Source organism: Panthera pardus, unplaced genomic scaffold (assembly GCF_024362965.1).
Source record: "Panthera pardus isolate Hobbes unplaced genomic scaffold, ASM2436296v1 HiC_scaffold_4, whole genome shotgun sequence".
In the NCBI taxonomy this organism is placed as follows: domain Eukaryota; kingdom Metazoa; phylum Chordata; class Mammalia; order Carnivora; family Felidae; genus Panthera; species Panthera pardus.
In genome coordinates, this window is record NW_026526969.1 from 10,520,803 (window position 1) to 10,581,750 (window position 60,948).

Below are 60,948 nucleotides of genomic sequence, written 5' to 3' on the forward strand. Positions count from 1 at the left end.
AGCCTACTTAATTGACCTACCTTTTAAAAAATGTTTATTTATTTATGGGGGGGGGGAAGAGAAGAGAAGAGAAGAGAAGAGAAGAGAAGAGAAGAGAAGAGAAGAGAAGAGAAGAGAAGAGAAGAGAAGAGAAGAGAGAGAGAATCCCAAGCAGGCTCCATGTTGTCAGCACGGAGCCTGATTCAGGGCTTGAACCCATAAACAGAGAGACCATGACCTGAGCCAAAATCAAGAGTCAGATGCTTAACCGACTGAGCCACCCAGGTGCCCCCCATCAACCTACCTTGCTGAGAAATCCCCACAACCACACTCCTATTCACCCCACTCCGCTCTACTAGTCCTTTTCCCAGAGCACTCACCAACTCCTTACAAATTCTATAATCTGTTCATGCAAGCATCTAGGAGTTACTGTTGATTTCCTCTCTCCAGAATGTTAGATCCACAAGGGCAGGATTTTTTTCTCTTTCATTCATTGGCATCTACCGAGTATCTAGAAGAGTATCCGGCACAAAGCAGACCCTGAACAAATATTCCTTAAACCGAGTGGCTGGTACACTAATGTTCACTTAGGATTATTTTTAAACTGCACACATATATTACACCTAGTCTGTTGTATATAGGATGTCTCAAAATAGTCTTGGAAGAAAATAGACGTGGTATTTCTTGCAAGCCCTGAATCTCAAGTGGAGATATAGACCCTTCATGATCTATGCCATTCCCTTGAGCACAGAAAGCCAGGATATGACTGCATTATTCCCTCAGGACGTGCTCTCTGGGGCATGATAATGAGTGACAAAGAAATGTGAATCTATCCACAAGCTGCAGTCTTCTGTGTTTTATTTCTGCTTGAACAGGGTTTTAAAATGTGCTCGTGGATATTTGCACTGACAACTGCAGAGAGCAGGGCTGCTTTGTAGAGAGAAGTAAAACCACCTGGTAAATTTGCCCGGTGCTTCCCTGAGAAAACAATAGGCCAGCAGCCTGTCAAGGCCAAAGTCCCGTAACCAAACACACGTAATCCTGGCCTTGACAAGCTTCCCTATCCTACTGAAATCCCTAGTAACACTCAAGTGGCTTCTGTATGACTGCCCAAAGCCAACCCCAGGCAGAGCCAACTGGCTGCGCTATGAGCCATTGAGGTCAAGGTCAATGGTTGGGTGGGTTCAGCTTGCCGCTGAATATGGAGCAAGGGGTCATTAACAGACAAGTCCCTATGGAAACTGCCCATACCCCAGCATTGGCCATCTATAAGCTTTCAGAGATGATGATTTGCTTACTTGGCTTAATCGGTTTGACTGTGTCTCACAACAGACTGTGAGAGGAGGTCCAACCTTCTAAATACTGTCCCAAATAGGATCCATAAATGCATGTCGAATTAGACTGGCTTGTGCATGAGTACGGCTCCTACCAGGGAGGAGGAGCCTGTTGTCCACTGAAGGATGAGCTCAAATGCTTTACATTTACTCTCAAAAAGTGCAGAGGGTGGGCAATCACCCCGGTAGGAGCCGTGTTTTTAACCCCAATTTTAATCTCCACATCGGACCTCTTGCAAAATCCAATTGCCCACTGGACAGCTCCACCGAAATGAGTTGAAGGCATCTCAAATCTACGTTCAAAACCAGAACTCTTGAGTCTCCTCCCTGTCAAACCTGCTTTTTTGCTCTCCCCCATCTCCCCATCTCAAGAAATGGCATCTGCCACCTGTTCAGGTCCAAAACCTCACGTTTTTCTTTTTAAAATTGAGATCTAATTTGCATGCCATAAAATTCACTCATAAAATGTACAATTCAGTAGATATTAAAATATTCAGACGTTTGCAACCATCACCACAATCATTTTGGGAACATTTTAAGTTTATTTATTTTGAGAGAGAGCACCCATGTGAATAAGTGGGGGAGGGGCAGACAGGGAGGGAGCGAGAATCCCAAGCAGGCTCCACACTGTCAGTGCAGAGCCCAATGCGGGGCTCAATCTCATGAAGCATGAGATCATGAGCTGAACCAAAATCTAGAGTCAGATGTTCAACCAATAGAGCCATCCAGGTGCCCCAATTTGGGAACATTTTTATCACCCTGGAAAGAAACTCTATACCCGTTAGCAGTCACTTCCCATTTCCCTCTATCCCCACACCTACACCCAGCCCCCGTCAACCACTAATCTACTTTCTGTTTCCATAAATTTGCCTGGTCTGGAAATTTTATATCAATGACATAAGATGTGGTCCTTTGGGACTGGTTTCTTTCACTCACAGCATAGTGTCTTCAAGATTTATCCATATTAGAGTGTACATCACTATATCATTCCTTTGTATTAAAGAATAGTATTCCATCGTATGTATGTATCACAATTTTTTAATCCATTCATCAGTAGCTAGGCATTTGGGTTGTTTCTACTTTTTGGCTATTATGAATAACACTGCGGTGAACATTTGTGTACTCATTTTGTGTGGGTATATGTTATCAGTTCTCTTGGGTATATAGTTAGGGGTGGAATTGTTGGGTCATACGGTAACTGTTTAATTTTTTGAGGAACTGACAAAACGCTTTCTCCAAAGGTGTATGCACCATTTTACATTCCCACCAGCAATGTACAAAGGTTCCAGTTTCTCTGCATTTTCTCCAACATGTGTTATTTACTTATTGTTTAATTGCAGCTGTCCCCAGCGGATGTGACATAGTATCTCATTGTGGTTTCAATTTGCATTTCCCTAATGACTGATGATAGTAAGTATTTTTGCATGTGGTATTGGTCATTTGTATATCTTGTTTGGAGCAGGACCTAGTCAAGTCTTTTGCTCACTTTTATATGTATTATTTGTCAATTTTTGTTACTGGGTTGTTAAGAGTTTTTTACATATTCTGGATACTAGGCTTTTTAAAATCAGAAATATAGCTGCAAATATTTTCTATCATTCTCTGGGTAGCCTTTTCACATTAACAGTGTTCTTTGAAACAAAAAATTTTACTTTTGATGAAATTCAATTTATTAATTTTTCCTTTGGTTGCTTGTTTTTGGTATCACATCTAAGAAATCAGTACCTAATCCAAGGTCACAAATATTTACACCTATGTTTTCTTCTGTGAGCTTATAGTTCTAAATCTTCTCTTTTCACACTTATTTTTGAGAGAGCACAAGTGGGGGAGGGGCAGAGAGTGTATAAGACACAGAATCTGAAGCAGACCCCAGGCTCTGAGCTGTCAGCACAGAGCCCGACGTGGGGCTCTAACTCACAAACCACCAGATCATGACCTGAGCCAAAGGTGGACGCCCAACCGACTGAGCCACCCAGGCACCCCTATAGTTCTAATTCTTAAATGTAGGGTCTTTCATCTATTTTGAATTAATTTTTATATTATGGTGTGAGGCAGAAATCCAGCTTCATTCCCCCCCCCGCCACCATGTGGATATCTAGCTATCCCAGCAGGATTTGTTGAAAAGACTCTTCTTCCCCCACTGACTGGTCATGGCATTTCTGTCAAAAATCAACTGACCATAAAAGTATAGGTTTATTTCTGGACTCTGAAACCCTTCCATTAAACCATACATCTGTCCCTAAGCCAGGACCATACAGTCTTGTTACTATAGCTTTGTAGTCAGTTTTGAAATCAAGTAGGAGTCTTCCAACTTTTGTTCTTTCTTTTCAATATTGTTTTGGCTATTCTGGGTCTCTTGCATTTTTTTTAACGTTTATGTATTTTTGAGAGAGAGAGAGAGAGAGAGAGAGAGAGAGAGAGACAGAGTGTGAGCGGGGGCAGAGAGAGAGACAGGGAGAAACAGAGTCAGAAGCAGGCTCCAGGCTCTGAGCTGTCAGCACAGAGCCCGGCTCAGGGCTCAAACTCACAAACCATGAGATCATAACCTGAGTTGAAGTCGGACGCTTAACTGACTGAGACACCTGGGATTGGGATTGGGATTGGGATTGGGATTGGGATTGGCCTGCCAATTTCTGGAAAAAGTCAAGTTGGTTTTTAATAGGGATGGTGTTAAATCTGCCCATCCAGTTGGCGGGTACTGTCATTGCAAGGAAATCCTCTGACTCCATTTTTTGATGTCTGCCTTTCCCTCCCTCTTCCTCTCTGCCCCACACCTGGGCAAACTGATGAGAGAGCCCAGGTGCTCTCTCCCTTGGTGCAGGTGAGAAGTTCAAACTATACATGGACACCTCACCCCAGTCCCACCCTCTAACCATTGTAAAAACCCCAAGCCAGTGTCCTTTCCCTGTCCTCAAGCCAACTGCACACCAGCTTGGGAGTCACTGTTACGGATTTAACTGACTTGCATCAGAAGTTTAGGTAAGTGGCATTTTAGACAGGAACGTGGGGTTGGTTCTCTCCTTAAAGTGGCCCTGGGTCATATGCCTTGGCCGACACTTATCTGTGTGTCGCAGACTGAATCCTGTATCTTGATGCAATTATAGCAGATCATTGTCCTGCTCTCACTGCAAGACCCCTAAACCTCGGTTAAATTCCTAATAACTGTTTGGTAAACTGAAGGCCATCCCATCTTGGGCATTGCCAAAAAATGGCTATTGTCTCTCAGTATCCTCAACATTAAAACAAGCCTAACCTCTTCTAGGACTTTCTTGGGTTCTGGAAGCAGTGCAATCTGCATTTACAGACTTTATTAAGCTCACTTGTGCTGTTACTTGCAAATCGCCCACCTCAAGTGGGGCCCCCACAATGAAAGGCTCTAGAATCTGTCCAAATTGCAATGCAACGAGCATTCCCAACAGTGCCCCCAGAGAGTGCTTCACTACAGAGGCTTCAGCAATCCCCTCTCACGCCTCCCAGAGCCTGTGGACCACTCTAAGTTACTCATGGGCTTCTAATACAAGAGATTCCTTGGCCTCATGCTACATGCCATTAGAGCAGCAATTGCTGGTTGCATACTATGTGATTCTGGAAACAGTCGCTGTCACAGGCCCTGGCCTGAGGCCTCCCATGCCCAGCTGTCCATATGTCTTGGGCCATGAAAGCCAACATCCCAGCAACAAGCTCAGCACAGTCACCAAGGCCTTTTTGCTACATAACAGAGCTAATCTTGGACCCCCTGGCATAGCTCATCTGCAGCAGAGGGTGGCCTTCCTTGTCCTCAGTCCCCTGCCAGATGCCTTGGTGCTGGAGGACGTCACCCTGCTCCCAGACCCCTTGGCCACCTGAGGAGCCCCTTGCCATCAGCTAAGGAAACAGCAAAGGGAGTCCTCACATTTTTCAGATGGTATTACCACCATGACACCTGCTAGTGTTCCTCGGGGAGTTAATGTTTTTTATCCCTCACCCAGGATGTTCCTGAAGGATAGTAGGACCCAAGGGTCAGCACAACTGGCCAAACTCCAGAGAGTAATCTTAGCACTAGCGGCCCTGGCCAACAACTGACCCATCTGTACATCTTTAGATTCTTGAACCAGGTTGCCCCTTTGGGGGTAAAGAACTCTGGGAATGTCCTGTCCCACAGATACCCAAAATATAAATCAAGATCACACGAGTCTCTCTACTTATGAAAGCCACAATGCAACACCTCACCAAGATACTGGTCTCCTACACAGTTCTAGATATTATTGACAGGGGTCGAGATACTCACCGTACCTCTCAAGATACACAATTCTGGGCCCCCGAACAGGCATTCGACAGGACTCTTACCTCCAGAATTCTTACCAGCCTCAAGCTACAGACCTCACAACGACTTACACAAGTTCAAATCTAATTAAATGCAACATGGTGCATTTCAGGCATCAAACATCTGAGGTGTGCTGTAATCACGTGTCTGTCTACACTTTCTGATGTTTGACTGCTGACAGTGCTTAAGCCTCACTTCTCCCTCTTTCCCCACATCTGGACAAGTAACAGGAGAGCCTAAATTCCTCTTCCTTTGACACCAGTGAGGTGTGTGAACTACACAGAAGAATCATCGCTCTGGCCCTACCCACTAGCCACCATAAAAAAACCAAGCCAGTTTTTTTCTCTGTTCTCTCAAGCCATTTTCGGACCCATGTGGGTACCACTATGATCTCCCCCATTCGGTTATTAGTCTCATGATCTAATAAACCTTTTCGTGCCCTCTCAGGGGTATGTGAGTGTCATCGGACTTGACATCTGAACCAAATTTTTCCCACCACGTGTCCACAATGGCAATCTTGACAATATTAGTTCTTCTGATCTATAAACACAGATACGTTTTCATGTATTTAGATTCTCTTTGATTTCCCTCTATAATTTTCTATCAAAAAAAAAAGAAAAAAAATAATCGTGTTCTGTAGTTTTTCAGTGTACAGATGGTCCCTGACTCACAAGTTTTCGACTTCACAATGACATGAAAGCAACACACGTTCAGTAGAAACGGTTTCGAGTTTTGATATTTGATTCTTCCTGGGCGAGCGATAAGCAGTACACGATACTCGTGATGCTGGGTGGCTGGGCGAGCCACGGCTCCCGGTCAACCACGCCATCGCGGGGGTAATCACGGCAGGGGCAGGGCCTCCAGGGTCTCAGGACTGCTTGACCCCCAGCTCTGCCCTTAACCAGCCGTGTGACCCAAGTCACCGTTCAACTGTTCCACGTAGTCACCTACGATCGGGATTCACTTTCAGGGGGTTGTTAGGAGGGGTAAGTGAGACATCTGGTGAGCACACACAGAGTGGGTGGTGAGCAGGGGTCATGCCTGGGACGGGTTGCTCAGGGACCTCTAGGTAAGCTCGATTCCTGGTTGAGAGAACGGGGGGCCGGCTGGAGGCGGGGAGGCAGGGCAGAGCCCGTGGGGCGTCCGCAGTCCACACCTGGCACCGAGGAGGGAAGGGGTCAGTGCTGCACGTCGGCGCCCCCAGGTCAGACACACAGGCCCCGGACGTGCCGACTGTGGCAAAGCCCCACCCCCACCCCCAGACCTGGAGCAAACAGACACGGAGGCATCTTCCAGTGCACTTTAATCAGAATTCCATCATCCGAAGAGTTCTCATAGCATACAATGTTGGGATGGGCATGTCAGCTTGGTCCTACAAATGGAATTTCCACAATTCGCACTTGAAACATGTATGAAAAATAAAATATATAATATTTAACTTTATAAATTTCCCCCACTTTACCACTTTGTCTTTAAAATAAATTACTATCCTCTGTCCAATAAATTAAGCAGCCTGGAGTCACTAAGCAACTATCGGCCGAATGACTTCCTTTTCCTGAAGAAGTTCTGGGGGAAATCCTTGAGACAGTCCACAGCTTATAGCAATCAACGTGAATGAAAACTAGCACATTCCTCACAGTGGGGCGAAACATCAAAAATGGGAGCCTGCTAATAATGGCTGTTCTTTTCTGTTAGGAAAAAAAATGAAATCCCCCTGACCACACCGGATGGTTGTAGAAGCTGCAACTGAACGTTTGGCACCAGAGGAGTGAAGAGGCTTTTCAGAGAAGCCATTCCCAGCGATGATCCCATCAAAGCATCGGTCGGAGGGAGAGGTGACAGAGGGGGATGGAAGGCTGCCGCGGCCCTTCTCCAGAACGCCCTTCTGAGTTCCAGCTCCCAGCCCCCTCTAGAGGCAGTGACGCCCCCTCCACCTTGGAGAAGGCAGGGCATTGTCTGGGCAGCCTGCCTTCCTCAAGCTCAAGGGTTCCTTACAGCGGAAAGAACACCAAGAGAAAGCCCTTCCGCGGGTGGTGGGGGCTGCTTTGCTGCGTGCTTGGCGGACAGCAGGATACACTCGATACATAAGGGACACAGATACTCGGGTGGGATGGCCACACGGCCTCAAAAGGGGACAGACAGAAGGCGCACGTGAGACACCACGGATCCGGGAGGGTGGGCAAGGCTGTGATTCACTAGCAACTGTAGGGGCTCTGAACAGGGCCCCGAACACCTTGATCCCCCCCACCCCCAGCAGGAAGTCAGGTATCTTCCCACCTGCAACTCAGGGCCTCTTCCCTACTCGACACAACAAAATCTTGGGAAGGAACAAAGAATCCAGTGACAGGTGCTGCCACAGAGCCTCAGTCTTAGAGATTCCCTGGGAACAAGCTTTGGGGGCCCCAGGCCACTGTGGCAGGGGCTCTATACACAGTTTAATTGGGGGAGCAGGTGGCCTTGCACTTCCGACAGGAGACACCAGCCCCAGACCCCTAGACAGAGGAGAAGGTAGCTACAAGTCAAGGAGACGCTCCTCACAGGTCTCCACGGGCCACTTTGAAGCCCCTCCAAACACATCAACGTTGTTGTCCACCCAGGGTATGATGTTGCCTGGCATGTTTGTGGAGCAGTTGGCGATGTTGACAATTTCTTGTGCGCGAAGGACGCGGTCCCATATGTTGAACTGGCTGAGCTCCCCCACAAATGCCTGTGTGGCATCGAACCTGCCCCCAACAGTGTCCTGGGAAGGGGGGGAACAGAACCACATCGGCACAGGTTCAGAAAGCAAACGTGCCCGCTAAATCTCCAGGGATGTAATGGCCTTGGGAAGGGGTGCAGAGTGAGGAGGGAGAGGGGGAGACTGAAGCATTTTCCTGACTCCCCCAACTCTGACCTCACTCCCTCCCTGACCCGATTCCTGCACATTCCAGACCTCTAGGACATGCCAAACTACCCCAAGGCTACAGTGGAAAGACACTGGCCCAAAGTCCCAAAGCTAACACTAGACCCGGGTCTCCAGACTCCCAGCCCTTCCCAGAGGGGAAGTCACAGGGTAGTGAGGCAGGGAGTGGGCCAAGGATGGGCCCAGACTCAAAGCTCTCAAAGGAACTGGTCTCTACTCCCTGGCTTTCAGCAAACCTCAAACACAGACCCAAACGTCAACTCTTATCTGCCCAAGAGCAGACAAGCAACTTAGATTTCCTCTGTCTCAGGGAGTAAGGACAGCCTCTGAGGTCACGTTCCCACCCCTAGCTCCCCCGAGGGGCTGAGCATCACACAGGCATGCCCCACGACACTGAGCCAGCAGCTCCTGGAAGATGCCATATCAGCCCCGGGCACCCTGAATCAGTGCTGTGCCCAGAAGAGGTCAAACGTCTAGAGAGAGAACCCATGGTCACTCCATGGCAGCATGAGCTCAGGGACACTCCTGCCCACCTACGGTGGACTCCATTCTGGAATCTATCTGGACCCACCATACCACAACCGGGTCCCCCCGCCCCCGGCCCCTCAGGCCACAAGACAGAATGGACCCAAGTGGCCATCACACCACAGTGGCCAGGTGTGGCAGGCTGACAGCTGGGCAGGCTGCGGGGGTAGGGGGCAGCCTGCAGGCGCGGCCTCGTGACGCGTGGCTGGCCAGCACACCCCATCCTGCATCCCCTGCACCTACCTGTTCTTGCCCAAGGATCAGCACCCCCCCTGGCTTGATAGGGTGCCAGGGGGCCAGGTTCTCCCCCGTGCCGAGTTTCTCTCCATCCTGGAAAGCTTCCCACATGCCATCCCGTGTTGTCCAAGTGATACAGATGTGGTGCCACTTGCCGTCACTGACGAACAGGGGCAGCTGTGCAACCTGTAGGCAGCAACATGCAGGTAAGGGCCCCCCATGGGGTTCCCAGGAGTCTGACGCGCACAGGGACCAGAGATCGTGCTGCTCCCAGCTGGTTACCCCTTCTCTGCTATGTGGGAAACAGGGCCTTGGTCTGTGTGTGTGCGAAACACAGACACTCAAGAGGAAAGAGACAGCCTGGGGACATGCCCTGCCCCCAGGGTGGCCCTGCTTGCAACTGGACACCCTCAGTCCCCGGCTTGGCTGAGAATCTGGGACACTGTGCAGACCAAGCAGATGTGAAGAATCAGCCCCCGCCTGGCCACACTCAGCCCGAATGCCTCGTGCTGAAGAACCTGAAGGAATCTTTGGAAAACAATCAGACTAGGCATCTACACTCGAGGCAGGGTCTCAAATTCTATCACGGCACTTGGGGACTGTGTGTGTCCTTCTGTGCAGAAAACCAAAGGCCTACAATTACGTGGGAGAGTGTGCTGGGTTGGGGGGGGGGGGAGGATGCACATTCAGACCCCCATACAGAACCAGGGGAAGGGCATTTCTGACCCACGTGGTCGCCTGTGAGCATCCTGTGAGCACCACAGACCAGCCCAACCAGGAACTGTCCTGTTGTTACTGCTGGTATCCTAGCAACCTGGCGCTTCCTCCTGGGAATTGGCTGTTTACATGCCACCGAACCCAAAAGGAAAACAAGGTTCTGGGCCCTCCTGTGTCCAAGAGCGTTATTTAGAACAATTAATCCCTGGCTCAGGAACATGGTCACCGTGAGATGGAGCCTGGCAGGGAGATTCCATGCCATTTCCCACTTACACAAACCCCACCCAGGGCAGTTCGGTAATAAAAGCAGGGTAAGGGGCCAGGGTAGAGGCAGCAGGGAGCCGGAGAGGCCATTCAAGTGCTCAGCTCCAGCAAGGATGTGAGGACACATTTTTGGCTATGTTGAGTCTGCCTTCAGAATGGAAGTTTAAGTGGGGCTCCTAGAGGTCTCACAGATGCCCAGAGCCAAGTTCTCGAGGAGATCATGCTCTTGAATGATGAGACCAGCCTGTCTATTAAAAAAGGATATTTACTCTACAAAAGGCAATACTATAGGGGCAGAGAACAGATCAGTGGTTGCCATGGGCTGGGGTAGGGGCAGAAGCTAATTACACAGGGGAATGAGTAAATTGTGTGTGTGTGTGGGGGGGGGGAGTGATGGAACGCTTTCATATTTTACTTGCGGTCACACAACTGCATGCATTTGTCGAAAGTGGTCGAACTGTATGCTAAAAACTCTCGGTCTTACTGTATGTAAATTATATCTCAATAAACCACCCCCAAAAGATATGCTGAGAAGTATCCTCCACAGAGAAAGACACACACACACTTCCCCTCCCCTAATCAGCATGGCCCTGGAGAACAGCCCTCACTGACTGGCCCAAGGGCCAGTGACGATTCAGGCTGGCCCACAGAGACCTCAGCTCTGTTCCTTCGATGACCTCTGGCCTGGACCCTGAGATGCTTCTAGGCCAGACTCCCACCTTGGATCTCCACCAGCCATAGCCGCCCGCCCCTGCTGCCCTAGGCCGGGCTGAGTCTGCGCAGAGCTGTCACCATTTGGAGGAGGACAGCCCTACAGCAGCTGGCTGTCAGACTCTGCAGCACCCTGACCGTTGCCGTGATGGGAGAAGGTGGCAGTCTAAGCAGGCCTCACCTTGTCGTTGATGAGCAGCTCAATGGGGTTGTTACCCCACTCTATCAGCACAATCTCATTGGCCTGCCCAGGCACCGCGTAAGAAAACGGGGTGCCGATGCCCGGCAAGGCGCTAGATCGCAGCCACAGGCAGATGGTGAAGGCATACAGTTCAGGCAACGTCTTCTTGATCTTGCCGTACAGGTAGTTTGTGCGGAGGGGGAGGGACACTTTGAACGCATCAGGAGACTTGAACGCACTGTTGCCTAGGGGGGTGGAGAAGAGAGGCCGCGGGGCGTTAGCCTGCTCCCCGCTGGTGCAGCCCAGAGCGACTGCTCTCCTGGACCCCCACTTCCCCCAGACTGTTCCCTTGAGCCCCAGAGCACCTGCTACTGGGAAGCCGCTGTTCAAAGTTGTACAACCCAGGAGTAAACAAGAACCTCCCTGCTCCTAAAAGCTGGAGGAAGGAGGAAAGCTGGATTTAATTTTCTGGTTAGAGGCGCCTGGGTGGCTCAGTTGGTTGAGCGTCTGACTTTGGCCCAGGTCATGATCTCACAGTTCATGGATTCAAATCCCACATCGGGCTCTGTGCTGAGAGCTCGGAGCCTGGAGCCTCCTTCAGATTCTGTCTCCCACTCTCTCTGCCCCTCCCCCACTCGTGCTCTATCTCTGTCTCTCTCGCAAAAACAAACATTTAACAAAAATAATTTTCTGGTTAAATTAAGCCAGAAAACCCTTCCTCAGCTATTTTCTTGAAATCCCGGCTCCTTCAGCAAGGGCGGGGTTGGAACCCTGATGGACTTGGAGGCAGGAAGTCTTAACAGGGACCTGGGCACTCAGTGGACACTTGTCAAGTCCCTGTCACTTATCACCCTAAAGAATCACTGCCACTCGGGCAAAGGAGTCCACGGCCATGTTTGGACACTACAACTTAATTTAGAAGTGGCTTTTTGGACTAAATCCCTGACACGGACCACCTTGCTCATGATTTGCCCTTTCCTCAAGAGAAGACTGCATCTGTTGACCATTTCCTGCGGTTTGGAACCAGTGGCAGGCAGAGAAATACGGAGGTTTACCTCCCCGCTGAGGTTAGGCACACCTCGCCAGAGCCTGGAGACTTTGGGGCCCACCTGGGACTGATGAGGACGCCCTGACTGTCCCCATGTAAATGGGGTTTCCAAAATCTTTGAAAGCAACTGGTACTCTTCACGGGGTCTAAGTAATTTCCAACAGTTTTGATTTAATCCCAAAATTAACAACAAAAATAAATACATGGAAGGCACGACCCGGTCTCTGGTTATCACAGATTCTGAAGTTTGTGGGGTACCACCCAACCCTGTGAGTTGTCAGGGCAAAAGCTTCCCTCTTATTTGGGCACTAGATGCTGCCAGGGAAGGAGCCCGAACACCCTTCGCTCATTTGACAAGTATTTATTAGACATCCGCGAGGGGCCAGAAGGACTCCGTCACCATGAGAAACAGCCAGGCTCTCTGGACCCAAAACCGACAGAGCCAAACTGCCTGTGTCTCTGGTGGATGAATCAGCCCCTTCTGTAGAACGCAAGCCAGAATGGATGAGCCCTTCTCCACTACAATGCCCCCAATTCATTTGTGTTCATAGTATATAACGCATAAGAAGCTCTTTGGTGCCGTGGTGTGAACCATAGAACCAAGGAAGACCTCAACAGAAAGGCAACAGGGCTCAGCATTGCCCTTTCAACCTCTCCGGAACAGGCGGCAGAGAAACACTAGACTCTGGGTCTCATGGGTACTATTTACTCGGATCGGCTGATTGTGCAGTCTTGCCTCATCCGTCCTGACCTCCCAGGCCTCGGGGCTGCTAAGCACCTGGTGAGGGCTGGCAAGACCTGGTCACCTGGGGAAGGCGAGGAGGCCCCCGGCAGGGCATAGGCCGGGGCTCACCCCGTGTTAGGCTGAAGCAAAATCAAGAGACTACAAAGCCCCAACTCCTGATTTTGCAGGTTGTGTAGCCGAGACACCAAGGCTCAGAGGAGCGAGATGACTTACCCCTCAGTCACACAGCTAATGAATGACAGAGCAGGGAGTGGCAGTCCTCCCTCAACCACGTGCAGCCCCTAGTATTTAGTCTGCAAACGGCCCTGTTCTTCACGAAGGCATGGTTATCTAATAAAGAGAAATGGCTTCTATCCCGGCAGGTGGGCAGGCTTGCTGATTTAATAAGGCTCCGTGTCGGTAATATCGTTAGCTAGGTGACAACAGATAGGTTTAATTAGACCTGGGAGAGCCGAGGGGCAGAGGAGGGGGCCCACACCCTGAAAGCTGGTGCCCTCTATATCAAACAGCTTGGAGGTTCAGAGGAAACTTAGTTAAAACCAATTAAGGCATTAAAAGGCCTGACCAATAAATCAGAGGCTGCAGGTGGCAGACAAGTGAAAACGGGTGGGGGCAGTGGAGGCCAAAGAGAGAAGTGTTCTTCCCAGTGGCAAGGTTTACCCAGACTCTGAGGCGGGCTGTGCCTGGCTGGCTGGCCCCCACTCTGGAGGCCCCTGCAGACGAGCAGGTCCCACAACAAAGAAAATGAGCATCTGTGGGTCCAGGGGCCACTCAGGGTTGGACGCTCACCACTGGGCTCTGGGGAGCCTGCTGCTCAACAGGGCTAGAGCCCACACACTACTCTAGGCTACAGCCTCCAAGCCTCTCATCTGCGGGGGTCACCACCAAGTTCAACCCCAGCTCTGCAATCTGCTGGACACGTGGATGCAGGCATCTGATTCGGTCCCTCATCCATCACTAATACCTACCTCATAGGGTTGTTGCAAGGGTCACAGAATGTGGAAGTCACAGCCTAGTGTCTGGCCCAGAACAGGCACTTAATGGGCAGGAGATGATGGACCGAGGGCCAGAGACCCCCTAAGTCCCCTACTTTGCACATGCTTGAGGTCCATTTCCTCGGGGCTCAGCAGGATGCTCTGAAGAACACGTTATATTTTCCACTCGTGGTCTATCTGGGGACTGGGAGTTTATGTACCCCTTTAGACTGACCACAAACAGGACAGATACAAACTCAAAGTTACCCAGGAGACAAACTGGTCAGCAAATGACCACTTTCCTCGAAAGACTCATCCCCGAACCGGGTGGAGCACAGAAGAGCACAGAAGAATTCTAGAGTCTAGGTCCTGGGGGCCCTACAGGAAGGCCAGTCAGGGGCCCTGGCCTGCAGAACTGAGCTCCAGCTAGGACATGGCCCTCCTTTCTGTGCCAGAAGAGCTCCGAGGGCTTCTGCAGAACTTACGTACTGAGAGTGTGGGTGCTGGAACGAGGCTGGGGATGGGAGGGACGGTGACAAAGCGGCAGCTCCCGTGTGGCCAAGGCCCAGGCCCCACCTCGGTCCCCTCCCCCCCCCCCTCCACAACACACCTCTGGCTGAAAGCTTTGGAGCATTTTTCTCACTGGTGTCACGGGTGTAAGAGAAGTCCTGTCTCACTGGTGTGACGTGTCCAACACATTGCCTGGCACTACTCCACACTAACTCGGCAGCCTTCTATCGACCTACATCCTTGTAGCAACTTGGCCACCGTGCCTGGCAAGCTACACAGCGTATCCGTGCATAACGCCAGTGGGCCAGCGTTGGGGCTGATTCCTGGCAGGACCATCCTCAATCACACTTATTATTTGTTCAGCCAGCCACAGGCCATCCCCACGCAGTGCCCCATCACTGCAGACACTCCGGGTCCAACTGCAAGGGATGGAAACCAGGCCGCTCCCAGGAGCCATCGGCGCCTTCAGTCTCCACCAAGTCGGAAGGCGTGTCAAGGAGGCTGTGAAGCCGGGCAACCCTCAGGCAGAAACCCTAAACCCCTGTGCACCAGGAGCGACGCCTCAAGTTGAAAGAGACCCCGTTTCATTTGAGAAACGGAGAAGGCAAAGTGGAGCGCTGCTGGAATGGTAAAGAATCCCGTGGTTTTCCGCACGTAGGACGGGCAGGTTTGGGGACGATGTGGGAGGAGCAGCCCCAGAGCCAAGCGCAGAAAGAGTCAGCAGGCAGAGGGGTCTGGAAGCCACCACTCCCTCAAGGGCCCTAGTGGCCTGATGTGTAAATGGGGAAGACCGCTGCTGCGGGGCCAGCCTCTCTGCCCCGCTTGGAGCCCAGCCGCCCTTACCCTGCAGCCAAACACCAAGGCGGTGGGGTGGAGGGCTGGGAGGGACGTCAGCCAGAGGGCGACAGAGGAGCCGGCCAAGAACTCACCTCGCTCCAGCTCAGTCACCCTCAGCAGCAGAGCGTTCAGCGCGCTCTCAGTCTTCTGCCGGTGAGCGGAGGTCTCATTGTGAAGCAGGGACTTCTCGTCCTCCAGCTCGGCCACCTTGCGCAGCAGCTGACTCTCCAGCTCCCCCAGTCGCCGCTGGAGGACCTCTCGGAAGTCGCCGGGCAGCACCGCGGTGGACACGTTCACTCGGAGCTGGTGCTTCCAGTTGGGGAGAGGGACGCGTGAAGAAGTATTAAGGCCATTTAGACAGAAATTGTGAAACGCAGCTCTGAAAGCCCAACCACACAGGGAGAAGCTTCCCAAACGGGAGTGTTAAACCGTGCCAAGGGGCGCACTTCACTGATGCTTTTTTTCTTCTTTTGTATGGAAAGGATTTCAAAGCCAAACAAGAATTACCTTGCTGCAATATCTGAAACTCAGGAATTTCATTTTTCTCTCTCAGAAAGCTGGTTTTCTCCTCTTGCTAAAAAGTCAAAATTTTAATCACTATCCACCATTCTTGGGTTAAGACTGCAACAGAGCTACGACTAAAAAAAAAATTGCTTATCAAATGGTACTCAAAGCTGATGAGCCTTCATCTAGAAATGAAAACAGCTTCCAAATTCCCGTGTGGCAAAAAGGTGAATAACCATGTTTGCCAGAGATGTTACTGGAAAATGAGAGCTCTACAACACGACACTTCTGAATTCCAGGAATCTCTGCTTTTAATGCTGTTTCTAAATCCTCACTTCCTCTTTATTCTACTCCTCTACCATCATGTTGGCTCTGGAGGCACACTGCCACTGCCTAGCCATGAATCCTTGGCAAGCTATGGACCCTCTCTCTAAAGCATTCCGAATTGTAAAATGCAGTCAGTAGGATCTGCCTCAAAGGACTGTTGTAAGGGTTAAAATTAGACAGCACGACTGGTGCATATTTAGTGACTAGAAACGTTCGCTGTTGTTAACCGCCATGAATCAGGGAACATACAGATGCTGAAAATACTGTATTTAGCCATCATGCCGCGGGAAAGCCTCAAATAATTTTGCAATAATTACCACCTGTAATTGAAACCTAGTTTCCCTAATAAGTATTCTGGTAAACGTTTCCAACAGAAACATCCACGCTTCTTAAATAGGATTCTAAAGTGAAGATGAAGTTACATGACAATTTCTTTCAAAGTTCCAAACTGCATACGCCTTCCAAGAAAGCACGGAGTAAGGCTCCTTCTCCTTTGGAAGGGCACCTCAGAAGGTCGCAATTTGTGGACAGTGTCTTTGAAGTTAACGGGGTTTCCTCCAAGGCGCGAACTGTGTGGCCCGTGACCCGCCCGCGATCGCCCCCGGCAAGACCCTCAGGTCTCCGCCCGCTCGGGTCCAGCACGAGCTGATTTCTAAAAGGAGAACACGGGACGCCCAGGGCAGCTGACCTCACGCGGCAGCCTCGTATCACCGGGCACAGCTTCTGGGAGCGCGTCCGGCTCCGAGGGACTCGGAGATCTACAAGAGGTTAGAGGTTCGCTCGCTGGAACCTCGGGAAGTGACTGTCCACCCGGCGGACAGTCCCGGCGAGCGGGGAGGGAGTTAACCCCTTCCTTCCAGCAGGAAGCGGGGTGGGGGCGGACTGAGAGCCACCCAAGTAAGTTGGCGAGCAGGACCGAGAAGCCCTCCCCTGACCCCAAGCGCAGCTCGCCCCGCGTCCGGGCCCGCCCAGGCTGGCAGCCAGGACCCTGCGCCCCGCCTCTGCCCCTCTCCTCGGATCCTCCCCCCACCAGAACCCCCGCACCCGGCTACCTCGAGGCTCTCCAGGCGGTCCTTGAGGGTCTGCAGCGAGCGGCTGAGCTGCTCCACGACGTGGCCGGGGTCCCGCGGTAGATCGCCCATGGTGTCCTTGCCCGCGGCCGCCCGGCCCGGCGCCTTGCCGCCCGCCAGCCCCTCGCAGCGCGCCAGCTTGCCCGTGAGCTCGCGGATGGCCTCGCGCTGCGCGCCCAGCGTCTCCTTCTGCTGCACGACGGTCTCGCGCAGCTGCAGCACCGCGGTCCGCAGCTCCTCCTCGGGGCTCAGCGCGCCGCCCTGCATGGGCATCGCGGGCAGCGGGCAGCCGGCGCGCGCCGCCTCCGGGGGCAGCGCGGTGCACACGAATCGGCTGCCGGGCGCCGGGCCGTCCTGGGCGCCGGCGGCCACGGCGAGCGCCACGCCGGCGGCCAGCAGCGCCAGCATCCCGCCGCCGCAACGCTCACTCCAGCATCTGCGGGCGAGCGGGAGGGCGCCGTCGGGGCGCGCGGCGGAGGCGCCTCCGCGGCGGGCTGCGGCCGGGCAAGCCGCTCGAGGGCAGCTAGAGCGCGGGAGCCGGTGGAACCGGCCGCCTAACACACCACGCTCGCTCCGCCCGGCGCAGCACTCTGCTCTTACCCGGCCCGCGCGCCCTTTCTTAAGCTGGGAGGGGAGAAGGCCCCGGCGCGTGGGGCGCAGCGCCGCGAGCTCTGATTGGTCCGGCTGGGCGCACGTCAGCGAGGGGGCGGGGCGGGGGCGCCTTCTCGCGGCTGGCGGGCGGGCCTGTGGGCCAGAGCCGGGGGCGCGAGCGCGGGGTCCCGGGGCCCCCAGCAAGGAAGAACTGAGGAAAAAGGGGGAAAAAACACTCTCGAGTGCCTTCGCGAGCCTTGGCCGGCGTGTCCAGGCGCCCCGAGGACCCACCCGAGGACGCCGGCGTCGCGGGCTGAAGAGAAGCCGGGAGCTTCCCCGGGGCGCCTTCTGGGTTTCCGGCGCGGCGCGAGGCCTCGCTCAGCGGCCACCGCCGCCCCCGTGGGGAGGGACCCCCGCCCCCCAAGTGAGGACAGTGAGGAGGAGCCCCAGGAGGAACTCGAACCCAAGGCTGCCGTCGAGAGACCCCTCCTCCCCCGCGGGCCTCGTGGGCTGCCCGGTGCGGGCCGCCGCGCCCGCGTCACCCGAAGGCGGGAAGGAGACGCACGACGGTCGCCCCCGTGCACGTCCACCCCCCCGGTCCCCACTCCCACCCGCCGCCTGCGGAAGACTTCTCAGGTCCGCGGGCACCGGAAACGCGCTGGATGCTGACTGCGCGGAGGGGGCGCCCGCACACCCTCGCGCGCGCGCGGCCCCCACCGGGGGGGCCGGAGTCACGAGGCCGCCCGCAGAGCCGTCGCGTGCGGGCCCGGCGACAGCCCAGCAGGTGGTGTGACCTTACTCAGCGAGGCCTGGGCTCCTTGGCTTCGTCGGAGCGCGGCCACGGAGATGGCACCGCGTAGTATACCGGGGCCCCACCCTTGCGAGCGGGCTGCCCGTAGATCCACTTTCCCAATTTGACGCCGCTGTCCGCTCGTTCTTGGAGAGCACAGCTTTGGACAGAAACCCCAAAAGGCAGGAGCAAATTTGTTTGAAAATCTTGGCTGTGGCGTGCAAACAAGTTCAGAGGGATTTTTGAGGCACAGCTACAGACTGAGCTGGTTTACTGCACATTATAAATGGAAACTTTTTTTTTCCTCCGTGTTTTTAAGAAATCCTGTTGCAAGGTCATTAATCACATTATCCATTATACCAGAAACAAATGGATTTGTCACTTGTGCACAGAAGCTGAGGTTGATGCTGAAAACAAATTGTATCAAAATAAATGAAATTATTATGATAATATAAAACAGACCGCAGTGATTAATCTCCAGAAACCAAATTTTGACCTGCTTTGCACTTCAAACAATAGCTTCTGTTATGTAAATAGTCGTGGGGTTTTCAAGGACAATGTTACTAAATTACGAGGAAAGTTCTATTCGTGGAAATCTCTTCATGGATAAACATTAGAGCCAGAAAATCTGTTCTCCACAACACCCAAAGCAGAGGACAATGGAAGTGATGATGGCTCAGGTAAGAATATAAGTTTGTAAGAAAGGTATGAGGTGGGGAGGAGGGAGACTGGGTAATGGGCTTATGCTGCTGCTGGTAGGGGTCACCAGGAGGCATCAGCGTCACCTAGTAAGCATGACCTTGAATGGGCTCATTCCTTCTACATCCTTACTTCAGCTCCTTGAAAACCCCCAAAGTTCCAGCGAGCCCACATGTACACAGGCTGCAATAATGAAGGCAGTCAGGTTGCAAAACATGTTAAAAAATGTTCTGTTTTAGATGATTCCATAAAGGCACCAAATCCAGACATGTTCAGAATGATCCAGGTAAGGATTTCGCTCTACAGTTTTCACTCCATAGGTTTGCAGATTTTTCCTGAGACCAAAGTGGATCTTAATTGGATGTCAAAATAGAGTAATATAGCCTATATTGTTCCCATACATCCATTCTTGACGCACACCGATGACATTTACGTTCGCAACTACTTGAAATGGATGCTTGTTCCTTTAATAATTAAATAAAGTCAAGTGTATTTCCAGAATCCTAATTTTCTCATGAACAAAGAAAGCAGTGTGTAAGAAGGCATAAAAATAACAAAGCATATATCCGAAAATAATTACTCTTAAAGTTCTCAAAAGAGATTCCAGTACGGGAAATTGTCAGTGAAATTGCCAAAGCCTGGAGAGAGAGACCCAGGCATTTAAGATGTTATTTCCTTTGGAGGCAGTATAATTAGAGGGCTTAGTTCACAGGGTATATGCTATTTAGGGTTTGACTTTGGCTTGCTGGTGCAGCAGAGAGTCTGCTGGCTTAGGAACGGGGGAACTGAGTCCTCATGCCCACTCTGTCACTAGCTGAGTGGTTTGGGGCAAGTCATTCCTCTTCCCTGGACCTCAGTTTGCTGTGTATCAGGTAAGGAGCTTAGACTAGACTCTTCCAAAGACCCTTCTGGGGTCTGATAGTTTGGAAAAGAATCACTGTTCGGTGTGACGAGCGTTCCGGAGCCATGTCCTTTCTGTTTGTGTTACGAACCACCTGTAGCCCAGGAGGAGTATGGGAAGGCGGGGTGTTTGCGTATCCGGCGGATAAACCTTCACACAAAGATGTGCCGTAGCTGTGGTTGAGACCTGCTCTCGGCAACGTGAAAGCTTGCCCTTGGTTTACTCACGGCACAATACTGTCTACCTGCAGGATCCCACACATGTGACTCATGCTGTCCATAAGGATGGTTATGCGAGTGGCTGAGACCAGGGCCCACAGATTTTCCTCCACTTGAAAAGTCGTGCCGATCCTGCCGCAGTGAATCAGCTCCACCTAATCTCTTCGTGTAACTGATGCTGCAGCATAGTAACCACCCACTCATTCACTATGTCTCCTGGCTCCCAGGTCAGCTGAGAGCCCAGTATGGACTTAAACCGTGTGCTGGAAATCCTGATGAGCTCATTCCGCCTCCATTTTATTGCCCCATCTGTTTGCTTCCCTTGTTCTTCTCACATGCATTTTTATCTTGGTCTTCTGGGAAATGTGCTAATTTCCACCACGGTGTCAGAGGATCCCATCTTATACTTTTCTTACATTTCCTCTTCTCTTTCTCGGTGCCACTTGGGAAGTCAGGAATGGGGGTGTGAGCTCAATAACAGAATCCAAGGACAGCTTTCTGTGAACATGACTCAGGAACTGTCCTCCCTACTGAATTTCAGTTGGGAGGGGAACTAAGAGTGTGTGTGATGTTTTGGGATGTTTTTGTTTTGTTTAATTTTTTTTCGATCGGACTCAGTGCAGATACAACAGAATTTGGAGGCTCCAGTGAATTGTAACAAATACTCTTTTATGCCTCAAATGCTAAGACCTTTTCAAGAGTGAATTTTTCACTAGACTGAACTGCATGGTAAAGTAGAACATGCTTGAGCTTTGGAGTCTTGTTTCAGCTCTTGTTTCGATCCTAGTTTTATAACTTGCCATTTGACCTTGAGAGGATAGCTTAACCTCCCTGAGCCTCATTTTTCTTATCTCTAACACCAAAGCTAAATTTACTGCAAAGTCTTATTGTCAGGCTTGAGTAAGATAATGTACATGAACGTGTTGGGCATATAACAGGTGCACAAAAGATGCTAACTGTCCTTTTTTTTCTCCTTTTCTCCACCGAATTTGGAGCTGAGTTATATGTTCTTTCAAAAACAAACTTAAATTTTTACCCCTTTATTTTCTACAATATCCATTTGGAATTAAAACAAGAATTCTTGAGAAAGAACAGGCCAACCTCTCTGGAGGAAAGAAAGGCAAGGTATGAGAACTCCAGGAAAATTTACTGGTGTCTCAACAAGAGAAAGTTATCCTATCCTCGTCTCTGTGTGTGTGTGTGTGTGTGTGTGTGTGTGTGTGTGTTAAAGCATTGTTTTTTAACTTTAATCGCAAGATTCAATCGAACTACTTCACACCTACACTAACTTCGAATATATTACGAAACTATGTGCTTGAACCCAACTAAAAGTTTTATAGTACTTAACATTTCAGTGATTCTGAGTTTGTATTGCTATAGGATCCTGATAGATTAAAAGCCCCCAGATAAAGCAAATGTTCTTTCTTCAGTGCATCTGGGTTCTTCTTGAATAACATATTTCTGGTTTGATTTTGTGATATGAGACATTGAGTTTCAGAAAATGCCCTTGTACAAGAATATGATCATACGTGGCTGGAAAGCCATGATTTGGGGATTGATTGTTAATACTACCCAATAGACTTCAACAAACAAAAAAAGGCTTTTGGGGGCACCCCCTGATTTTAGGCAATAGGACAAGTTGCTGGATAAACTAGAGACACTATCTTAGCTTAGTTTTTAAAAGTAAAGGACTGGGGATGGGAGGAGGCTGGAGGAAGGTTTCCTTGAAGCAGATACTTGAAGAATACGGTCTGAATTATTTTGTATTAGGAAACACTTAGAGCCTCACTTTTACACAAGTTACAAGTATTGAAATTGGCATATACCCGATAAAAATCAGTAGCTCAGGATCTCCGTAGAGTTTAGGTCCATAGTTAGCTTACTTGAATCTTTGGAAATGATAGTCAGGAGAGATTTTATAGAATTTTGAAGACTGAGAAACAGCTCAAGAGAGGTGAAGAGGTCATACAGCAGCTTAACAGCAAGGCCAAGCTGGAACTCAGGGTCTCTGGTTCCCGGTCAAGGGCTCTTTTCTCTGTCCCACTCCCTAACTTACTCATTAACCCTTTAAAATGCTTGGCTTCTTCAAAAACGGCTTTCTTAAAAATCAGTAATTTGCCACACCAGATCCAAAGACCACTTTTTGTAATTCTCCTAGAACTCATTACAGCATTCAACATTGTTAGCTAAGTCTCTTTTATTATTATTATTAAAACTTTTCCACAACAAGCAAGCAAACAAAACTTTTCCATTGTTAGTTTCTATAATAGCGTATTCTTCTGGCTTTCTTCCTTGCTTTCAGAGCATTTTTTTTTTTTTTTCTGTTTGTTCCCTGGGTCTTTTTTCATAGCCTACCCCTTCAGTAAATGTGTCCAAAGTTGAGTTGTCTTATCTGTCTCCTTTCTCTCACAGTGCTCTCTACCTTAACAAGGTTTATGCTTTTAGCAATGATCTCTACATTAGTGACTCTGCCCCTGATCTACACAGAGCTCGGGAACATCATAAACCAATTGCATGCTGGACATGTCAATGATATACCACCTCCACTTCTAACTCAACATGTTCTCAACGAAATTCATTGTTCTTTTCTTCATTTCTCTTTCCTTCCTCCTGTATTCCCTACGGCGATGTGTTAATGCTTTCCAAGTCCTCCAAATTGAACACTTTGGAGTTATCAGTGTCTCCTCTCCCGCCCTCCAGGTTCATTCAAATTCTCATCAGTTTCTGAGTTCCAGTTGTACTTTTACAATCTGTCAACTCTCTGTTCACTGCCACAACCTCATTACTTCTGTTCTAAACTATACAACTGCTTCCTAACTGGATTCTCTAACTCCACTGTCTCCATTTCAGCATACATGCTGTTCCCAGGTCAGTTTCCTGAAATACAGCCCTGAAAGCATATAATTTCTCAGAAACCTCCCGTGTGTCCCGATGCAAATTTGTAAACTCTTTGGTCTCCATTATGTGCCCCCCAGTTTCCTATTTAACCCCATTTTATAAAATATTCCTTGATCACTTCCCTTTAATCAAAGGAAACTATTTGATGCTTTTCACCCATGATCCATACTTTCCTTCCTTCAGATTTGGAGCCCGCGTTGTTTCCTATGTCTGGAATGACCTTTCTGCCAATTCTAGAGCCACATAAGCCATTCATCCGTCACAGCTCTCCACACACCTTACCTTCTTCCCAAAGTTTACCCTGATTTTGCTCAGTCCAAAGTGACACTGTAAAGGACAGTAGTTTATCTTTGCATTCTCTATTTTCCTTACTACTTTCAGCTTGTAATATAACTATCTTCTCCACTGGACTACAAGCTCCGTAAGGGCAACATCTAGGTCTGATGTACATTCTCCTTTCAATAAATATCTCGTTGGATGTGCACAATAGTGGTAGTACTTTGAGAGAGAAACAGAAGATTTTGTTCAATGTATGATTTGTTCGGTGCTTTGGCAGGAGGAAAGTCACTATGTTAGATTGGCAAGGGACTTTTTCATGGAAAAGTTGGGAATTAGCCCTTTAAAAAGATAGTGGAAGGTATGCTTGATAGGAATGTTGGGTATCCGAAGGAGCAGGCAAGAGAAGAAAAAGTTGAAGCCCTTGGAGGAAAACAAGATATGCAGTTAGCAATGTCTGACTTTTAGTCCTCTGTTCCAAATCTGTTCTTTGTTTCCAAGGATACCTTAGGATAAATTTATCTCATTTCCAGTAGATGTCACTCGCCTAGTCTGCATAAGGAAAGACAGGGTCATTATTTTGGCCAGGTGACCATAGTAAGCTACTTGCAAGAATGAACAAAGTGTAAGTAGTAACAATGTTCAGTTTTAATTGAGCAAAGGAAAGTGGGAATTTGTGTCTGAAATGTCTACACATTCCAGACTTTCTGAAATTCTCCCAGATGGATACCCAGATGGAAGTGTTACAGAAATGGTGGAGGAAGGGTTAGCATTTTTTCCTGCTTGTTCTATAACACCACTTGGCAGGGGTTAAGGTGAAATTTAAAAGAATGAACCTCTCTCCCAGCACTATCAGAGGTTCCGAGCCCTCAGAGCAGTTGGTAATAGAGGGTTAGAACCAAAACAAGTTCTCCATAATAGGAGATGTTTATTCTCAACATATTAGGTTTGGAGTTTCCTTGAGCTCTGAGCTGAAATACTTATTGGCTCTTTCATCTCAGCTGAATTACTTATTCCCCATGGAATCTTGATGTTCATACCTGGAACAGCCTCTCTCTGGCTGAATGAAAGGTGCAAAGAGAGTGCATGTTTTAGATTGCTAATCAGAGAGGAATTGCACTGCTCCCAGCCTCCATCAGGGAATATGTTCATCTATGTTCCAGATGTCCCATTGCCTTCTCCACTCAGCCCTGGACCACATGAAGCGAATTAAACCCTTCATGTACGTGGCTGCTTTTGTTGAAGAGGTGGCAGCTTCCAACCAGACTCTTTCTGCTTCTGCTTTGTGATTCAGTCTAGCTAATGAACAGCCCATCTGAGTGGAAGGGGGGAAAGGACATTTCTCTTAAATGCAAGCAACCTAAATAAATACGTTCTCCTATTAAGATTTTCCTTCTTCTTCAGCAAGAGCCAGTTAAATGATCCTTGTCCCACTGCCCAACCCATGTGCATCCCAGTTGAAATTCATTACAAAATATTTAAAAACTCTTAAAATGAAGGAAAAAATCTTTGGTGGAAAGAGACACTGTGTTATGATTGGTTTTTTAAGTCTAGCTTTCTGAAAACTACATAAGGTAGTAAAAGGGTTATGAGAACAAAGGCATAATGCTGTATTGCAGCCTTGAGTCTTTGGGTTTGACAGATAAGGTCAATTTAATGCCAAAAGGAAAAGAAAAAAAAAAAAGAACCTCTCGTGGCATATGAAAGCAAAAAGAATCAGAGTCAATGTGTAGCACTTTAGGTCAAAGCTTAGGCTCCAGTCTCTTTATTGTGTTTCATATTTTTCTTTGCTATTTTGGCACTAAAAAGAATCCTCTCACTTTCCAAACGCTGTAACAAAATAAATATGCATTGAGTATGCTACTTGAAACTGCAACTAATGTTTTGATGTTTAGTGTTTATTTTTAAACAAATAAGCAGTATCATGAGTCCTGGTTTGAAAAGCACCTAAGCCACATAGTATAAAGAATGTATGTGTTTGCTAGGTGTCATGATGGGTGGGTAGTAAGGTAGGGACATTGCCATTTCCTTTGCAGTTGAAATCAATGTAAATCCTCCAATTGCTACATAAATGTAATTCACAGTGCTTTGAGTCTTGCTGAAGATCATGCTCACAGAGTAAACTGGCCAGGGAGTATTATCTCAACTGTATAATGATAAGAGATAAATACTTTGTTTTTATCAACTTCTGTGTCTCTGGCTTAGAATAGTGCCTGGCACGTTGTAAAAGCTCAATATTCGTTGTGAAAGGTGTGTTGTGGTAGAGGGGCTGTATGCTTCCCAAAACATCATTCCCATGAATAGGCGGTATACTGATTTAGAGTAAAAGATGCATTCCTAACTTCTTGATCTAGAAGGTTTATTGATAGCTTAATTTGCTTCTGAAAACTGCAGGAAAGACTACTACTGTGTTGCAATTGTAATTATACATTGGAGATGTGTAAGTCCAGGAAAAGCAATAGAGACAGAAGCCCTCCTAATTTTGACTGCCTCTTGGGGAATTAGAGAATGGAATAACAGCCTCACTCTGGAGAATAAAAACCTTAAAAGGGCATCCTTTGAGGAGAAGGAGCAGAAGACAGAGAACAGGCCTGAAAAGGCTTTTCCACTAGGATACATAAGCCTCAACTATTCTCTCTACATCATTGCAATTAACACTCCTTATGGAACCTCAGTCACCATCCAGGCCACACAGACACACATGTAACGGACATTGTGAATGGAACTTTGGAAATACAAAGCAAAAGAATGAGAACATTTACCTCCAGCACTGCTTATATCCTGGTTGCCATAATTCTCAAGCTATAAGCACGACACCTGGGGAATCTTTGAGTTGGCCTGGATTGAACAGGAGTTATTTCTGTGATGCCTCCTACTCGTGTGGGCCACTGTTGACAACCGGGAGGTACAAAGGGCTTGTTAGTTTTCCCAGGCCCAAATTAAAAGTGACCCCACTGAAGTTTTGTTGACTCATCAATCATCCTTATAAGCACATGCCTTTGGAAGTCTATTTTGGCAAATCTAAAACAGAAATGCTTTGTTGGGAGCTAACACATTGACCTGTTTCATGATTAGTATCTGAGCTGATGGATTGGAATAGAATGATACTGAAACTCAGTTTCACAACATGCCTGACAGTTGGGAGAAATGAAAGCAACTGGGAAAGTAAGTGGCAGAATGAGGGGGAGGTCCTGCCCGGCGAAATTGCACATCTTTTCCAGAACCTATGGAAGGCCTAGGAATATGGGTTAAGAATTTCTGGCTGTGAAATAAGAACTTAGAGTCATGTCAAGTAGTTTAATGATCTAAAAGCTCAGCTTGAGCTCTCTTACATAATGACAGTTTTTGTTCCAGACAGAACATCCAATCCTTGAACACAACTAATATTAAATAAAGAATTCACTGTAGAGATGGACCGTGTTCTTAAGGTCACTGTCCCATCCATTGGATGAAGATAAATTATGTCATCAAATTCTCAGTCACTGGGAACATCCTTATCTTTAGGGATCTAGGCCAATAATAAATCAATTCCCTGGACAGGCAAGTGTGGCTTCAGTATTCTGCTTATTTCTTTCAGTTCCTGATTTGCCTAGTAATTTCACACAACCTTGTCAGACTCTTTGGTGTTTTTAAGGAATTTTTAAAAATTCAGCTTTTAGTTGTTTTCAAAGAGAGGATCGGTCCAAATAACCAAGTTCCCTAACTGTTGAGCTCAGATTGCTCAAACTCGTTACGCTAAGAAGGGAGAAGATGAATGGATACTAGACACATGTGAAGATATGAGAATGAATACAGTCCTTTCTTTCCCCTTTCCTCTCAACAAGATTCACCCAGGATCAAAAACTATGTAAGTTGATGAGAACTTCAAGTGTCACCTAGAACAACTCCCAGATCTCACAGTTGAGAATATTGAGATCCAAAAAGATAAAGGGGCGAATGTCAAGTTGCATAGTTAACTTTGGTGCAGTTCAAACAAGGAACTTCTGACTTCTCACCCAGCACATTACCCATCTCGCCTTGATTATCTCTTTCTCCATCTCATTTGCTATGATAAATCAAAGACCAGTTGTATTACCTTCTCTGTGTCCCATCCATCTATGGGCTACAGTTATTTATTTTTTAGGTAATCTAAAATAAGCCAATGAGGTCATTGGAGTTTGAAGGAGAAGATAGAGAAAGAGAACAGAAAAAATGCTTGCAGAAATAACGTTCTAAAATTTTCCAAAATTGATGAAAACTGTAAACTCATAGATTTAGGAAGCTCAGTGAACCCCAAGCACAATAAACATAAATGAAACTACACTAAGGCACATCATAATTAAATTTCTTAAAACCACTGATAAAGAGAAAAATCTTACAAGCAGTCAGAACATCTTTAAATTACTGAGAGAAAATCTGTGAATGTAGAATTTCACAACCCAGTGAAAATATCTTTCAAAAACAAAAGCAAAATATGACATTTCAGACATACAGGAAAGAGAAAGAAAGAAAGAAAGAGAAAGAAAGAAAGAAAGAAAGAAAGAAAGAAAGAAAGAAAGAAAAGAAAAGAAAAGAAAGAAAAATTGTCACCAGAACATCCATGGTGTGAGAAATATTAAAGGTAATTTTCAGGCATAAGAAAAACTATACCAAGTGGTAGTAATATGGGTCTGTGAAGGATTAATAAACACCAGAAATAATAACTATGGAGACTCTATGATTATCTACACTGAAAATCCTATGGAATCTGCAAAAAAAAGCTACTAGAACTAATAAGTGAGTTTAAGAAGATTTCAGGATTCAAGATCAACAGACACAAATCTGTGGCATTTTTATATACTAGCAGCAATTAGAAATTGAAATTTAAAAATATAGCAACGAAACTATGAAATGCTTAGAAATATATATATTGTGGCACCTGGGTGGCTCAGTTGGTTAAGTTTGGCTCAGGTCATAATCTCAACGTTTGTGAGTTTGAGCCCTGCATCAGGCTCCATGCTGACAGTGTGGAGCCTGCTTCGGATTTTCTCTCTCTCCCTCTCTCTCTGCCTTTCCCCCACTTGCTCTCTTTCTCTCTCAAAAATAAACTTAAAAAAAGAAATAAATGTCAAAAGATGTGCAAGACTAGTACATTAAAAATACAAAATACTGCTGAGAAAAATTAAAATGTAAATAAATGGAGAGATACGCTGCGTTTGTGGATTAGAAGACTCACCATTGTCACTTCTTCCAAAATTGACCTATAGATTCGGTGCAATCCTAATAAAAACTCTACCATGCTATTTTATAGAAATTGATAGTCTACTTCTAAATTTCATATGGAAATTCAAAGGACTTAGAATGGCCAAAACACTTTTGAAAAAAAAAGAACAAATTTGGAGGATTTACATTATGTGATTTTAAGTCTTGTTTTAAAGCTGCAATTATGAGGATAATGTGGTTTTGGAGGAATAATAAGCAAATAGATCAATGGAACAGATTAGAGAGTCCAGAAATAGACCCCACATATATAGTCAATTGATTTTTGACAAAGGTGTAAAAGTACAGTGGAGAAAGGAACATCTTTTAGAATTAAAAAAAAAATTTTTTTTAATGTTTATTTAGTTATGAGAGAGAGACACAGTGTGAGCAGGGGAGAGGCAGAGAGAGAGGGAAACACAGAATCTAAAGCAGACTCTAGGCTCTTAGCTGTCAGCACAGAGCCCGATGCGGAGCTTGAGCTCACGAACCAGGAGATAATGACCTGAGCCGAAGTCGGACGCTTACCGACTGAGCCACCCAGGTGCCCCAAGGAACATTTTGTAAAAAATATTTTGTATCTATGCCAAAAACAAATGAAGTTTGACTTATATCTCACGTGATATTAAAAAGTAATCCAAAATGGATCATAGATCTAAATATAAAGCCTAAAGCTATAAAACTTCTAGAAGAAACAAAGGAGACGGGACGCCTGGGTGGCTCAGTCGGGGAGGCATCCGACTTCGGCTCGGGTCATGACCTCACGGTTCGTGGGTTTGAGTCCTATGTTGGGCTTTGTGCTGACAGCTCAGAGCCTGGAGCCTGCTTTGGATTCTGTGTCTCCCTCTCTCTCTGCCCCTCCCCTGCTCGCGCTCTGTCTCTCGAAAAATGAATAAACATTAAAAAATTAAAAAAAGAAACATAGGGGAGAATCTTTGTGACCTTGGAATAGGCAAAGATTTCTCAGCCAACAGAACAATCCATTTCTAAGAGTAATACATTGGATTTCACAAAAATTAGGAACTTGTGCTCTTTGAAAGACACTGTTAAATTTTTTTAAATGCCATAGAATTGGAGAAAATATTTTCAAATTACAGGGCTGACCAAGTCCTTGTATCCAGAATTCATAAAAAGTCTTAAAACTTAATCATAAGAAAAGAGACAACCTAATAAATAAGTGGCAAAGGATTTGAACAGATGCTTCACCAAAGATGATATACAGATGGGTAATGAGCACATGAAAAGATACACAACATCATTAGTCATTGAATAAATGCAAATTTAAACCACAGGATGCCTCTACACACCCACTAACATGTCTAAAATAAAAAGTCTGACCACACCAAGTGTTGGCCAGGGTGATCTCTCATATACTACTGTAGGAGTAGAAAATGGTACAACTACTATGGGAAAGTTTGACAGTTTCTTAAAAAGTTAAACATACGCCTAACTTATGAACCATCCCCTCTACTTCAAGGTGTTTACCAAAGAGAAAGGAAGCTGTGTTCATACAAAGACTTGTACATGAATGTTTATTGCAGCTTTATTCATAATAGTCAGAAAGTGGAAATAATCCAAATGTTCATCAGTAAGTGGATGAATAAATAAATTGTGGTAAATACTCAGCAACAAGATAGAACGAGCCACCAATATGTGTAACAATATGGATGAATCTGAAAATAATTATGCTGACTGAAAGGGGCCAGAGAAAGAAGAGTAATACTCATGACTCCATTTGTATAAAATTCTACAAAATGCAAAATTAAAACAGATCAGCAGGGGGAATAGGAGAGTGGAGAGGGACTGAGAAGGATTACAGATGGCCAAAAAGAAACTTGGGAAGGTGGATGTATTCATTATCTTGATTGTGGTAATGGTTTCATGGGTGTATACATATATAAAAACTTATAAATTGTACAGTTCAAATATGTGTTTATTTCATGTAAATTATACCTCAATAAATCTTAATAGGAAAAAAATATGCCAATGATCGAGTATACACGTGATGCAACACAAAAGTACACATGAGACCACGTACATGAGGACATACTTTTGTACATATGGGAATACGTACATCTAAATAATGCAGGCATGGGATGTAAATATACATGTAGGTTAACAGATATGCCTAAGAAGCCATAAATGTACATTTGAGATAACATAGCACATGTTATGTTGTTTGTAATGGCGTAGATTGGAAATGTAATGTGATTTTAATAGAGGAAAACCCAAGAATAAATTTTCACCCAATGAGCATTAATTTCCTTCCTCCCTCCTGAACTTAAGAGTCCTAGCTCATTACATGAGTGACCTGTTTCCTGCTGTGAAGTACCTTCTCTTGTTACTCACTTTGACCTCAGTAAGGAAAACACGTTGACCTCAAGCCTTCCGTGGCTCTCAGACACAGAAGCTGGCAATCTAGTGCCTGGCTCACACAGCACACCATTTGTTCTGGGACATTGCAGGTTAAGCCGAGAGGATTTCTCTCTGAAACAAAATACTTTCAGTAAAGCTGCAAAGAAGAAGCTTAGAGAAGCACATTGGATAAAGATACAGAATTTTTTTTTAAAGAAAATTATTCTTTGTTTTCTGCAAGAGGCCAAGGCCAGGACTTGAGTTAGTACAAATCCACAAGGAAGAATAGATGAGCAATTCTCAATTCATTTGGACCTTGACTGATTTTTTTTTTAAGGTTAAGTAAAACTGATCTTTAGAGAATGTTTCTGTCATAATATAGAATAAACCAGTTACATACACTTGTAAAAGTAATAGAAGTCTTTTACAATATTCACTTTCTCTCTCTCTCTCTTCCTCTCTCATTCTCTCTCTCTCTCTCTCTCTCACACACACACACACACACACACACACACACTCTCTCTCTCTCTCTTTCTCCACCCTCCCCCCCCCCCCCCCCCAGTTTAGTAAATCTGTGAGAGAATACCTCTGGGCGACATTTCCTCATCTGTAAAATGAAGAGTCGCATTATCTCTGAGGCCCATGAGAGAGCATTCAGCTTGCAAATGCTATGAGATATAGTGCACAGTTGATCACTGTGGTTCTTGCAAAGCCAAATCTAGGTAGTATTTTAAGACAGACTAAAAACTTCCCCAGTATTGTGCTATCTGATGTCAGAAAGTTGAAGAATTTAAAAATCTAGCAAAGCGATCTGTTTTTAAAATCCGAGTGACCTCAGAGAGCTGATCTTTCTGATTTTAAAAAGAGATTAAATCAGTTAAGGGCTCAGTCAGTTAAGTGTCCAACTTTGGCTCAGGTCATGATCTCACACTTCATGAGTTCAAGCCTCATGGCGGGCTCTGTGCTGACAGCTCAGAGCCTGGAGCCTGCTTCGGATTCTGTGACTCCCTCTCTCTCTGCCCTGCCCCTCCCCTGCTCATGCTTTGTCTCTGTCTCTCAAAAAATAAATGTTAAAAAAAAATTTTTTTTAAGGGATTAAAATAACATCTGCATAAATGAGTGTCAACCCTTGCTGCACATTAGAATTGCCTGGGATTTAATTAGTCCATGGGTGGGGCAGTGAGGTGTTTTGTTGTTTCTGTGGCTGCTCACATTCTTCTGTACTCCAGGACAAGTCTAATCTCCAGCTAGGGATGAGAACACTTTTTTTTTTTTTTTAACGTTCATTCATCTTTGAGAGACAGAGAGAGACAGAGCACGAGCAGGGAAGGGACAGAGAGAGGGAGACACAGAATCCAAAGCAGGCTCCAGGCTCTGAGCTGTCAGCACAGAGCCCGACGTGGGGCCTGAACTCACGAACTGCGAGATCATGACCTGAGCTGAAGTCAGACGCTCAACCGACTGAGCCACCCAGGCACCCCAAGAACACTTCTTTTATTCTATACCAAATATACGGATAGAAGCAGGTACTTTGGGTACTTGAATATTTGGATCTTTCTGACTTTGTTTGGGCCCACCCTAAATCTGAGACAACATCTGGGACTTAGGGCTATTTCTTCCCTGAAACCCCAGACCCTCCCACCCCTGGATGGGTCACACAGGCCACTGTGTAAATTTAAAAAGGTCAGTTCAGGGTGGCCTGGGTGGCTCAGTCATTTGAGCGCCCACTTTCGGCTCAGGTCACAATCTCTTGGTTGGTGAGTTTGAGCCCCACATCAGGCTATCTGCTGTCAGCACAGAGCCTGCTTCAGACCCTCTGTCTCCTTTTCTCTCTGCCCCTCCCCTGCTTGCACTCTCTTTCTCTGTCTCTCAAAAGTAAATAAACATGTTTAAAAAATAAATAAATAGGGGTGCCCGGATGGCTTGGTTTGTTGGGCGCCCAGCTCCTGGTTTCGGGCCAAGTCATGACCTCACAATTCATGAGTTTGAGCCCCACATGGGGCTTTGCGTTGATGGTGGGGAACCTGCTTGGGATTCGCACTCTCCCCTCTCTCTCTCTGCCCCTACCCCAGTTGCTCTCTCTCAGAATACATAAATAAACTTAAATGAGTTAAATAAATAAGGTCAGTTCGTGCAAAGCAAATAGATTTTCAACATTAAAAAATTTTTTACAAGTAATACTTGTTCTTTGTAGTAATTCAAATAATTCAGGAGTAAATAAATTTAAAAAGTAATAGTGTCCCTCCCTCTCCCCCCATCCCCACCTCCCTAAGACAATTACCATGAGGTAACATTAGGAGTTGAGAGTATATCCATCCATACCATGTATTAAAATACACGTACAGGCACATACAAATATAGAAATCATATATCGTGGTTTTGTGCTTTTTATTTCTTTCTTTGTTAATATAGAATCTAGTTTTGGGGTTGTTTTTTTTCACCCTGCAATGTGCTTTATTCACTTAATCTATATCATGAGACTTCAGTTAAGCCTGGTGGATTAAATACCCTCCTGCAACCTCACTTAAAATGGCAGCCAAGGGACTAAAAAGGACATGCGCTGCAAGGAGAAACAGCACCGCAAAGGAGGAGAGAACAATAAAATCCAGGGACTGGAAAGCAAATGGAGGAGCTAAAACTGTCTTAGGAAACCAGAGGAGTGAAAACTGGAGATGGAAGAAAGACCCCAAATTACTGCTTTCCACTACAAAATCTCGGGCTGTGGAGAGAGGGGCCCAGGGACTTCTGGAGATGCTGGAGACCGGAGGAAGGCCTGCTCGAGAGCTCCTGGATCCTCAGGTCCCCTCCCACGCTCTGAGCACCCACGCAGTCCCTGCTCCCCGACAGAAGCCCAGAGGAGTAGTCCCCAAGCGTGAGCAGGCATCAGAATTCCCTGGAGGTTGCTGGGCCCCCACTCCCAGAGGTTTTTTTGTTTTGTTTTTGGTTTCTTTTTGAGAGAGAGAGAGAGAGCGAGAACACGAGTGGGAGAGGGGCAGAGAGAGAAGGACAGGGAATCAGAGGCAGGCTCTAGGGTCTGGGCTGTCAGCACAGAGCCTGACGCAGGGCTTGAACCCTTGAACCGTGAGATCATGACCTGAGCTGAAGTCAGACGCTCAACTGACTGAGCCACCCAGATGCCCACCCCCCCAACCAGAGTTTCTGATGCAGCAAGTCAGGATGGGGCCTGGGAATTGGCACTGCTAACAAATTTCTAGGTGTTGCTGATGCTGGACACTAAGCATTGAGAACCACTGGACCAGAGACTTCCTCTCTGATTCCAGACCTGCGCTCACAGGGCAAAGTCAAGGGTGCAACCACTCTGCAGAACACCAGGTTGTGTGAGTACCTACATGCTGACTGGGAGACCCTCAGCCCCTTCTTCCAGGCGGGTCTCAGGATGTCAGCAGTCAGATGCCAAGGTAAGAGATGGAAAGTTTCTTTTCTGAGGGATCTGATTACTCTGGGGGAAAAATATATCCTATATTGGTAGTTGAGGACCCCCCTCCCCCCGCCTCGGGCCCCCACAGGGATTCCTTCCCCTGTACAACAGAATCATCTGGGGAGTTTTAAAAAATACGAATGACGAGGCGGGGGGTGCCTAGGTGGCTCAGTCAGTTAAGTGAGGTTGTGATCTCACATCTCAAGAGTTCCAGCCCTGTGTTGGGCTTTGTGCTGACACCTCAGAGCCTGGAGCCTGCTTCAGATTCTGTATCTCCCTTTCTCTCTGCCTCTCCCCTGCTCATGCTCTGTCTCTGTCTCTCTCTCAAAAATAAATAAACATTAAAAAAAATTTTTTTAATATGAATGACAAGATTCCAGCCAATTAAATCAGATACTCCAGGGGTGGGCTTTGGCATTTGTATTGGTTTTAAAGGCCCCTAAGTGATGAAAACATAGGAGCAGGGGTGATCACCACGCAATAAACTTATAACTACACACACAGAAATACTTTTGAGTGCTTCACTCTTAAGTATGAATCGGCAGTCACCAAATGTTTGAGGAAGGTCTACTATGAAACTCAGAGACCAAAACAACAGAAGAAGAAGAAAAAAAAAAACAAACTCAGAAGAAATAAGTAATGCAAAAAGCAGAAGAAAACTCCAACAAAAGCTATACGTGATATCTTCAGAGATAAAAGAAGACATTACATTCATGAAAAAAAGAACAGAATGTTACAAAAAGAATGTTCAGAGGGGGGAAAAAGGGCCTCTTGCAAACTAAAAATATTCTGCTGGAAATATAACTTTCAATAAGAGGTGTGGAGCTTTAGTGGGGGAAATATCCCTTACACAGAACAGAAAAAGGGAGATGGAAATAGGAAGGGTAAGAAAACTAAAACATTAATCTGAGGGACCCAATACCTGAATAAAAGACATTCCAGAAAGAGGGAACAAAGAAAATTGAGGAGGATTATTAAAGTAATAACTCAAAAGAATGGCCCCCAAAGTAGATGGGTGATTACTTAGAGCTGGTGGGAGCAAATAGGGGATGATGACGAGTGGGTACAAGGTTTGTCTTGGAGGTGATGGAAATGTCCCAAAATTAGATTACGGTGATAGCTGCACAACTCTGTAAATATACTAAAAACTAATGGGGCGCCTGGGTGGCTCAGTCGGTTAAGCGGCCGACTTCGGCTCAGGTCGCGATCTCACGGTCCGTGAGTTCGAGCCCCGCGTCGGGCATCTGTGCTGATGGCTCAGAGCCTGGAGCCTGCTTCCGATTCTGTGTCTCCCTCTCTCTCTGACCCTCCCCCATTCATGCTCTGTCTCTCTCTGTCTCAAAAATAAATAAACGTTAAAAAAAAATTAAAAAAACAAACAAAACTATTGAATTGACTCCTTTCTTTAAGTGGGCAAATTTTATGGAATGTAGATTATATGTCAGTAAATCTGTTTTTCTAAATGTCCCCCAGAAATCCCAGTGCTCAGATTGAGGGGACAACCAAGAGCCCACTGCAAAGATAGACCCACACTAAGGCACATAATCGTGTACTTTCAAAATACCGGAGACGAAGAGAAATCCCTAAAAGCAAAGCTCCCGAGGAAACAATTCACAAAGAAAGGATCAGGAATTAGAATGGCATCCTATTTCTCAGTAGCGACACTTAACTCTACAAGGCAGTACAGCATCGCCTTCAGATTTCTGAGAAAAACATCATCACCAGCTTGGAACTCGACCTAGCGTAAGGATAAAGAATGGTTGAAATCCATTGGCTAATGCCCAAATGAATGAGGACACGCAAACTTTATTCTGAAAGTCCATAATGCTATACATCTCATTTTGTTAAGGCAAAAGCGTGACTCATGGTCCCGTTGAAGCTGACGTGCAGACGCTGCTGGTCTGCTAGCTGGAGAGACCAGCCAGTGGCCCACCTCCACTTCTCAGGGAGGGTCTGTTGTTTTCCATCTCCGTGAATCCAGGGCCTCTCGTAATGTGAAAAATAGCTGGGGTTAAATTGTGAACACGATCCTGAAAAAAGAAAGCCCACAGCCAGCGGTGGCATAGAGTTTAAGAATCCGGCTTTAGATTAAATAGCCTGGGTTCAAATCCTGTTGGCATCACTACCTTCTTGTGACTTGGGGCCAGTTACCTCATTAACCACTGAGATTTCATTTCCTCTCCTGTAAAATGGGACTGATGCTATCTGCTCATGGGATTGTTGTGAGGCTTTGGGGAAATGGTGTCTGTCAAGTAGAGGACATTGTGCCTGGTACAGAGCGATACTCGTTAATTAGTAGTAGTAGTAATAGTAAGACTAGTATTGGTAGTGATAGCAATAAAAAGAGCAGGTCTAATAACATGATGTAATTGAACAGTTTGGATTTGATAGCACATAAGTGCCAAAGGCTTGTACATGCTCAGAGTTCGGTTTGGCCCTTATTATACCGATATTCTTTCAAACCAAAACAAACTGTATGTGTTTTTTCGCCCATACTGAGATAGATTTTTCATTCTACTCGTGTTCTTCTGGGAAAAGGCCTAATAGCTTGTATCTCTATCTGTAACTATTTCTCAAACACAGCTTCAAGGTTTGAAAGCCTTCCCTTCCCTTTTTCTCATTGTTAACATCATACTTCCGGCATCTGGAAAAGATTCAAGCACACAGTTTATACAAGGTGTGATTTGTCGATAGCAGGCATATATATTAAGAGAGGAGCAGAGAGGGAGCATGAGTTAGGAGATGACCGTATACAGTCATAGCAATTCATGGCTTTGGGGTTTGTCCTTTACTGCATCGCAACACTGGAAACCTCTCAGGGCAAAATACCAGGTTAATGTTGTGGAAGCAGTTCAGATACAAACGTCAGTCGTCAAGAGGTAACAAAAACACCCCAAAAAAGAGCGAGCGCATCTAAGCATGTGGTTTTCTGTTTGCTTAGCATCTGGCACCCTGGTGTAAGAAGAGAGGATTCCAGGTCAGCCAGAGCAGAGGCACATTCTGAGATGGCTGTGGCAGGGTGTAGCTGTTGTCCTTGGATGGGGATCAGTGAGGGTCTGAGAGGCTGGGAATGGCCACAGACAGGAGCGGTGATATCCCTCCCTTTGGATAGATTTCTGTACCTTTGCTCCACAGAGGGGGCGAAATGCTTTCCCCTGGGGTCTGTGCATGGGCTTGTCCACCATCCATTCATGGCCTCTCAGGAAACATACCGGGCACACTCCCAGCATCAAGAGATTATTCTACACTTGATCTTAGCCAAAAGGCCGAGAAGCGATAAGAGATTATTCTTAAAAGACACATACAACAGAAACTGCTTAAAGGAACACACACACACACACACACACACACACACACACACACACACACACACACACACTGACCTTCTAACTCACAGGCAGCACTTTAAAACATATGCAGAGAGGGACACCTGGGTGGCTCAGTCTGGTAAGCGTCTGACTTTGGCTCAGGTCATAATTTCACGGCTTGTGGGTTTCAGCCCCTTACTGGGCTCTGTGCTGACAGCTCAGAGCCTGGAGCCTGCTTCGGATTCTGTGTCTCCCTCTGTCTCTACCCCTCCCCCACTCACGCTCCCCACCCCCCAAAAATAAATGAACGTTAAAAAATTTTTTTGAACACATGCAGAGATTTCTTAGGTGCTTTGTCATCTGATATCCATAACAACCCTGTGTGGGGTATTACATTTTCTTTCTTACCAATGAAGAAGCCAGAGAGGTAAGTGGCCAGCCAAGATTGCATTATTACATATATTCAGTTATTTAATCCTTGTAACAATCCAGCTTTACAGAGAAGGAAACTGGGGCACAAAACGATAAATGGCTGTCTAGAGAGGCTGTGTTACATTCAGGAGAGGTTCTGTGCTCTAAAGGACTGTACTTTGAGTTTCTTTTTTTTTTTCTACTAAAAGCCAAGGTGCTTTGCCAAATTATTTATGTCTTTTTCATAACTGAAGGACTTGTTAACAACCACCAGTGAGATGCCTACTGTGGATGCAACCCTGACTGTGTGGGGCATCATGAGGAACAGATCCAGTGAGAGAAGGGCGATCCTTTGGGTCCATGCCTCCCACTTTGTTGGAGAAGTGAGGCAGCGATGTCTCTATCCAGCCCTTCTCCAAGTGAGGGATATGCCCATTTTTGCCTCCGTTACTTCTTGGAAGTGGAGTCTGTATATCTGCTTCCTGCCACAGAAAGTATTTTTACATTCCTTATGTTGATGTCATGTACCAGGATGCCTCTGATTCCAGTGTTTCAGCCTCCACACATTAGTCTGTGTTCATATCCTGTATTATTTTGGAGACTTCAGCCTGTGCCATTTGGCCTAAACCTTCTAAGCCAGGGTCCTAACCTGTCCGGTGCCTCTGTCTTTCTGCAGGAATCACTTTGACTCCCTGACTGCTTAGTTGGCTTTCTTTGAGATTCCCTCCAGATCTCTGGCCTTCCCGCTCCCCGCCCCGGGTTCCCGCATCCAGAATGGCACCAAGCTCTTCTGTAAAGGTCAGTGTTGAATCCCGTTTTCACTGGGTGAGTTCACCTTCCTCACCTGCTTGATATATACCACCGGCTTTTGTGCTCAGAGAGAATCTGCGCTAAGAACTACTTCCGTTCTCTTTCTGAGCCTGTTTGACCAAAAGTGGTAATAATTACCTTCAGTGGTTGATTTCCGTCTTTTCTTTCTGTTGAATGGTCAGACTATGCCTCTTTCTGCTCCCCTCTCCAGCCACCGTATATTCATTCGTTTAGGAGACTGTGCACCAGGCACCCTGCAAGGAGCTAGAAATATGACAGTGAATAAGATAGCCACGGTCATTGTTGTTTCAGGGAGACCGAATAGCAAACAATTAAAACATAGGACGAACAGCATGGTTGCAGGAGAAGTACAGGAAGTATGAGAAACACAGAGGAGAAACACCTTCCTTACACTGGGGGATCAGGGAAGGCTTCTCAGAGGAGCTGAGTGGTAAGGAGTGAAGGATAAGGAGGAATGAGCAAGTCGGAGGTGCTTGAGGGAATGGTCACGGGAAGGGAGGAGACGAGCGCGGAAAGAGTACCCTCCAGACACCCCTCACTTGCCCCACCCCGGACATGCACGCACACGTGCACAGGCCTGGCACGGCGATGAAATTAAATGGTCTTCCTGTGGTCAGAAGCAAGACATTCAAGAGAGGTGTTGAAAAATGAGACCACAAAGATAAGCAGAGGTCAGACCATGCAAAATTTTATGAGCCATGTTAAGGCAACTGAATGTTAGTCTCAGGGCATCGGGAGACCACGATAGGGTTTTAGGCAGGTCAGCCATCGTGTGATTGGATTTGCGTTTTGGAGAGATCCCTGGCTGCAGGTGGAGGGGCCCAGGGACGAAGGAGGTGACGAGGCAACGTCATCTGCACGAACAAAAGAAGGGTGTGCCACGTGTGTACCTCCAACGTATGCACCTCTCGGCCCCCCCTGGGCCAGGCCACTTGTCCCTCAGCTGCTTGGGCAGGCGACCATCCCTGTTCTCAGCTGAGTCCCTCCCTGGGAACTGTCCATGGCCCACTGCTCACCAGGGCAGCCACATCCAATGATTGGACAATGGGACAGTTTCAGGGTTCGGGCCTTGTTGTCTCCAGGCAGGGCGGTCCGGCTCCAGAGCTCCTGTGGAACATGCTGAGGCCTCTGTTTCAACCATATTGCGGCTCAGCTCCTTCCTCCTGCGTCCCTCCACACAGAGTGGTAAAACTGGAAGACTTCCATGAAGGAGAGTGGGGCTGGGATTGGGGGAGGAGTCCCGGCAAAGCCAATGTCTCCAGCCCTTGAGAGGTTAAGGGCCTAAACTAATATTATAATGAAATGAATGTTCCCAATGAGGTGAGATGCTTTTTAATGAGTTCTGCTGACACCTTGGCGAAAGACTATGAAAAGCAGAGTTGGGGGGGGGGGTGCGCCTGGGTGGCTCAGTCAGTTGAGTGTCCAACTCTTGATCTCGGCTCGGGTCTTGATCCCGGGGCCATGAGTTTGAGCCCCACGCAGGGCATGAAGCCTCCAGTCCCCCAGAAAGCATTGCATTCTCAACCCCAGCAAGTCTGCCGGGCCCACTCAGGACCTGCGTTGGGAAGGAGGCACCCTGAGGATGGAGATGGGGTCATTCTGGGAGATGCAGTTGAGAACCTTGAAGCCCCAGATCTCTTGAAACCTCGAGACCCTGCCGTGGTGCCCTCCCTCCCCCAGCTAGAAGAGGACTGGAAGACCATGCAGGTGTTGTTGCCTCTCGAGGCAATGAATGTGTACCCCTCTCGGGATGTGCCCCTGCCTCCCCTCCCTACACCAGACCAAAACCAGGGGTCGAGTCTTACCACAGTCCAGCTGGGGAAGAGCAAGGCCTGCTGATAACTGAAGGTGACTGTCCTCAGGAGAAGGTACATAGGGACTGGATTCCGGGGCCCTGGACCACCCAGGGAGAGGGGCCCAAGATTGCACACTAGATGTTGATGTGGAAGTGCTTCTATATCCATGCACTGCATTTGACCCCTGGGGAAGGCGACAACGTGCCGCGAGGGCTGATCTCAGAAGCTTGGAGAAAGCAGTGTTGCACATCAAGTGAGGCAGAAATGTCTGCAGGGCTGTGGTGGGTGAGGAGGAAAGGCTCCGAAGGGGACACTCCTCAGTTCGCTTCCCGCACGCAGAAACTCTGCTGAGGCCAACATCTTCAAGTGGTTGGGAAGGTGTGCTCATTTGAATAGCTCCTGATGAATTGGCCTCCACTCTCCCCTTTTTTTGTTTTTTTGGAAAGTTTTTAATTTACAAGAAACTCTATCTCAGTTCGCTTGAGGAAAATGCCTTTTGTGGCTCATGATCATTCTGAATACGAAGTATTTACTTAGGAAATTTTCTTTCCTGAGAGAACTTAGTAAGCAGATTGTTCCATTTTTCTTTTTCAGAGAAAGCTCTCTGCCATATCTTTCTTGAGAACAAATTTGCTTAATTCTTATCTTCCTGGCTGGTGAAAAGGTTTACCCTGGATAGCATCGCTGCTTGGTTTTCATTATTCTATTTTCCTGGCTGGGCCGTGTAATTTCTCTCCTTGTAATTTTCCTTGGTGTGCTGTGTGAATCACATACTAAACTTCTGTTGAGTCATTTCCTATTAGTTAGGCTTTTGGGTAACATTTAATTTTACCAATGGCATTTTTTTTTAAATTTTTTAATGTTAACTCCACCATAGTTAACGTACAGTGTTATATTAGTTTCAGGTGTACAATATAGCAATTTAACAATTCTGTATATTCCTCAGTGCTCATCGTGATAAGTATCCTCTTATACACTTAATCCCCGTCATGTATTTCACTCACCCACCTCCCCTCTGGTAACCACCAGTTTGTCCGCCAGAGTTAAGAGTCTATTTCTTGGTTGGTCTCTCTCTCTCTCTTTTCCTTTGCTCATTTATTTTGTTTGTTAAATTCCACATATGAGCAAAACCATATGGTATTTGTCTTTCTCTGATTTATTTCACCCAGGATTGTACTCTCTAGATCCATCCATGTTGTTGCAAATGGCAAGGTTTCATTCCTTTTTATGGCTGAATAATATTCCATTGCATGCGTGCGTGCGTGCGTGCGTGTGTGTGTGTGTGTGTGTGGAGAGAGAGACACCACATCTTCATTGACTCATCTGCCAACGGTGTTGTAGGCTACGTCAAACAGTAATAACACCTATACAACAACCCCACAATGTTAACAGACGCTTAAAGAGCAATTACTCTGCATCAGGCGCTCTTCTCAGGGCCTTCCATGAGCAGCTCATTACTTCCTCACAGCAGCCTTTTCTGTAGAACCACCATCCCCCAGACAAGGAAGCTCAATGGTTAAGGAACCTCTCGTGATAAAAGGTGGGCAAATTGGGAAGCTCGTCTCCAGGTTCTAGATATAGAAACTGAGCCACAGAGGCCATGAGGTCTGTCTGGGAACCCTGTCCACAATGGGCGGCTCAGCCTTCCCCAGGCAGTCCTGGTCAGGTGGGGCTTGGTGTCCATACATCCAAAGGTTTGGGACTTAGAAGTCTAGCAATTTCCATTGCTGAGCCCCCAACACATAATGAGGCAGGCTTTATGAGGTCACCAGCCATAGGTGGAAATTTAGGTAACTTGGGTTCTAGCCCTGCCCAGGAACAAGTAACTTTTCCCCCCTGGGACTCGGTCGGTCTCTGCATCCATAAAAAGAGGGCATAGACCAGATCAGGAATTGCACATTAGTGGCCTGTGGGACCCTTGAAGCCCACAGATGTGTTTTATTTAGGCTGCATGTTCCGTTTCATTTCGATTTGGTTTTTCATTGTATTAAATTTGCATTCCTTTAAGATGGCCAGTTGAGACACTGGCCCCACAACTCCTTATTGTCTTAAGCCTGATTTACATGTTTACACACTCACCTGGCACATATCTCAGCAGGCTGTTGAGATTGCAGATCTGGGATGAAATTATCTCTGAGGCACATGCCAATTGTGTTTATTTCCCCCCAAGAACTCCCTAAGGAGATTCGAGAGCCTAGGAGGGCAGAGTAAGCGAGGCAACCAGAGTGGTTTGCTGGCCCTGCGTGTTCTTAGTGTCCTGGGATCATAGACACTTGGCTGGCCTTGCCCACTACTTTAGCCCACCCCACAGAGCCAAGGAGGGTGCAGCACTGATGGGTTTTTGCAGGGAAGGAGGAAGCGGGTGCCATGTTCCGCTCGCATTCACAGACTGGGAGGGATGGTCGGCACACCCATGAGGGGAGGGAAACATCAGCAGCCAGCAGAAACAAGGACCTGTACTTTTTGGCAGGGTCTACCATTGCAGTTACCCACACTGGGGCAAGTGGGACTTGCCTGTGGCTGCAAACCTATTCCCCTGGGAGCAGATCAACCTTGACTGCGCTAAGCGTCTACCTTGACAGATCCAGCTCACTGCTCTCTTTCGTTGTCTGTGGTTGTCATAGTTACAAGGCTTCACTGCCCCTGATTCCCCCTCTTTGTGATGAAGGGGCTCAAACTTACTTCTTACTGGGACCAAGAAGCCAGCTGCCAGGTGCATACATGGAGTTCACCCTGGGATTGCGCGGCCAGTGCCAGTTTGGCTCCCAAATGTCCCAGACAGTAAGGAGGGCCCAGTTCCTTCGACATGTGTGAATGACCTTGACTTTCTTCCTTGTGGTCCCCCTTCACTTACTTATTCCATGCCCAGCTCTGTGACTGACACAATCAGGGCTGGTATTATCCCTCAAACAATATGACATTTCAAAACACCCAGGCATCAGGTGGACCGAGATAATGTCAGGGAAGCTCAATAGGGTTCCTCTCAGGCCCTAATGAGAAACACAAAGGAGCAAATTATGGAGACTTTCTATGGAGCCTTCTGGTGAGTGCAGGAAGGGGGTGGGGAAAAAAATCCATTCAGTAATAAGAGCCTTTTTGAGAGGAACTAGTGTTATCCGTCGGCTCTTGAATCCAGATTGAGTTTTGTAGGTGAGAGAACTCTCTTCTCTCTTGGTAGATTTCTTCGTGTGAGCTTAGGGAAAACATTGCAAGCCGAAGAGAGAATTAGATCAGCAAATGACAGTGTGTCTGTGTACCCCTGGCAGAGAAGTCCGTAAATGAGTTTCTTTCCTTTGTTTTGGCTCTCAGCGAGAATACTCTGTTTAAATTAATGTTTTTAACAGGATTATTTAAGCTGTAGCATTTTACAAGGGATTCTTAAGGTCAGAACTTTTTATAATTGTTCATTTTCACAGAACTCCTCTGAGGTAAAGTAGGATTAAAATTGTGTAATAGGGGAAGCTGAGTGCTTAAAGATGCAATGCATAAGCTGATTTGTAAAAAGACACTATATGTTGTCACATTATTGTGACGTAAAATACTTAGGAAGCCAAGGCTACTTGAGAAATTATTTTTTTCTTGCAAACCTTATAGCATTGAGCATTATGCCTCATACATATATAGTAGGCACTCAGTGGATGTTAAGTCGAATTGAGTTTATCAAATATTTATTAAGTCTTCTACATTTAATTATATAGTTTTGCTAGAGTAGGAATCCTACTCTAATAGCTTTATTCCAATTCAGGTTTTGCAAGGTAGACTTAATTTGCTTAATTTATCCCAAATAGATAAAAAATTATGAAATACTTTATCGTTAACATAATCATCGTGAAGTAGACCTAGGCTGAACATTTTCCCTATGCAGTGCAGCTCATATGTAGTTTAAAGTTAAGCTGGCAGAATCCTTAAAAAGATTTTTAAAATAGTCTTCCCCTTGATTATCAAACAGCATTAGTCTTATCCTTTGGAGTCCCAGTCATCTTAGAGCTCAAAATAAGTTTGTGAGCACTGCAAAGCAAAAGGAAAAGAAAAGAAAAGAAAAAAGAAAAGGAAAGAAAAGGAAAGGAAAGAATAGAAAAGAGAAAAGAAAAGGAAAGGAAAAGAGAAAAGGAAAGGAAAGAGAAAGGAAAGGAAAGGAAAAGAAAAGAAAAGGGAAGGAAAGGAAAGGGAAAGAAAAGAAAGAGACTCACCATCTAGCCAGCTGTGTGGAGAAGGAAACCCATTCCCACCTGTCTGCATTTGATTGAACCTCCGTGAACTGCCAGTGCCACACTCCCTGGAAGAAACAGATTAAAGACCCACAGGAGACGTCTGACAGATATTCTTAGACAGGTGCTTTTCACACCTCTACCGTTTATCCAAGGCTCACTTCACAAAGACTTGGAGGGAGCCCTACCCTTCCTAAAGCACATGAAGTAAACCCAGAGCTAAAGATAAGATGTTCAAGGTTCAAACTCAGAACGGTGTGAATGACAGACAGAAGGGAAAGAGCAGGCCTCCTTTTACTAAAATCCCATATATTTGACATTTCCAAGATTCGGTGGAAGTCATCATGGGTCACTCACTCATTTGTTCATTTATGCACTCAGCCCGTTTGGATGGAGTGACCACTGTGTGCAAGGCGCCATGCTAGGAGCATATGGGTGATCTCTGGCAGGACTGTTGAGATGACTCTCCACCCTACAAGTTTACGAGCGGCCCTGTAGATGTGATTTTACTGTGTGGATCCATCTCATTGTTAACACCCAGGTATTTGGGAGTAAGAGTCCTTGATCCAGTTTTCCCAGTCAACCCGCATACTTTAGGTAATGGTGAATGTATATAATACGTTAGGTAAAATCTCCCATAGACCAAAAGTATCTGTGATTCAAACTTAAAAAAAAAAAAACAACTAAAAATTCCAGAAATGAACTGTTAGCGATTGAATTGTGTCCCCCCAAATTCATTTGCTGAAGCCCTAACCCCCAAATGTGACCATTTGGAGATTGGGCCTTGAGGGAGGTAATTAAGGTTAAATGAGGTCATAAGGGTAGGACCTTCATCTGATGGGACTGATCTCTTTATAAGAAGAGGAAGAGACACCATAGATCTTTCTCTTTCCACATGGGCACAGAAAATAGGGCATGTGGGGACACAGGAAGAAGGTGACAGTCTACAAGCAAGGAAGGAAAGGCCTCAACCAGAAACTAGCTCTAAGCTAACTCTAACTAGCTCTAACCAGAAACTAAGCACCTTGATCTTAGACTCAGCTTCTGGAACTGTCAGAAAACAATTTTCTGTCATTTAAGCCACTTAGTTTGTACTGTTTTGTTATGGTAGCTAGAGCAGACTAATACAGAAACATTGCAAAAATCCCCTCAACTGTTTTCACAGGCTCGTGGCACTTAATACATTACAAAGTACACGGAGTAGGCAATAGGCATTTGCCAAGTGAGTGGTAAAGAGACAACTCAGGGGACACCTGGTCCATGAGGTCGTGCAGTGGGCTGGGAGATGGGACCAGTTACCAGGTGATGACCTCTCCTCTATCTGGAAACTGCAGTTGCTCAGCTAATTTAGGGCCTCTCTACTTTATGGGAAGACTCTGCAAAGGTTGGATGATGACCCTAAAACAGCTTGAACTTGAAAATAAAAATGAGAACACTTGATCTTTTTTTCCACATGCTCTTCCCTGACCTACTTCCTTCTTTAGCTGAAGAGTAAAGGCAGGATGACAAGCCAAGTTCACCCGCACTCTTGACCCGATGTTCATGGCAACCCCTTCTTGAAGAAGATGCATGGCCAGTTCTTTGGTTACAAATTGCAGCCCCTTTGGATATTGGGAGAAGGCCTGCACTGAGCAAAATTATAAAGAAGGATTTGCTTGTTTTCAGTGTGACTTCTTCTTAGCCCACACGTGCCAACCACTCCCAAGTTACCTGGCTGCCTCACCGCACATCTGATCTGACGAAATAATCCTCAGTAAAGTCTTAGAGATTAAGATTTAGTGACTGATACTGGCCATGCTATAGGTTAGGTTTGACAGAATTTACACATAGAAGCTATTTCTTTCTTTCTAGGTTTCCTAGCTGAAATTTGAGTAACTCGCAGCAGGTTAATAATGGCACTTAAGCTAGAGAGATGGTCCCAGTGGCCAGACTTTCTGAATAAGAAGTATACAAATAATGAGCAAAAGTTTAGGATGCTTTTCCACTTAATTATGTTATTTCTATTAAAATAGAAGGTTTTATTAAAATAGTCAATTAGCTAATAGGAATCTTGCTAATAATTGTATGGTTTGCCTTTGGAAGGATGATCTATAATTCGGAGCATAATTTAAGAAAATGCACATACTTTGCTCAGTGACGATTTGCTGTCCCCACCGTCTGGTTATATTGCAAATTTGAGAAGAATGGCACAATCTAACTCAGCCAGTTGGAGGATTGTAGGAGGAAACCTACAATTTTCCATACTTTCATAGGTTTTGAACTCCCTGAAACCTGTTTTTACTATAAATTTAGCTGCCTTACCCAACCCTAATGCTTTCATTTATACTTAACACTCTCCCTGTTCATCCAGGAGGCATCTTTCCCACTCCCAGTCAACTGAACTACTTTTTATAAAAATTCAAACTGTACTTTTAATTATTTTTAGTAAAGCTAAAATGTCATAGTTAAAAATACATTTTAACAGGGGCGCCTGCCTGGCTGGCTCAGTTGTTGGATCATGTGACTCTTGATCTCACGGTTGTAGGTTCGAGCCCCACATTGGGTATAGAGATTACTTTAAAAAGTAAAATCTTTAAAAAATAAATAAAAATAAAAAATATATTTTAGCAGACTTCCAGTTAAAGATAGCAGAGTCAAGATAAGTTTTACCCTACCCTTTTTACTTAAAACCCACAAAAAACAAGAATAACAAAACATGAGGGAGAGGAGACATAATCTTTAATGAAGTGAGGGAGCAGCTACCACCCCCGGCATGGACTTTGACATTGGACTTAAATGCAGGATACACCCGAGGAAGCAAGTTACGGGTGTCCTCAAGGATACAGTTCACATGCCTGTTTTGAAAAAATAGATGGGGTTCCTGGGTGGCTCAGTCAGTTGAGCTTCCAACTCTTGATTTCAGCTCAGGTCATGATCTCATGGTTGGTGAGACCGAGCCCTGAGTGGAGCTCTGTGCTTATAGTGTGGAGCCTGCTTAGGATTCTCTCCCTCTCTCTCTTCCTGTCTCAGACTTGCGTCCATGCGCACTCTCTCTCTCACTCTCTCAAAATAAACATTAATAAATGTTTAAAAAATATTAAAAATAAATGTTTTTAAAGATAAAAATAAAAGTAGATCCCTCCTACTTCGTATCATATACAAGAATAAACTCCCACTGGATCGACTATCTAAAAAGCTATCAACACCTCAAGAAACAACAAATGTTGGAAAGGATTTAGAGAAAGAAAAAGGAACCCTTGTGCACTGTTGGTAGGAATGCAAACAGTGCAGCCACTGTGGAAAACAGTATGGAGATTCCTCAAAAAATTAAAAATAGAACTACCATAGGATCCAATAATTCCACTCCTGGGTATTTACCCCCCAAATTACAAAAGCACTAATTTGAAAAGATATATGCACCCCTATGTGAATTGAAGCATTATTTACAGTAACCAAATTATGGAAGCAGCCCAAATGTCCATCAATTGACAAATGGGTAAAGAAGATGTGGTTATATATATATATATATATATATATATGTATACATATATATATATATATACGTATATATATATATATGTAATGGAATATTACTTGACCATAAAAAAGAATGAAATCTTGCCATTTGCAACAACATGGTTGGAGCTAGAGAATATAATGCTAAGTGAAATAAGTTAGTCAGAGAAAGATAAGTACCATATGATTTCATTCATATGTGGAATTTAAGAAACAAAATTAATGAACAAAGAAAAAAAGAGACAAGCCAAGAAAGAGACTGTAAAGAACAAACTGCTGGTTTACCAGAGGGAAGTAGGTGGGGCGGGGGGGGGAGTGAGTGAAGGAGATTAAGGTACACTTATTATGATGAGCACTGAATAATGTATAGAAGTGCTGAATCACTATATTGTACACCTAAAACTAACAACACTGAATGTTAGCTAACTGTACTGTAATTAAAATTCAATTTTTTAAAAAAATTAAAAAGCTATATAAATCTAAACTTATGTAAATAAAATCCTACAAGGACTAAAATAAAACATGCATAAGTATCCAGTAAATTAGTAATTATATAAATAAACATGTATTAAATTGTAAAAATTAAAATTAAAAAAAAAACATGGATGGACTCCTCTTGAACCTGGATGTAGGGAAAGGCTTTTAACTGTGATTCACAACCTCAATGCGATAAAAGAAAAATTAATAAATTCAATTACATTAAAGAAGACTTCCTCATATATATAAAGTTAAAAGGCAGCTAACAACCTTGGAAAATCATTTCAACATACATCACAGGTAATGAGTTAATATATGTATTATATAAACAACTATTTTCAAATGGGGGAATATTTAAAAACCATGAAATAAAAATGGGCAAAAGCATGAATCAACAATTCACAGAAAAAGATACAAAAATGGTCCTTATATGTATAAAGATATGCTCAACCTTATTCATGATGAGAGAAATGCCAATGAAAACTACATAGAGATACCATTTCTCATCATTGGATTGACAGAAATTAGGAAGCATTACAACACACAGTGTTGGTGTGACTGCAGGGAAATAGGCTCTCTTACAGATTACTGATGTGAGTGCAAATCGTTACAACCCTCATAAAGGGAATTTGTCTAGCTAACAAAACCACATATGCTTTTACCTTTTGACCCAGCAATTCCACTTCTGAGGATTTTCTCTGGAGATACACTCCAACGATAGAAAATACTAGAAACAACCTAGTTATACACACACAGCAGAGTGATGGAATAAACTGGTACAGTCACACAATGGAGTACTATGCAACTGTAAAAAATGAAGAAGATCTCTAATCATTGATTGAGCATGATTTCTAGGATGTAGGTTAAGTGAAAAAAAAGTAAAGCATGTAAAAGCATCTACAGTATGCTGTCTTTTGTGAAAAGAAGAGAGTAAATTAGGAAATATGTATCTTTCTATCTACTCATTTGACCAAAGAGAAATACTAGAAACTAGAAACTAACGAGATTGGTTACCTACAGGATATGATTGGAAATGGAGAGAAAAGGGTAGAGGGAATGAGAGGGAGAATGACACTTTTTCAAATATAACTTTTTGTTCAATCCCTAGCTTTGGAACCACCTTAATATTTCACACAGAAAGAAAGAATTTAAAAAGGAAGAAAGCAAGGAAGGAAGGAAGAAAATCCGCAAGGATGGGGGAGGAATTTCAAAACTGAATACAAACAAAAACAAACTGAACCATAATTCAAATGAATAACGTGACCACACTGAAATGGAGGAAAAAGAACTAACCCAATTAACTTTTGAACACAGTATTTGGACTCAATACTCTTGGGCTAAAAACAAAAACAAAAACAAAACCCACTAAATAAATATTGAACTCTAATTAGCAGGCTTCATTTTCTCAGAGGCATGAGCTAGCAATTCTGAAATTACTTTCTGAATATTCTAGGATTGAGCTAATAAGTACATTTATTGTGGATAATGGATATCAGGTTTATTACCATCGGAAAAAGGAGTTACAAATATGGAAAGAGAGAATCAGAGAATGGACCCTCTAGCATTATGTTGAAATGGGCAGTATTGGTGTAAACTTGTAGGTTTTAGTCCAGATAAATATAGAAATGGATATAGATTGTGAGGGCATGTATGTGTATGCATGCATGTATGTACATACATATGATGATTCAGATTTCTGTAAATCTCAGTTCTGTTTGCTGAGAGAAGCACTAACACCCCACCAACAATGAACACACCTCGTGCCCAGATCTTGGTTTCGAAGTACTATTCTCCACCAAGAAACCAGGGCTCTTTGGAACAATGTCTGGCCCCAGTCTGGAAAGGAAAAATGTAAGATAAGCCTGGGCTATCGTGTGCCAAGAAGGAAAGAAAACAATAGTAAAGAAATGCTCCAGGAATTATCGATACACGTCAAAAGGACACAGTAGCCAGCTTGAAGGTGTTCCTGGTGGCAAAACGGGGCAAGTTGAGCATCAAAATAAATGGTAATGGCAAAGGATTATAACCTATTGAATCCATGAATCCATATTGATATAAATAAATAATAGGGGGAAGAAAAGTTCTCCCTTTTTATAAATCTAATGTTTTTTATGTTTCTGTACTGATTTTTTCAGTAGTTTAATGGAGACAGAATTCATATACTGTACAATTCACCCATTTAAAGTATATAGTTGAGGGACACCTGGGTGGCTTAGTCGGTTAAGCAGCCAACTCTTGATTTCAGCTCAGGTCATGATCTTGTGGTTTGTGGGATCGAGCTCCAGGTTGAGCTCTGCACAGATCTTGCTTGGATTTCACGGATTCTCTCTCTTCCTGTCTCTCTGTTCCTCCCTGCCTCAAAATAAATAAATAAATGTATATATAATATGTTACATATATATTATACTTATTATACTTATATATTATATATATATATATATATATATATATATATATATATATATATATATATACACACTTAAAATAAAGTATACAGTTAAGTGGTTTTAGTATACTCACAGAGTTGTGCAGCCATGACCACATCTAATTTTAGAGTATCTTTATCACCCTAGAAGGAAACCGTGTCCCCATCAGCATTCTTCCCTTCTGACCCCATCCTCGGCCCCAGGCTGGTCTATTCTCTATCTTTGTAGATTTTTCTACTCTGAACATCTCATGTGAATGGATTCACACAGTATGTGGTCATTTGTCACTGGCTTCTCTCATTTGTGTCTTCAAAGTTAACTCATGTTGTAGCATGTATCATTACTTTACCCTTTTTTATTGCCAAATAATATTCCACTGTATAGACATACCATATTTTGTTTATCCATTCATCAGTTGGTGGACATATGGATTATTTCCACTATTTAGCTAGTATGAATAAATATATGAACTATGTATACAAGTTTTTATGTGTACAGATTCATGAAAATTCATGTACATATTTTTATGTGGATCTATGTTTTCATTTCTCCTTGGTAGATTTCTTTAGGAGTGATTTTGCTGGCATATGGTAACTCTGTGTTTAACATTTTGAAGAACTGCCAAGCTGTTTTCCACAGCAGCTTCACTCCTTTCACATTTTGCATTTTATATTCCCACTAGCAAAATATGAGTGTTCCAGTTTCTCCTTATCCCATTATTATCTGTCTGTTTGATGATAGCTGTCCTGCTGAGTGTGAAATGGTATCTCGTTGTGGTTTTGAATTTCGTTTCACTAATGACTAATGATGCTGAGCATCTTTTCATACATCTACTGTCCATTTGTAGGTCCTCTTTGGAGAAAAGCCTATCCAGATCCTTTCCCATTTTTTATTGGGTTATTGATCTTTTTATTATTGAGTTGTAGCAGCTCTTTGTGTACTCTAGATACAAGTCACTTATCAGGTATATGATTTGAAAATATTTTTTTCCATTCTGTGGGTGAGTGGTCTTTTCACTTTCTTGGTTGCATTATTTGCAACACAAATGTTTTTAATTAAAAAAATATTTATTTATTTGAGAGAGAACAAATAAGAGGTACAGAGAGAGGGGGGACAGAGGATCCAAAGTGTGCCTTGTGCTGAAAACAGAGAACTTGACATTGGGCTCAAACTCACAAACTATGAGATCATGACCTGAGCCAAAGTTGGACACTTAACCAACTAAGCCACCTAGGTGCCCCAATGTTTTTAATTTTGATGAAGTCCAATTATCTATATTTTCTTTTGTCATTTGTATTTTTGGTGCCTTATCTAAGAAGGCATTGCCTAACCCAAGGTCTTGAAGATCTACTCTAATGTTTTCTTCTAATAGTTGTATTTTTAACTCCTAAATTTGGGACTTTGGTCCTTTTTTTTTTTTTTTTTTTTTTTTTTTAGCATCGTATAATATAAGGCATCCAACTTCATTCTTCTGCTTATGGATATCCAATTGTTCAACACCATTTTGGAAAAGACTCATCTTTCCCACTGAATTGTCTTGGCACTCTTGCTGAAAACCAAGTGACCATAAATTTAAAAGTTTATCTCTGGACTTTCAATTCTGTACTACTCATCTGTACATTTATCCTTTAATGCCAGTACCACACTGTTTTGATTAGTGTAGCTTTGAAGTAAGTTTTAAAATTAGAAAGTGTTAGTTCTCCAACATTGTTCTTCTTTTTCAAGATTGTTTTGGTTGCCCTGGGACTCTGGCATTTCTATTATCAATTTTAGAGTCAGCTTCTTAATTCTTGTTAATTTCTGCAAAAAAAAAAAAAAAAAGCCAGCTAGGATTCTGATAGGAATTATGTTGACTCTATAGATAAATTTGGGGAAGTATTACCATCTTTAGAATGCTAAGTTTTCTGGTTCATGAACATGGGATATCTTTTTATTTATTTAGACAATCTTTAATTTCAGAAAGCTTTTTTTTTTTTTTTTTTTTTTTTTACTGTTGAAAGTCAACTTATAATTGCAGAAGGAATGATGATATTAAAAGATCGTCATTTGGCAGTCATCCTTTGGCAGTAATGATTGATTTGGGCGAGAATCATCCATGAATACTAAAACGAGTGGGTTAAAGTTTGAGAGGTAACAAGATATTTACATACTCTCAAAGTATCTCCTCAAATGATACTTGTTAATCAAGGGGAAGCTGAAATAGTATCTTTGCAGTGGAGAAATGCTGTAGGCACCACCTTAACCTTACTTTCTCATTTAATCCTCCTGCCAAAATTCATTGAAAGACACCCTGCCTTTAACCCCATTCTACAGATGAGGCACCTAAGGCCTATAGAGACAAAGTAACGTGCACAAGGTTACACACCTAATAATTGAAGTTTTTCTGATCCCAAAGCCTGTGTTCTTAATTGCAATGTTATACTGAACATTTTATTCCTGCCAACAAGTCTATTGTGTCAATAATTTATTTAAGTGGAGAAGTGTCAATATTGTTCTGAACGAAAGTCATTTGTCTATCAATAAAAGTCACAAATAATGGCTCTTTATGCAAACATCCTCCTTGGACGCTTAGCCAGGAAAGAACATCTCTCTTGAGAAATTTGTCTGTGTTGTTTTATCAGACAACTCATTTCTCTTTTTTCTTCTCTGCCAGGGAACTCAGGCTAAAATAAATGCTCAAGTGGAGTAACTCATTTGGATGCCTGGCAAAGTCTGTTGATAATTGGGGAGATGTATTGTTCTTATTAGTTGTCCTGTTTGTATTGTGTTTAATTTTGTAAGCAACCCCAAATCCTATTTGGAAGTCAGTAGGACACAAATAGCAAATTGGTTAATGGGAATGTGCTAAACATTGTGGAATTGTACCCTTCAGACCAATTGTCTGGTCTGTATAACTCAACTAAGTTACATTTTAAATATAACTCATTTTTAAAATGAGTACATTCATTAAGGAAGTTTACAGATACAAAGAAAAGCCAGGTGAGGGGTTGTGAAGCTGTCAAAGACCTTGTACTTGGAGAGGAGGCACACAGCCTTTGGAAATCAGGGAGGGTTGAATGATAAGAAATGCAGGACAGGTCAGTGCCAATGGGCATTCTTCAACTGGATGAGCGGGAAGACTGCTGTGTAATGTGTACTGTGGACTAGAAGGAGAATTCTCTGGTGTACGGGCTCAGGTCCTGAATCCTTGAAGAAAAGGCTGGGTGGTGGACTGAGCAATGCCTCTCATATCCGGCTGAGAAGCGTGGAGCTGATTTTCCACACCAGGGGTGCAGACCGGCAGCTGTCATGGCATATCCGGCCACAGATTGTTTTCTCTGGCCCACACACTATTTTGACAAATTTTTAAATTAGTTGCCAACATTACAAATAGGAAAATTCATGCAAAAAGCCAGATTTCCGGCTTACCCGGGAAAATCAGAAAACCTGTCCACATGGCCTGTATTCTCACTTGACAAGGGTAACCCGGAGTTTAGAAGCACTTGTTCGCTGTGACCAGGCATGTATGTGCTCCTACTCAGTCCTGCCTTCCTCACTTAGTCATGCTTCCTGCCTGGTCCCCATAGGCATTGGAGTCTGTGACTGTCGCCCAGGCAAGAGAGAGTTGTTGACATTTTGTGAGAATAAAGAGAGACATTGATGCTTTATGTTTTATGATGCTGAATCATAGGATGGACTGAAGGGGAGAGAGGAGCTTATAAACAGAGAGACAAATAGGAGTCCAGAATGAGGGTGGAAAGAAAAATATTGTGGGGAAAGAATAGGCAGGAATCCAGAGGTGACTGAAATCAGGAGATGGAAATTTCCCCATGCACAAAGCAGTCTCAGAGTTGCCGGGGAGAAGACATTGCAGGGTTCATTTGCTGGGCACTCGGGGACGTGGTGCTGTATGCCAGCCACCCTTCATTGTGCAAAGGTCAGTACTTGCCCGCTCCCTCTTTCTCGTCCCTCAGGCGTATCAGGGGAATAGGCTTCTGCCCTTGTACCCAGAGTTCTGAGTTGTGAGTTGTCACACAAAGAAAATGATTTGCAACAAATGGGGATCATGGGGAATAACTTCCAAAGCCGTGACTCCCTGAATGGGGATGAATGGGTTTCTTTTATTTAGAGTTAGGATGAATATTCGGAAAGAGGAGTTTTGTGATCACCCATAAAGGGGGGGCCTAATGTTGTTACACAGTCATGCTTCGAAAACATGCCTATACGTGCACCCTGTGTTATGTTAATGAGGTTGGTGCTCCTCTTTGGGTGGAGATTTTAGCATTGTAAAGAGGTAGAGGTAACTGTGGACACTCTGTGGCCCATCTATGCAGGTGTGAGTCAGTGGTCAGGTTCAAACTGGCCTGGGCCGGCTAGAGCTCTTCCTGTTGTTTGCTCCTAAAGGATAAGGTTACCGTTTCTGTGAAGAATAGGGGTCAGTGGGACTCTTGCTTGTGGGTTTTAGCCTCCTTAACCTTATGGGGCATGTTTTCACCGTGTCACCTCCAACGGGCTCGCCCTGCATGGCTGACACACACACAGACTCAGCCCCAGTGAATGGCTGTGTCTGTCTCAGTGAACAACTGCACATTTTAACTGCTAATTGAGCCACACCTTTCCGCTTCTTGTGATTTAGCAAACCTCCCCCATCCTTGTCTTGGGATACCATGTCCTTGGTCTGCTGGTAATCCTTCTTCTCCATTAGTGAAAAGTCTCCTTTCTTTTTCCACGGTGGTTTATCCTCCATTTTTCTTGTTCCTTCCCATTCAAAATGGATAATTCTGTCTCCGGTTTGGATGAAGAAAGGTAGAAAGAATGTCACTCCTACCCTAACAACAAGAAAACCATAACTTTTATTGAACCCATCAGAAAGCCAAGGTTGCAGGACAACCAAGTAGTCTGAAAACTAAGTAAAGATGGGCCCTTTTAAGGAAAAATGAGACACATCACTGAATCATCTGTGGCAGGGGCACAAAGCTCAGCATACAGGACTCCTGCCTCCTTTGGAATAAAGCCCTAACGTCCTAAGAGGGGAGGGACAGAAAACTCTATCACCCCCAGAACACAGGTAAAGACCTATTGCAGGTGGCGTAAGGGTAAAAAAAATAAAAGTCTACCCCGAAGTGGGGTCAGGAGGAAACCATTCTGAGCCCAGAATCCTATCCTAATATCCTTAGAGATCTTCTGCTGGTAGAGGAATAGGAAACTCTCTCCTTCACAAGACCCACCAGTTACAAGACAGAGTTTGGCTGCCACAGGAAGGTGGGCTGGATCACGGAGAAAGCCCCACCCCCAAGACCCAAGGACACAGGACCTGCCTAAGATCAAAGCTGGGTCAGGAAACAGAATATTTTTGTCCACCAGCCCCAGACTAGCACCAAGGGGGAAGCGCGTGACCTGGACACCCTCTTTGAGGTGCAGACATGCAGAGAAGACTGAAAGCTGAGAATGTAACAGAAATGATAGAAACTCTCTGCACCCCAGCCACCACCCTAAACACAAAGCATCTCTAGAAAAATTTGAAGCTGGTGGTGCACTGAAGGTAACTACATCAACAAAACCCAAACCCAGTTTTATTCCTGACTAGTTTGACCCACCTCCCACACTAGCAGTCAAGCAGAAAAGGCTTGCCCATTTGCAGGCATAAGTATTTCAGTCTCTGCTGTTCTACATACCATGTCTGGCATTCAACCAGAAATTATAAGACATTCAACAAAGCAAGTGAAAAACAACTCCCTGCAAAGAGATATAATAATAAAAAGAACCAGACTCAGAGACGACCCAGATGTTAGAACTAGGAGACAGAGATTTTTAAAATAACTATAAATAAGGGTGCCTGGGTGGCTCCATCGGTTAAGCATCCAGCTCTTGATTTCCACTCAGGTCATCATCCCTGAGGGGTTTGTGGGTTCGAGCCCCACGGGAAGCTGTCAGTGCAGAGCCTGCTTGGGATTCTCTCATGTGCTCGCTCTCTGCCCCTCCCCCACGTGTGTTCTTTCTCTCTCAAAAAATAAACTTTAAAATATTAAACAAATAAATATGAATAATATTTTGAATGCTCTGGTGAGAAAGATGAACAACATTCATGAACAGCTGAGAAATTTTAGCAGAGAGATGAAAACTATTAGAAAATCAACTGTGTTAGAATTTTTTAAAATAGTAATAAAGAGAAGAGAAATGCCTTCAAAGAGCTTATCAGAATAATTCACACTACTGAGAAAAGAAAAGTGAACTTTTAAGGGAGGTCAATGGAAATTACCCAAACTAAAACACAAAGAAGAGTTTTAAAAAGAGCAAAAAACCATTTTAAAGGATAGAGCATCCAGTAGATATTGGACAATAATGAATGGTCTAACAAGTATAGTTGAAATCCCAGAAGGTAAAGAGAGAGGCAATAAGGCAGAATAAATATTTGAGGAGATAATGGCCAATAATTTTCCAAAAATAAAATAACATCAAATTACAAACCCAAGAAGGTCAGAGGACCACACCAAAATAAATAGCCTATTCCCCACAATGCAAACAAACAAAAAACTCAGACAAGTCTTACTCAAACTTCCGAAAACCAGTGATAAGGACAATATCTTGAGGGCAACTAGAAAACAGACATGTTATATACAGAGGTGTGATTGTAGATTTTTCGTCAGAAATTATGGAAGCCAGAAGATAACAGATTAACATCTTTAAAGTATTGGAAGATAAAGACCTGTCACCCTAGAATTCTCTCTCTCAAAAAATAAACATAAAATAAACACCTTAAAAAAAAGCAGAAAGAATTCATTATCTGCAGATATATAGTGTAAGAAAATTCTTCAGGAAAAAGAATATGGTACTAGACAGAAATCTGGATCTACACGAAGAAATTAAGATCTCCAAGAACAGTTTAAAAGAAGGTAAAGATTTTTAAAACTTTTTTTTCTTATTTTAAACTGTCCTAAGAGATAAACCTGAGTATCCAAAGCAAAAATAATTGCAATATATTATGACAAAGGATTTGTGTGTCAAAGGTATAAAGAACTCTAAAAAAAAAAACAAAAAACCTCAAAACAGAATCTAATTTTTTTTAATGGCCTAAAGTTTTGAGCAGACAGTTTACCAAAGAAAATATACACATGGCAAATAAGTACATGAAAAGATACTCAACATCATTAGTCATCAGGGAAATGCAAATTCAAACCACAGCAGGATACCACTGATTACCTATTGGAGTGGCTTCAAACCGACAAAAATCTGGCATCACTGAATGCCTGTAAGGATGGGGCAGCTGACACTCTCATGCACTGTGGGGGTCTGGGGTGTTTTGCTTTTGTTTTGTTTTGTTTTGTTTTGTTTTGTTTTGTTTTGTTTTGTTTTTAATTTATAAAAGGAGTTTATAGTTTAAATATAGAAATTAAAATTTTCCACAACAAATATCCTAAAATTAAATGAGTGTTCTTGGCTAACTGTCATATTCTGGGGAGACATTGAACAAGAACTTTTTAGTTAACATTGTTCTATTTTTTTAAATTTATTTGAGTGTGGTTGACACACAATGTTCCATTAGTTTCAGGTGTACAACATAGTGATTCGACACGTTTAAGCCTTAAGCTCTGCTCGCGAGTATCCCTATCATCTGTCACCATACAAGACTATTCCAGTATCATTGACTGTACTCCTTATGTGTGCCTTTTATTCCTCTGACTTCCTCATTCCATAATCGGAAACCTGAATCTCCCTGCCCTTCTTCACCCATTTTGTCCACCCCCCGGAACCCCTCCCTGCTGGCAATGATCAGGTTGTTCTCTGTGTTTACAGGCCTGATTCTGCTGTTTGTTTGTTTGTTTATTCATTTGGTTCTTGGGTTTTTTTTAGATCTCACGTATGAGTGAAATCATATGGTATTTGTCTTCCTCAGCCTGACTTATTTCACTTAGCATAACACATTGCTGACAGGAATACCAAACGGTATAGCCATTTTGGAAAGCAGTTTGGCAGTTTCTTACGAGGTTAAACATACACTTAGGATAAGACCAGCACATCTCACGTCTGGATATTTACCTGAGAGAAATGAAAACTTATGCTCACGTAAAACTTGAAAAGGAACACTTAAAGTATCTTGATTCATTATCACCAAAAAATACTGGAAACCTTCCAAATGCCTTCAAGAAGGAAAGGGATGAATGAACTGTGGTCCATCCACACCATGGAATACTACCGAGCAATAAAAAGGAACGAACGACTGATACACACAATAACAAGGCTAAATCGCAAATGCATTGCTAACTGACAGAAGCCAGACTCAGAAGGCCACATACTGTATGACTCCATGTATGCGATATTCCGGAAAGGCAAAATTATACAAACAGAACACAGATCTGGGATGCCAGAGGCAGGAAATGGGTAGACAAGTTGACTATGTGAGAGGCGTGAGGGAACTTTCTGGGGTGATGATATGGTTGCACAACTCTGGGCCTTTGTTGCAACTCATAGAACCAACCATATGCTAAAAAGGGTGCGTCTTGCTCTGTGTAAAAGATACCTTAATTAGAAAAATGGACAGACCAGGCGCTCTTAGCTTCTGTCTTGGGGTCATACTGTTGAGAAGCTGCTGGGCTGTGTGGTATAATGGCTCCCAAGTCTTCCCTGCGTCGACACTGCAGCATTCTGGACAGGAAAGGCCTAAAAACAATCCAACAAGAATGTATCAAATACCTGCTACTGATAAGACCAGGTCAAGACAGTGTATGGGGAAAATGACTTATGTTTATTCAGTGCCTCTTTGCTCTTATCTGAACTCACCGCAGATTGTCACCCACGCAAAAACTTACAAAGGGCTTCTCCCTCCAAACCACCCATCTGAGCCCCTAGTGGGAGGGACACAGTCTCCTTGCAGGACTGACTGGACGGCGGCTCTGCCAAAGGATCAGAGGTGGAGCCCTCTCAGTGGCTTCGCAAACAAGGGTAAATCAGGGCAAATCAACTTCCATCTCCCATGTGCAGCACAGGAACATTTATGTATGTGGAGTTTGGTTAAAATGGGATTCGAGGTCTTGAAGGGGAGGAGTGGAAAGAAGGAGGCATTGGAAACGGGGTGGGGCACAGGCCAGCACTGGACAGGCCTGGGTGACAGTGAGGGGGCCGTGGAACACGTACTTCCCCCCCTGCCCTTGTCAGGCAGAGTGGGCTGTTTGCAGTGCACCCAGACAGCTCCTTTCAGTGGCTCCATGCCCTCCTCAGCCATAGCTAAAGACTTGCCCAACCACAGCCCACCCCAAAAGGGACACCAGACTTCTTTCCCTATTGCTGGTGCAGACCTGCCTCGGAGGCCCGGATGTGCCTCACCGAAGTGTCAGTTCCAGAGGCCTTGTCTGTCTTGGCCATCGCTATCCTGCCAAGACCTGACACAGCACCTGGCCATACTCGGGAAATGCTTGATGAGGGCATGAATGAATGGATTGGTTTCTCCGGACAAAGTCCTCTCTAGAA

The 60,948-nt window shown here is 44.8% G+C and overlaps 1 protein-coding gene and 1 long non-coding RNA gene across 2 annotated transcripts; one reads left to right on the plus strand and one right to left on the minus strand.

Moving 5' to 3' along the window:
• Positions 1–6,902: 6,902 nt before the first annotated feature.
• NPTX2 (neuronal pentraxin 2) lies at positions 6,903–17,768 on the minus strand. Its single transcript, XM_019422605.2, has 5 exons — positions 17,151–17,768; positions 15,360–15,576; positions 11,154–11,398; positions 9,287–9,466; positions 6,903–8,356 (listed from the first exon to the last, which is right to left on the minus strand). The coding sequence occupies exons 1-5, from the start codon at positions 17,574–17,576 to the stop codon at positions 8,129–8,131; spliced, it is 1,296 nt and encodes a 431-aa protein (XP_019278150.1). The 5' UTR covers positions 17,577–17,768; the 3' UTR covers positions 6,903–8,128.
• An 853-nt stretch (positions 17,769–18,621) lies between these two features.
• LOC109251217 (uncharacterized) lies at positions 18,622–50,439 on the plus strand. Its single transcript, XR_002073412.2, has 3 exons — positions 18,622–19,229; positions 38,948–39,069; positions 50,187–50,439. It is a non-coding gene; the product is annotated as an uncharacterized LOC109251217 (long non-coding RNA).
• The last annotated feature ends 10,509 nt before the right edge of the window (positions 50,440–60,948 follow it).

Bases quoted from the DNA above. Each gene is read 5' to 3' on its own strand.
- NPTX2 (XM_019422605.2), bottom strand. From the start codon at position 17,576: ATGCTGGCGCTGCTGGCCGCCGGCGTGGCGCTCGCCGTGGCCGCCGGC. The intron at 11,399-15,359 runs GTGAGTTCTTGG...CCACCCCCCTAG, and splicing joins GGTGACTGAGCTGGAGCGAG to GCAACAGTGCGTTCAAGTCT. The intron at 9,467-11,153 runs GTGAGGCCTGCT...TGCTGCCTACAG, and splicing joins AGCTGCTCATCAACGACAAG to GTTGCACAGCTGCCCCTGTT.